This window comes from Rhipicephalus microplus, chromosome X, assembly GCF_043290135.1.
Source record: "Rhipicephalus microplus isolate Deutch F79 chromosome X, USDA_Rmic, whole genome shotgun sequence".
NCBI lineage: Eukaryota > Metazoa > Arthropoda > Arachnida > Ixodida > Ixodidae > Rhipicephalus > Rhipicephalus microplus.
This window is the reverse complement of record NC_134710.1, coordinates 102,959,109-103,031,197: the sequence shown is the minus strand read 5'-3', so window position 1 is coordinate 103,031,197 and position 72,089 is coordinate 102,959,109. Positions and strand designations below refer to the sequence as shown.

The following is a 72,089-nucleotide window of genomic DNA, read 5'->3' as shown; positions in this document are numbered from 1 at the left end:
CATCCGGTAGCGCTGAATGATTGTCACTGCAACTTCAGAGCATTTATTAGTAAATCATTTCGTGGACGGTTACAGCAAAATTAGTAATGCAAATCTTGAGCTTCTTGTTCCGCAGACATAACAACGCTGCGTGCTGCTCGGTTTCAATTTCTAATTCTGAACACGTTTAATAATGAAAATAGAGGAAGAAAACGTGTAACAGTGCGAGTACATTTACCTAGCTTTATGAACATTTTGAATTTTCATACAGCAATATTTAATTTGTTCTAGGTGTCCGACAAGACTGCCAGTATACCTGTGAAACCACTTACTAAAAATCTATTCTAGTAAAAGAACATTAAATTCAAAATTGGATCAATGATAAATGAAGTCATTTTGTCTTGGAATAGCAGCTTATACAAACGCCGCATGTCCACTCACAGAGTGAAAACATTTTTTAACATACGAAGTTATCAGGAAAGAGATTCATGAAACAGCCACGCATACTCAGTGGAAGATTTACAGTGCGTTGGAAGTTTGGTGTGAAAATGATTAACTGGGGAAAGGGAGAGCAAAATGAAAAGAGTGATAGAAACAGAGAAAAAGAGACTCCCAGGTAATGAATAGATTTGTCCGAATTAGAATACAGCTTTATGCGCTAGAATGATGCATTAGAACATTAGATGCAAAATATTCATACTGCGAAGTGCGTGTTTCTCGCAAAGAATGCCTATTCCATTCAGCAACTGTGCTGGCACTCGCTCCTCTTCCGCACAACTCGTATTGACGAAGTTCGCGAATGCAATTGTATTGAATATTATGAAAGTATATACTACAATATACAGGGTGTCCCACGTAACTTTAGACAGAGTTTAAAAATATGCTGGAACACGTAACAACGACGCGACCAAATGCATGTTCCTCACCGTTCCCTGGACTTAGTCAGACAATTTTTTGTGTTCTAAAATATTGGTTAATTAGATTTGTTTAAGCAACTAACTTTTGAAGGAACGAAGATAGATAAAAAATTTTGAATGAGAAAGTTGTAGATCGGTTTGCAAAACGTCTAAATAGATAGTTTTGAATTTATATCTGTGAAGGATTAGTGTTTTTCTATTAATTACAAATTTCCTCGAAATAAAAAAAAATACTACGTGATAAATCCGCTCGTTTGCCAGTGCGCGAAATGATTGTAGTGCTCCCTAACGTTCCGCGTACGAACGATCATAGCATTTGCTCCTTTGTGCTGCCTCGGCAGGGCCGCAATGATGGTGGTGGTTTTACGATGAACACGTTTTACTATCAGACACAAAAACTATAACCGCTGTGACTGCTTATCGCCGTCATAAACCGTTGCGAGGGAAGCCTGTCATTCGCACGCGGAACGTTATGGAGCACTATAGAATCATCGTGCGCACTCTTTCTTGTAGCAGGTATTTTCTTGTTTCCCTCCAAGACGCTGTACATCTACATGTACTCACGAAATCAGAGTCATACGACGAGACAGCACGTCTGATCCCATCGACGGGAATGCACCTTCGGTAGCAGCAAAGACGCTATAGCTACAACGTGCATGAGCCAATCCCATGGTCAGTGCGTGCCGTACCGGGCTGATCGGCGTACAATGCTCCTAATACCTATATGCATTAGTACGGACTTATTGGACTATTGGTGTGCGTAAACACATTGTTAATGCTTCAGCGTATGTTCTGACTGCTTACAGTTGCTTTCTCCAAGCAGGAGGAGCTCCTTTTTCGTATACGGTGATTCGTGTTATACTGCTATGCTCATGAACCTCACCCTACACTGGATTCACCAGTAACAACAACAACAACAACAACAACAACAACAACAACAACAACAACAACAACAACAATAATAATAATAATAATAATAATAATAATAATAATAATAAATACAAGCTATAGGCATGAACATGAAGCGTTTGAGAGCTGTCTAGGATACAACAACGCCAGGCCTCCCCACAACATGCAGCCCAGCCACAGTAAAAACTGGACGAGTCGCCTTTATAGAGTATGCTCTCTTGTAAACTCTCTTGTAAAGTACACCGGAACGGTACCCACAACATCATGAATCGTGATAATTTTGTGGCATAAGGCAGTACGTACAATGCCATTATTCATCATTTCGAGGATAAGCCATGGAGGTGGCCGCTGAACATCTGTAAGAGATGATATGCAATTTCTTGGGGCTGTGGCTGAGGACGATGAATAATTATGGCTTAGTCCTTTGCAATAGGTGTAAAATTTAAACTGCTCGAGATCGACGGTCAGAGCATTTTCCAAAGGCGCAATATCGAAACCAGCCTTGCGGATCCTTCGGGACTAGGAAATAAAGCCACACACACTCGTTTGGTTCCCAGCTCACTCGGGATGCATTGAGGAAGCCCCGCCCAATCTCAACGAGTCTGTCCACAAGGCTGTGCGAGGACTAGTAAACGGCGTAGCTATCGGCTGCGCAGCGCTGACGTTTCGGAGAACCGTGACCCTCCCATAACAAACTGACAAAACATTTCTACCTGTCGTGGAATCAATACCCTCCACCACACAGAAAATTAAGCAGACCTCAGACTGACACTCAGGCTTCTTCAGGTCGGAAAGTACCCTAAACCCGCGCTATTGCACAAGATGTATCCCTAAATACAACCAACTAATATATGTTCATTATGCGCTGATATAGCTAATTTGGAACACATGCTCTGGTGGTGCTCCTCATTACGTTGTCGTAAAGTCATCCCACTGTCACTATGGGAGGGTGCTATATTACTAGCTCAGGCCTCGAACAACAGTTATGAACAGTCTAATGGGCCCGCGATGCAGCAGAGAGACTTGACCTTTCCGTTACGACGTGGAAGCGGCCCACAACGAGTTTATAAGCGCGTTTCAAAGGAACTAATAAGGTTCATCCATCCATTCATCCACTAGCTGCTCAATTCGCCTTGTGTGACCCTTGATTGTTATTCCTCTCTTCTACCACGGCATTACATTTCTTATATAATCCCATGCCCGACATAAAGCCTGTATAGGGTCTTTTCGTGAACGAGTGTCAAGCCCCGGCATGGCCAAGGCATTATTCTCATCGATCACGCAAAGGGCCTGGTTTCACCTCCCGTTCAATCCTGGATATTTTTTGTTCTCATTGCTCACGATAGTGATTACAAACACCGGCAGTGGCGGCGGACAAAAATATGCCACCGAAAGAAGTTGTTGTCATCTCACAAGAACTTTCTCTGCATAAGGCTGATGGGGAGGATAAAGATTGTTGTGAGGGCTCTCTGGCTCAGTCATATTGCTTACACGATTGCGCTGATGTACCATTCATCTGCAATTTAACCAGCTTGAACAAGAATAAGCCTTACTTCAGTTGCCATGGTGAACGTAGCGAATTGGACACGTTTTGAAGGGCACTCGAACAAGGCGTGTCCAGCACATCTAGTATACGCTATAGTGCACGACATCTGCAGACACCAAGCGTCTGGCGCTGCGTGCAAGCTGCACGTTTCTTCAGCATATCATGAGGTTGATCCTCTGAGCATGGTCGAAGGATTTCCAGGCCCGGAACTATTCAAATGACGCTAGAGAGAAGTGGAAGAAAATAAAGAAACAATACGATGAAGTTTTCCGCAAGAAAGAGACTAGTTCGCAAACGTAAACTGCAAAAATTGAACATACGAATAGAACCACAACAAAGGAAAACGAAGCACGATACGAAACCGTGCAAACGAGTGGTAAGCCGCGCAAGTGAAAAGCATTCACACATACCAGACCGAATAAAAAAAAGACACAAGAAACTCCCACTCATAATGACGTTCAAAAAGTATTGTATGCGTAATCATTACCGTAGATACCAACATAGTCATGTAATCATATGGCGAATCAGATATTTTGAATCACCCTTGGCGGGATTCAACATAACTAACTGAAGGCCATAAAAAGTAAAGTAGGGTCATAAAGTAAAGAGCAAATAGTAAGGCCATAAAAAGGTAAAAAAAAGAGCATCATGTTCGCTCCAACGTGGGAGCAGCCCACTTTGGGCTAAGACTCTAGCGTAACCTATCGGACATAATAAAGCTCTTTCATCAATCGTCCATTCATTTGTTTGCGGCATAAACCCTACGAGGACATCTGTACGGGATTCTCTGAAAGAAAGGCATTTTAGTTTTAGAAAGGCACTTTAGTTTAGCATTTTAGGCATGTAATCAATGGAAATAACTTTCGCGGCATTTTAAGTGTGAAAAGATTCTTATGCCGACTCAAATGAGAAAGCACTGAGCCCGTCCGTCAATCTGTCTCGTTGTGACGTAAGACGAATTGTTATTAAAAATAAGCCTATTAACACCATAATAATTTATGACAAAGATTTTGGACCAGCGCACTATATATATGCTGCGTAGTGTTTTCAGCTACTAGGCACAACGCCAAGATTTGTAGAATTTCAACACATCCGGACCACTAGAGTATGTCGTACCGGCGGTGCAGAACAAATTTTTAGCGTGAACAGTATTTATGCAGCTTAGTTGAAAAGTATCGTTGCGGTAAAACAACAGTCACCAGTGGATAAGATTGGAAAGCCTCCCTGCCCTGTAGGATCGTACCAATAAGTAAAACTACGGCACCGCGAAAATTTAATGCCCCTTGCGCGTTTTGGTCATCACAAGACGTGCCCACCATTCAGCTGTTCCAGACGCTAACTAGTGCTATAGAAGAAAAATGACAACAACATGGCAATAAAGGAACGTTCACGTGTATTCAAAACGTGCATTTAACAAAAGAACTCAATTCATTGCATATCTGAAAGGCACCAGCTTTTTGAAACGCTTATGCAGCAATAAAATTATTACCCTATCTCACATCTTGAGCCTCCCGCTTGGCGTTGCTGTTAACGGAAGTACGGTGGTGAGCCAGGCTAGTTGGACATTTATTAGGCACATTTTCGTTGTCCATGTACATCCACGCCCATGCGGTGTTCTTCGTCATTGTTTTTTGGACCCTCGTCTTTATTATGATTTGTGTGTTGGGTGTGGCCGTTTCACTGAGTTTTCGGATCCTCATAAAAGCAGAGTCAAGTGCACAGTAACAAAGCTTGAATATTCATCACAGATGTTCTAGAGCACAATTAGCACGCACTAACACATGAAAAGAAAAGAAGGAACTGAACGGCAGCAGTGCCCTGTCTTTCTTAACACATGAGCTGTTTGACCCGACCGTAATCTGTCACCTTCGCGAACCGACTCGCACCTGCCTTCGACCTTTGCATCAACCCCATAGCACGTGCGCCGATTTATACGGCGTGGGTTGATATGACTGGGGCGAGTGAGAAATCGAATTCAGACAGAGGGACGAAGAAATAGAAAGAGAAGTACAGAGAAAAATTCTCGGGGGGGGGGGGGGGGGAATGTCTTCGCGAGGCGAGATTCGAACATACGTATACCCCCAATCCGAACACAAGTGTCTTAACCACTACGCTGCTCAGGCGCACCAGGGGTGCGTAGTAAAGGATTATATAACAAAAGGGTGGGAAAAGGAAGTTAAGGTGAGAAGGACGGATGTGAGGGGCTAGGAGAGAAAGATATAGAGTAGAAAGACATAGCAAGAAAGTTTAAAAAAAAAACAGGAAGAGAAAGAGATAACCGAAGAGAGAAATATCTAGAAAGGGAGCGAGAGCTACAATGAAAGAAAAAAGTGAAAGAAAAAAGAAAAAAACAGAGAAAGAAGTGAAAGATAGATAGAAACAAAGAAAGAAAGAAAGAAAGAAAGAAGAAAAAAATAAATGAGCGGCGAAGAAAAGAAGTAGGGTGGGGTAAATTGAGACTCAGAGTAGAACGCGACATGTTGACTTTTCAGTGCCTTCTAGCTTATATAAAAACTAGTTTTCTTTGTTTCTCTTTTCCAGCAATCAGTGCTGGTCTTTGTCTACCTTTTCGTGTGTAAAAGTTGATGATTGCTCGCCGCGTTCGCGCGAGAAAAATTACGCAGCTGGTGTAATGGTGTTCGTGACCCGTCGAAAGCGGGGCTGTTCGGCCCAACATTCAGATCCATGCATGAAGCTACTCCTGCGTCAGTATAGCAGCGTAAATATTCATATCGTTACCTCAGACTACGAGCTACGTAACACAAAAGGTTTAGTTCGTTTGTCACCTGGGGACAAAGTGAATTTTTGTTTTGCATTCTGGCACGTGAGAGAAGCAAAACGCGACAAAAAGGCATCCAATTGCCTTAGAGAGTGTCTTATTAATTGAATCATTACCTTACACTCATTACATATTGCAATGAAGAGGCGCGAGCGTACGGGGCGCGGAAGAATAAGAAGAGTAGTGGAGCGGTGCTTGGGCTGTGTGGTTGGGTGAACCTGACTAGGCCTGTCTCAGAAGTACGCGGCTCTTTCTCAACGCTATTTCACCTCATCTGTAAATAAACACAATCACTCATAACAGTTGGGTGGAGGTGCTGGTATATCAATCTGGACGATCGACCCAGCTCTATACCGATTTTGTGACGGAGCAGACGCTTGGCAGGCTTGCCATCGCAGCTACCAGACATAGAGGACGCGAGAGCAGACCATAACAACCTCACCGCTGATGAGCAACACGCTCGCCCACCAGGAAAAGCTGGCTGCGGCACGCCGGAACGTCAACCAAGGACCTTTTCGGGGCAGCCAGATGACGATTTTGAGCATTGGCTCAAGCCCTACCAAAGAGTGAGTCGCAGCAGCCGCTGGAGCACTGCTAAGCAGCTCGAGATCGTGGTGTTTTTTCTCGCCGGCACCGCGGCTCTTTGGTTCGAAAACCACGAGAGTACATTGACCACATGGGACATTTTTGTGGACGAGCTGAAGAGGTGTTTTGGTGACTCGACTGCTAAGGTCAAGCAGGCGGAGCAAACGCTTTCACGCAGAGCTCAGTTACTTGGCGAAACATGCACCACCTACATCGAGGCCGTCTTGAAGCTTTGCGAAATCGTGAGTGCGACCATAATGTAGGTCATCTGCTCAAGACGAAGATAAGGTAGGTCATCTGCTCAAGGAAATTGCGGAAGACGTGTACAATTTTCTTATAACCAAGGAAGACCTACACACACCTTCCGACCATAAGGAAACACTGCCGAGCGTTTGAAGCGCTAAAGAGCAGGAGGATCCTACCGAAATTTGGACGTCTTGACAATGTGCCCATGATTGCAAGTGTCAAACTTCCATCGCAGGGCAACATCTCTTCGATTATAAGACGAGTGGTCAAGGAAGAGTTTGCTCAACTGCAAGCTGTGGACACCACCGGTGTCTGCCATCAGTGTGCAATCGGCCAATGGCCCCGTGAACCAACGGTACCTCGGATGCATCAGAGCTACTTTAAGCCTCGCCCGAATTACACCGATCGGTTGGAACGAAGGAGTGCACGGCCACTCGAAAACCAGAAACGCAGGCAAGCTGCATCACGGCAATTTACTCCTCAGCCGCCATCGCCCGGCTTTTATCAACCAACGAGGTCTACTTCGCCGGGGACGACTACACCCGCACTTGCTACAGCTGCGGGCTACCTGAACACATCGCTAGGTACTGCTACCGTGGCCAGCAGCGAGCTCCACGATTCAACGTGTACGCAGCCTATGTGCCTTCTGGTGAGTCTCGATCATTTCAGGGCTCTTTCCAACGGCAACACGCAGCACATGCTGATTCGCCTTGCTTCGACCGCAGCGTTACCCCACCACCTGCACTCCAACAGCGATCCCCGTCCCCGCGTCGCCGCTCGGGGACGCCGCCACCACCGGGAAACTAACTGGTGCGACCAATGGGGGCGAGGCCGCAAAATCATCTTCCACAAGACCCCCTTGTGTTGTAATGGTTGATAACAAAGTGAATGTTTTTGTAGACAAAGTGAGTACTGTTGCATTAGTTGATACCGGTGCTGCCGCTTCCATAATGAGCATGTCTTTTAAAAATCGCCTTGGGACGAAAGTAATACTTGCTTGGAATCGGAGTGCTGCGTTCCGCGGCGTAGCGGGAGAAACGTGAGCATGGTTGGTGTTTGTTATGTTTTGCTTTCTGTAGGAAATCAAACGTTAAGAGCAGAACTACCGGTGCTTGCACGTGTGACCCATGACGTCATTCTAGGTATAGGTTTTTGCGTGAGTGTGGTGCCACTCTGGATTGTGGTAGGGGTTGGATTATTTTTCGTACCGTGCTGCCCTCTCCAATGACAGAAGATACCGTTGATGGCAGCTCGGACGTGTTTTCCATGTCTGAAGACGTCTGCTTGGCCCCATATACCGCAATGTTTGTGCCGGTAAACTCTTCACATTCTTGTGTGGGTTCTCTCCACGGTTTAGCCGAGCCGAACTTCAGTAACGCACTTAAGAAAAACGTAATTGTGTCTCGTTTCCTCGTGCTCACCATCGATGGTTGTGCCGATTTGTGGACTGTGAACGTTTCCGCGCAGCCCATATCTCTGCCTGCAGGACTTCAATTGGGAAGCTTTCAAGACATAAGTACTCTTACCATACGGTCACTTCCACTGTCGGTGGATATAAAGAAAACCCACGCCAATTCGTACTCCGACTATTCTGCCAGCATTGACCGTATGATCAACAAGTCACTTCCTTCAACTGAACGATCTCTGCTGGAGGAGGTGATCGCAGGCTACGCCCAAGTCTTTGACTTTGCCCAAGACGAAACGTCTGCCGTTACGCCACTGTCTTCACGTACACAACACCGCATCTATACAGGCCAAGCACCACAAATACGCCAGAAGCCCTATCGCGTATCGCCTTCCGAAAGGAAAGTGATCGCTGAGCAAGTTGAAGACATGCTAAAGAAGGGCGTCATACAAGAATCGTGTTGTCCGTGGGCAGCTCCTGCCATTCTAGTCAGGAAGAAGGATAATTCATGGAGATTTTGCATAGACTATCGTCGCCTAAATGTCATCACAAAAAAAAAACGACGTCTACCCTTTGCCACGTATAGATGACGCCGTGGACTGCCTGCATTCTGCCTTCTATTTTTCTTTTGTTGACTTGCTTTCTGGGTATCGGAAAATTCCTATACATCTCTCAGATAAAAAGAAGATGGCCTTCTTAACACCAGACGGTCTTTTTGAGTATAACGTCATGCCCTTTGGTTTGTGCAATGCTCCAGCGACATTCAAGAGATTTATGAATACAGTACTCCATGAAATAAAATGGGAAATTCGCATGTGCTATTTAGATGTCGTGATTATCAACGGAGAGACTTTTCAAGAGCATAACCACCACTTGTTACTAGTGTTTAAATGCTTACGCGACGCTGGCCTTGTTTTCAACTCAAAGAAGTGCCATTTTGGAGAACGCCGAACCCTCGTAATGGGCTTTCTTGTGGATAAAGAAGGCGTACGACCAGACCAACAGAAGACCGCAGGGGTTTGTAACTTTGAACAACCACGAACAGTCAGGACCTGCGAAGTTTTCTGGGTCTGTGCTCATGTTTCCGCCGATTTATTAGGAACTTCACACAACTTGCCTCCCCTCTGACGTCTCTTCTTCATAAAGACACGCCGTGCTTGCGGGATGATGAATGTGAGGCTGCATTTCAACAGCTGAAGTTCTTATCGACTTCAGGACCCATCCTGAAGAATTTTGATCCTGACGTTTTGACTGAACATCATACTGATGCCAGTGGGCTAGGTGTTGGTGCTGTGCTGGCCCAACTCTGCAACAGCCGTCAGCACGTCGTAGCATATGCCAGTCGGACATTGACCAGAGCAGAGAAGAACTACACAGTCACCGAGCTCGAGTGTTTAGCAGTCGGCTTCGCCATTTAGAAGTTCCGACCGTGTCTACATGGCCGCGAGTCCACAATAGTGACTGATCATCATTCACTATGCTGGCTTGTGGGACTTCACGAACCGTCTGGCCGGCTGGCTCGTTGGGCGTTGCGCCTCCAAATTTACAGCTTTTCTGTGACCTATAAGAGCGGACGATGTCACACGGACGCCGATTGCTTATCCCGCCTTCCTTTAGTACACACCAATGCTGACGACGATGACATTGATGAATATTTAGTTTCTGTCTCGTCCGACTTCCCAGATACACGTAGCTTCAAACGTGAGCACCAGTGCAACCTTACCCTGAAACCCTTGCTCGAAGCTGCACATAACTTTGCCGACGAGCACTTTACAATTTCAAATAGCTCGCTGTACAAGAACAACTATTCAGCCGATGGCCTCCCGTTGCTTCTAGTGGTGCCGGAAAGCCTGCGCAAGGTCGTCCTTCATTCTATACACCCTGACATAACATCCGGTCATCTCGGTTTCACACGTACGCTACATCGACTACGTGAGAGGTTTTACTGGCCGAAAATCTGGAAGAACACGAAACAGTACGTCGCCAGCTGCGCTATATGTCAGCGCCACAAGCAATCCACCACTGCCCCACCAGGTTATTTGCAGCCCCTCCCTCCACCGACATCCCCTTTTGAAAAAGTCGGCATCGACTTGCTCGGACCCCTTCCTAAGACCCCATCCGGCCACCGATATGTTATTGGGTGCGTGGATTATTTAACTCGTTATACGGAATTGGACGCACTGACATCGGCCACAGCAGCCGCTGTTTCCACTTTTCTTTTATAACGGGTCATACGGCCTCACGGTGCTCCACGGGTTGTCATCAGTCACTGTGGACGGCAATTTATGGCCGATGTGGTTAAAAAAAAATTTCCGCCTCTGTGGCTCCTCTTATCCCCACTCCACCTCTTACCATCCGCAAACTAACGGTCTCACTGAAAAAACGAATCGAACCATTACGAACATGCTATCAATGTACGTTAATGCTGACCACAGGAACTGCATGGGACGCCATCTTACCGTTTGTTACATACGCATATAACACCGCTAAACATGAAGTTACTGGACAATCGCCCTTTTTTCTGCTTTACGCAAAAAACCAACGGAGTTTTCTGGACACTCTCTTACCTTTCTCGCATCAGGAAGATCTGTGCATCGCTCAGACGTTGTGTCGTGCTGAAGAATAACGTCAACTAGCGCGCCTTCGAACATTGTCTTCTCAAGAACAAAGCCAGAGTCGCTACGATGCCAAGCATATCCTCGTAGAGTTTTCTCCTGGCAACTACGGTTAGCTGTGGACTCCTGTTCGTAAAAAAGGATTGTACCGAAAGTTTTTACCAAACTATTCCGGCCGTTCATGATAGTCACTCGTCTCAGTGACATAAATTACGTCGTTGCCCAAGTCACAGTAAATAACCGGCGTTCACGCACTACGCAAATTGTTCACGTAGCCTGCCTCAAACAGTACCATCATAGGCATATTTAACTCGATCGGTGAGCTTCGTTTGCCGTCGGGGGAAATACAACGAAGACGCGCAAGCGTACGGGGCACGGAAGAAGAAGGGTAGTGGAGTTGGCGATTGGACTGTGTGGTTGGGTGAACCGAACTAAACCTGTCTCAGAAGTACGCTGCTCTTTCCCAACACCATTTCACCTCATCTGTAAATAAACACAATCACTCGTAACAATATTATATTTCTTTCTTTAGGAGGGTTCGCATATACAAGCGAATATCATAGCTTCCTGTAAGAAAAACACGAAAAAGCCCTGATTGCCCTTCAGGACATGACTCCCTTCATTCGCGCTGCTTAGCGGTTTTTCCATGTTTCCAAGGGTGCCCGCAAGACACGGATAAAAAGATGGCGGAATCTCTACGTCGGGTCTTTCACAAACAACCTATAGAATTGAGTGTTAATGACGTTTTTAGGACGTCCTAATTGAAAAAAAAAAACAAGAAACAAGCCTTAGAAAATCTGAACCTAAAACAATTTTAAATTCATTGCCTCACAAAGTCCGGCGGGTGAAGTTAAAAGCCAAAAAACGCCTGAGCAGTTCTGCATTGCAACGCCAAAAAATGTGAAGAAATTACGTGGAAACATATCTAGCCTACAATTGTTGAATAATGCACTGAGGGACAAGCGTTTCACAAAATCTAATATTAGCACAAAGAAGGACTGGTGGTGTTTGATCTGCAAGGAGTTTCGGAGCAAGACAACGCCGCGTTCTGTCTAGATTCAATGCATGGAGTCTAAGGACCAAGGACTCGGCTCCTTAAGACTGCGTAAGGGCCCACAAAGGGAATTTCAAGTCTTTCGACTGTAAAAACTGAAGGAATGAATTTTTCAACACTGTCTCATTATGCCCCACGCAGCGTGTCGTTCTGCCCCGCAGGTTGGGGCGACATGAGATATCTGGAGCATTATTTATTTATTTATTTTAATGATAGTGATTGAACGATGGCAACATTGCAATGTTTATGTAGCACACACCTTGTACCTAGCGGAAAGTTTCTGCACTGATGTTTAACAGTAAGAAGTGAAATAAAAATAAATATTTACTATATTTTAACAATTTTGTCAAATTTCACCCCACTTAAACCTACATATATCGAGAAATAACAAAATATAAAGAAGCACAGACAAAAACCATAGAAAAAATCAGACAGAAGAGTTGAAAAGAAACAAAAACAAAGAAAACAGAGTAAAATTGCAAATGTTATTAATGTAGCAACTTCTATGCAGGAGTATACATCGGCATTTAGAGAGTGCGCCTTCGGTAGAAGCTAAGCTAACTTTTTTTTCGCTGCTGAACTGCAGGGGTTTCAGGAGAAGCTCGCATTTCCACTATGCAAGGGACAATTTCTTCTCACGTGGTTACATTCCTTTGGGATGAAATGACGTGGTGAAATACGCTTTCATGTCCTACCTATAATAATGCTTCTGAAACAATGATAACGTGTTTAAAACGACAATTTGTCACCAGTCGTTTGAAAGAAAAATTTTTCCAATGACACAACCCAAGAGGCATAAAGTGTTATTTACGTCACAGCGTTACTTAATACGGAAGCGTGCCCATAATTCAGTCAAGACCCTTTGGCGCACGTCGGCTGCATTTGAATGAAGCCGACGAAAAACAAAAACACTTGTGTACTAAAACCAAAGTGTACGCTAAAGGGACAATAAAGGCAAACAGTACGCGAAAGTTTATTGTTAAAATAGTGGTCGAGAAATCTCGTAGTGCAACTTCCGTGTCAAAGAAATGCTTATTTCGAAATAAAATGTTCTTTTAGTATTCCGCATGGCGTTACGCATTCTAAAGTCTCCCGCAATCTCCCACCTGAACAGGGCTTCTGACGTAGCAGCTGTAGTTTGTCCGACGTTACGTGCCTTCACCGCGCGACCGGCGACACTAGTAGCAGAAGGCAGGAGAGCACTGCTCAGAAGAGCACTGCTCGCATTGCAAGGCTTTCCTAAGTTGTGGTTAGTCTCGTAATCTTCCGCATGAAAGTGCAGCGAGCACACGCGCGGATCTTTTTTTTTGTTTTTCTTTTTGGCCCACTGGCGTAGAGACATGGCCACTCAGCCACTTCGAGCGTAGCGGTTCGTTTTGCGGCAGCCTCTGGATAGTCACGTCGGTTTTAAACTGCAGCACTGGCGGCGTTCACCGTTCAGGGATTCAAACTTTCTAACACAGCGACTTCCGTGAGTGTGTAAACCTCGAGCCGCTGTACGCGATGCCGAAAACAACCACTGACACGCAACCGCGGGAGCGAAGCGCAGTTCGGCCAAAGCGCAACTTTGAAACCATGGCTGTTCTCTATGTTAACGCCAAGCGGATCCATTTTCAATGAGTCCAACATAAATAGACAAGTAGCCTTTTGTTGCATGTTGAATTGCATAGAAGGTTCATATTTTATTGCAACTTTTTTGATTGCTAATAAATAATTGTACACGGGACTATTGACGTCACTGGAGTTATTTCAAAATGTCCCACTCGCGGAGGCCAGGGTGTTGTACACTTACCTTAATTTTTCAATTAATAGAGCACTGCTGTTGATAATACTGACGTTTTATATGTTCTAAATATTGATCTTTCACTATAGGATGAAAATTGTTATTGCTTTTTAGTGTCCCCTTAAAAACCACTAGGGACACAGTCCATTCGAAATCTCTCGCTACGATGAGCCTAATCACAAAAGTCAAGTTTTACCACGCAAAACCCAACAAATTTTTATTTTAAAGATTCTTCCAATCAACATGCTTTTCGTGGTTGTGCACGCACACACGTGCTCACGGGCGAGCGTGTGTGAGTGTACTGCAGGGTGCCCATCATCGAGACGGACTAAGACGCTGCAAGGACTGCTGCGTGAGCTTGTAAGCGAGGACTTGATTTCGATTGCCGAGTCCTATTGTTGCACAATTCAACTTCCCAGGTGCGGTTCACCTTTGCCAACATTTCCCTTGAATCGCAGTGTAACTGTTGATGACAACGTAAGGCAATAATTCACGATGTTGGTTTATCTCCACTAGTGTAGAAGTACGTGTAAAGCAAAAGTCCTATAACAATGACGCGCTGATCCCCACAGGCTATAGTGAGCCTACTATAACGCCGTGTATACGCACTGGATAATGGAAGGGTGCAGAAATATTGCTACAATTCAAGCTTGTTCGGTGCGGCCGCCGTAATAGCTGTGATTTCGTCCGCTGCATCTGCTCAAATGCGGATGCCGTGACAAAATACTCCATACACGATACCAGTGGCATAACGTATATGCTCGTCATACAAGCGCAGTGCGCCGCACAAACTAGCTTTCACGGAAAGCGTCTCAGACAATGGCGGCGGACTTCCATCTGTGCCAAGGTTAGCGGGGGTAAGCTATCATCGAGTCGGCGCCCGGCGGGGCGAACGTTCGCGGCCCACGCTGGGCGCCTGGACGGATTTCTTGAGGCGGGCAGTCGCGAGCTGCAGCATCGACGGTTGCATACGGAAGTGATCGCCGATGTCGGTCGGGCCCCCAAGAGCGGCTATGGAACACGGTTGGCTTAAGATAGGAGCCGGGTCTACGAGCTGTCAGGGAGCGTTCGCGGCTCACGTGTCGACTCCCATCACAATTAGGGCTCGGACACCTCAACCGGCCACGTCAGGAGAAATTGACTCGTTACCATCCCTTTCGAGGCACCAGTAATTAGTGCGTGTTGGGCGCGAGGGGGTGTCAGGGGCCTTTCTCCTAATCGGGCGGCGTGCAAGGCATGCGTGGGACCACCCACTGGCGGCGGCGCTGCTGAAGCTCGTGATTCGTTTGCCGAGCGGCGGCCGCCGTCTTCCGCCTGCGCACGAACGAGCGGCGCCTTTGATGCCGCGCGCTCGACACACCCCGGGCCGCCGCCGATGCCAACGGGCGCACACCGGCCTCTTTCGCATTTGTCATCCCTTCTGGCTGCCGCCGCTGCTGCTGCTGCGGCCGCTCGGATGACTCTCTAATGGAACGCCCGCCGGGCGTCCGGCTTCGTTTAGCGGGTGATGAATGCCTGTGACGTGTCAAAAGCTGCCTCAAAGCGCGTTGGGCCATCTCGTTGGCCGAGAAAACCCGCGCTCATACGATCTCATGCCACATTTGCGGCTGCCTGATGATCCGTACGCAGCAGTGAGCAACGCACGCCAACCGCTACGGGGGCCGCAATCGAGCGCAGCCGCCCTGGGTTCACGGGGCGCCTCAAAAGTGCCGCCAGGTGATCGCGTTCCCGGCACGTACCCCGTTCTCCTCCATCCGCGGCAAGGTTCTCGTTCTTCATCGTACAGCGATATTCCGTTTGTCTCATGCGCCTCTACAAGTAATGCGCAATGACGCATGTAGGAAACCCTTGCCGAAGGATTGTGCATATGAAGTGGCACAATATACTTTCACACACACACACACACACACACACACACACACACACACACACACACACACACACACACACATATATATATATATATATATATATATATATATATATATATATATATATATATATATATATATATATATATATATATTGTTACCACTATCTTCCTATGGCTTTCTTAACAATATATATATAAATATATATATTGTTAACACTAACTTTCCTATGGCTTTTTTTTTACAAATGTTGCAAACACTGCAATGACAGCAGATGACAAAGTAGACAACACATTTTCAGATACCAAACGTCAAAAACGTTTGGGAAGGAATCAATTTAAATTTTATAGCAAGTTTTCACGTGCTCAAAACAGCATTTGTTTCTCGGGTATTTGGAGTCTACCATAGAGAAGACACGTAAAGATGTAAAGCCATTTTATTGCGATAGCAATTATATGGACACTCTCGGCTGGGTGTCGCCGCCGGCGTCGGCGTCAATGCTATCCACTGTATACGTATACGTATCTATATATATGACAATGCAAAAAAGAATAAATTCCCAGAAAAAAGACTCCGGCGTATGGAATCAAACGAGGGACCCCCAAGTCGTGAATGCGAGGCGTTAACCACTGGGCCACCGAGAGGTACCTCCTGCAACATTTAAATGGCAAGCTATTCATATCTGCCTCTTACCGCTGTTGGCGAGCATCTTGGGGGGGGGGGGGGACTCGTGTTTTCAGCATTATCAGAAAGATGGCGCAGTGAGCGCGCGGCGGCTCTCATCTCTCACGCGTACTTTGGCCCGCGTAGATATTAAGTGGGTGTACGCTTGATCACGCGCCCTTATCTTGCAGTGGGGAGAATCGCACGTCTTGGCTAGCCTTTGAGTTTCGTCGGAACGATTCTGTTGTAGTTACCGGGCACACAAAGGTCACTGCAATCGTTGCACAGCCTCCGTTTGCGAAAAGGGCGCGCTTTTCAGACACAGCGAAGTAACAACTTAGACGCTAAAAGTAGTAGGCGTTATTCTGTACCTGTGAGTACGTTTTGTGCGTCCTTTGTGCGTGAGAAACTCGGGGCACATTTTGATCTGCTTGCCATTCTGCGTGTGACCTTCTAATTTGTTGCTATCACGTTCATTGCTTTGCGTTTGTGGTAAAGCTGTGACTTTTTTAATCAAACCTTTGACGCACATGAGAGAGAGAACGTAAGCATCATATAGCATGGCTGAGCATCATCTTCTACTAAAGGTGAGGAGCCTAATGTAAAAGCGTGAACGTCTCGTTAGGCGCGTCTCTCATAATCATATGGTGGTTTTGGGACGGTGAACCCCACATATCAATCAACGTCTCGTTAGGTGTTCTCTTATTATGGTCTATTGGCTACACGGAACGTGTTAATTCATATTAGTAGTTTGCTGCGATAACACGTGAACCCTATAAGAAAATATGTCCACGGATGGTCATCCAACACTGCGCAGCAGGAGAGCCGAAATATTGCAGAACAATGTTGTCAGGCTTAGCACTGAACATTTACCAACATGAGCGAGAACACTACAATGAAGCATACAATTAATCAGTGCGCCTACTTATGCAACACAAAACTAAAAAAGGCACATTTGCCACTAAAATGCACATTTGCCGCCTATAGTAATAAAAATGATACAGGAGGCGCACGTATAGCACGTGTGAGCTAAAATAAACAAAAGAAGATGTAGTGCATTGTCACAAACAAGCGCTCAGAAAAGCGCGTGCCACCGAATTCCGGCAATGGTGATGATACCGGGCGCCAGAGAGACGCGTCAAGGTCAACGCTAAAGAAGAAAAACAAGCATCCAAAGACTCTCCGGGCGCGCCGTCTCTCCCCCTTGGAAGCGTAGTTTCGCTGACCAACCTCCCCACATCGGCCACCAAGCAAGCCCTGGAAAGATCTGGAAGGAAAGGGACGCGCGTGGTGATGCAAAGTTGCGTCACGTGTCACGGATGGTCCTCGAAACGTCTCGCTCTTTTCCCAGCCTTGGCTTTGCATCGCGCCGACGAAACAATTATAATTTGCTGAAATCTAGCTCGGAAGGCATTTAAGGGAGCAGCGGAGAGCGGTGATCAGGAAAAGAAAGAAGTTTGTGCCAGTGTGCGTAGGGTCTTTCCGCCGTGTCGGCGAAGGTTTTTGTCCTCAGTGACAAAGCAGGTAATGAAGAGAGTTTCTACCTGAGGGGTGAAGGCTTGTGTTACAAGCAGAAGAGTGTGCCTACCACCAGCGAGCGAAGACGCGTTGCAGCAGCTGCGCGTAGGAAGCCTACGTGTTACCGGCGAGGAAGTTTGGTGCTTAGAGTGCGGCCAATCGAAGACGCAAGGTTTCTTGGAAGAGAAACTTCGGGGGCAGCGGATCGAAAACAGACTCTTGAAAGAGTATCATTCAAAGATTGTTCCAAGAACTTTGGACTGAATAAGTTTTCGCACTCTTTAGTCTTTAAGTGTCTTGGTTGATTGATGCATGTGTTTTCATTGTAGCGCAGATTGTTGTTTGTGTCCATTGTTTCGAGTGTAGATGATTGTATTGGGTAGTCGATTGTTTGATTGGTGAAATATTGTACTGAACTATTGCCGAGTGTGCATGTTTGTGTATCTTTTGATCTGCCAAACTTGAGAATGTAATTTTGTTTTATTTATCAACTCTCGACTCTCACTCGTTCTTTGGACCACAGCCGGCGTCTGCTGGCGCGTCAAATAGGCGCTGTTTTTTATGTTAAATAGAACCAATCATAAATTGTCCATGCTTTCGTAGTGCGGTTCGGGGGGCTGGTACTTCAGCCCTTGAAATTAGCTGGGCGATCACCTCCCTAACTCTCCGGACCTTTGAAATGCATCAGTTCGCGAGTATTTGGACAACTAAATAATGCCAGGAAAGGTCCTGCGGCCTCTCCCACACCACTGACTCCTTGCTTAGAAGACACATTGAAAGCATGAACGTTGTAAAAAATACACTAAAACTAAAACGCGATCATAACAAAGTCGCACCTTACGCGAAAGTACCTTCTTTAAATCCAAAAACTTGTTGTAAGGGTATAATCTCAACACTGGAAATAGTAAGAGTATATATCGTTTACTTGGTTATAACCAACCATTGGTTATGTCCGTATTTGTTGTAACAAGGATCGACTGCAGTGTCTATATATGGGGAATATCATATGAAGTCTACGGTTTACTTGCAGATGGCAGAGAAAGCTTTTTGATTGATCCAAGTAATAGAAATTATCAGGCCACTTATTCCAATGACCTGCTGGTTTCTCGCGCCATTGGAGATTTGATGAAAGTGCCCAGGCTCTGTAAGTACTAGATATATACTTTGATAGAGTTAGAAACTTCGGGGAGGTGAAAGTGTGTGTTGCGTTTCAGAGGGATTGTGAAGAGAAAAAGGGAATCCGTCGAGGTATAATTTACGAGGGGCGTAGGCAGAAATATTTTTAGGGGGGAGGGCACCTACTTGATTTCGGGGTGAAAGCTCCCCTTAAATTGGTCATTGTTTGCTCTTTATACCATGGAGAAAAAATTGGGAGGAGGCACGGACCTGTATATATAGTACCACTCCCCGGCTATGCCACTGCCCGTTATTGGAAACAACTGCATAAAACCAAGAAAAACGTATCAGTAATATGAAGTTCCTTACTGGTGTATGAACGTTAAACAATGTCCGCATCATTTCTGACTGACAATGTCTAAGCATATGTCGATGTTCGCGTAAACAAGTTGGTGATAATTTTTTACCTAATCATTTGACCTAATTACTTCACCATGACAGTATCCTCTATATATCACAACAAAATTGCAATTAAAATTAAAAGATTTTGAGTTGTTCGAGTGCGCGTCATTTTTTAAAGTGAGACCTCGCAAAGCAGTACACTGCCTTTTGTCCATTAAAACCACTTAAAACATTGTAGCGGATATTTGATTGTCATGTTCTTAATTCATCCATTTTGCTGAAGGTTTATTACATTTCTGTTGTTTTGGGGGGGGGGGGCAATCACTTCTCACTATCTCTCTCTCTGTGTTCTTTCTTTGTTTTGTTCTGCAGAACTTAAGTATAAGTAGTAGCTGAGGCAATATAAACCTCAACCTCTCCACAGGGCGGAAGTCAGGAGAGAACACAACATACTTCCAAAAGAAACGAAACGCTGCCTAACATTGCACACTGGTGGTGGTCTGTCTGAGAGACAAATGAACTTGATGCAAGGCAGGTGGTTCACGCAACATAGACATAATGAGAGAACGTGGGAAGAGGCGTTCATCCTGAAACCTCAAATGATATGACAATGAAGTGCAAAACTGCCGGGTACCTCTTTTTCTTCGTGTGTGAAGCTTCTTTTCGGAGTAAACCACACGGGCTTTCTAAAAAAATCAAATAGTGTCATGATCTCATATACTCTCCCAATAATTTAAATAATGAATTATTAAATATTGTTCATTAGGTATTAGAAACATGCTGATAGACAATGCGTTTTATATACTGGCCCCATAACTCTTTTCTATACCGGCTACATTCTAACTAAATTGGACAACAATATGAATTTCCCGCCGGGGCTAACATGCAGCCACTCGGCATCTTTGACGACATCAGTTGATTTAAATCCTTCTTAAAGCCGTATGTACTTTGCACATTTCTTGAGCTTAATGAAGACCTATTATTTAGCCTATCATTATTGCATTTGCATAATAAAGGGCGTAAACCGCAGATTATCCCAACAGCCTGCACTGGCACGTCTTCGTAGTTGTACTGCTTGCCCAGGGTTGCACAACGACGAGAGTAGGGTGTCCTTCTGGCATCCTTCCTGTCATATTTTGCATTAGTTCAAAACGTCTTTCGTCTGGTTGTCTCCATTATCGACATTGTAGGCTTATCATTGAGTACAGCTCTCAATTTCTCTCTTGCTACGCATCATGTCCGGCTCCATAGCTCTGTAGCATGTGCGGCTCCTAGTATCGAACAGTCTCAGGTGTGGACGGTGACGGTAGCCACGGCACTAAGCTTGGCCGTGCAGGGCACGAGCGTCGTGGTCGCGTGAATGCGGCCGCAGCGCTGCGCTCCCCCCTGCTCGTGTGGGCAGCCCGCAGAGCGTGCACCGGTCGGAACGGAGCCGGTCGGCGGTGCCGCGTTGCAACTTCATCGACGGGGCGGTGGCGGCGGGTACCTTTGCGTCGGCGGCGACCCCCCACAATGAGGCGGCCGGCGGCTGCCCGCCTTTCTCACACCTTCTCCGTGATGCGCGGCGCCCTGACAACAGGGCTGCCTGAAAGAGCCTCTCCACGCCCAGCGCCCTCTTCTGCCATCCTTCTTCCTTCGCCGATAAACATGCCCCCTCCAGTTTAAGGCACGCTTTCATCTTGAGCGATGCCGCCAATGTTCCCCGGTTTTTCGATGGCGGTGAAAAAAAGCTGACGAAAGTGCAGGGTGTCCACTGGGCTGTTTGGCCACCACCGCCGTGATCGAGCGCGGGGGGGCTGCCGCCGCCGCCGTGGCCCGGAAGGACGTGAGCAACGCGAGGAAACGGATGTTGGCCCTGACGTCGGCCGCGCTAAAGCCACGCACAAACGTCGGCGGAGCTTCACTGTTTGAACACGGGGGACTCGTCGTGTTTGACGGGACGTGGCAGCCCTCTCTCCTCTGCAAATCAAATTCAATGCTCTTAAATAATTCACTTGGTGTGAGATTCGATGAAGACATTCAAAGATCAGGAGGTATACATCTGAAGCGAAAGAGAAGTCATAATTCCAGCGTTATGCCAAGAGAAAAAATAAGCTCGCTTTATACGCGTAAAATTTACAATTGCCTACGCAGATGCTAGCTGTAGCGAGACGGTAATCGGCTTTCACCGACTAGTATGATAGTTTTGTCGCGACAACTCGAAAAAAAAGTCACAGTTTCGCCGTAAGGGCGAAGCAATGAATGCGATAGCAATAAATTGGAATGCCACGTGGCATTCAGATTGATGCGTGTAGGGTGTTTCACAAGCAAAAATAACGTACGAAACGCACTACCTGGTACAGATCGACAATAATTTAAGGGAAGCTGGAATTTCGTGTGTGCACTTACTAAAACCGAGTAATTTCATAATTTTACAGCATAAATTAAAAAAAAAGTGGCCCACTTTCAAAAGAGGAAGTGCTGTTTGGTCATACTTTCATGTGCACCAGTGAAATGAAAATAAGACGTTTCATATATGCAATCACGTGCACATTTTTATACACTAATCAACAGACTATTTTTGTCCAGTCTACTGCAAAAAGAAAAAAAGAAAGGGGGGGGGGGAATAAATACAAGCACAGAAAGTTCTCTTGAATGAAAATGTCACTACGCCACGTGTATTTCACATATTTTATAGCACTTCCTTTTCGCACGGCAGCTTTTTTTGAAGTGTCATATAGCACTGCTTCATTTTTCAGTTTTTTCGAAAATTGTTCAACAGACAGTTTATCGCTGCGTCGCCAATTACCCGCATCACAGCTTCTGTTGTGTGTCCATTGGAACATGTCTGTATTGCCAAAGAATCTCTAAACACAGTTATTGTCATTGATCGAAGAAAACTTCGTCGATTAGAATAAAAAGAATTCTTTCGCGAAGCTTCCACTAACAAGCTTTTCAACAGCGAGTTTTGTAATTATTACCATGTGCACAGTAGAAGACTGAGGAAACTTCAACCCACCTCGGGAAAGGTTTCTTATCATTTGCACATCTTCGGCTTCCAAGTCTCTTTTCAAAACAAAAGCGGTGTGGCATGATTCGCATGACTGACGTTTTGAGGGCGACATGCACGCAGTAGCCAGCGACGTAGGCAAAAGCATCGATGTCGTGTTTTGCAGTGGTGATATCGTCATTGGGGATCATCACAGATCCACTTAAAGCTGTGTTCTTTCAACGCCTCCTCTATTTCATCAATGCCAGCCCGATGCGCTCAATCCAGCTGTTCACCACCTTCTCCTCAAGCCCTTCCGTGCTCTCTCTCATCGCCTAGCCTTCGGGTGTGCTTTGCGGTCATCGGGTAGAGTAGCCCCTCATGCAGTGCCTCATGACGAAAATGATATGAAGTAATCTTTTGTTCAGTTGTATACAGATCCGTGGGGTGGTGTCTTGCATTCCTCGTGTTCACAATATTTGCAGTCAAGCTGGCTCTGTGAAATATACTGTGTTCTGAGATAGCGTTTCGTGATTGGTGGCACTATGCGGGCTACCAAAGGGGAAGCGTCACTGCCACGTTTCTGCATGCACTGCTCAGTGACGTGGCGGAGGCATTGTCTCGAGCCACAATGAAAAAGCTTGAAGGAGCGAATCTGACAGACATATAATATTGATGTTGGATACACGTCTATTGCCTCTTCAGCAGAAAGCTCTCGGACGCACGTATGACGCGAGCAGCGCGACCCCTCATAGAGCGCCGCATCATGACCACTCTCTGAATTAAGGCGGACCGACGGCTCCCGTTGAGAAGCGCTTGGTTGCACTGACGTTGAAATAAAGGAGGTGTTGGTTCTCTTGACTGTCTTGTACATGTATGCCAGCATTACTGGAATTTTCCTAACGTGGAAGTGTTAGCAGTTTCTGCAATCTGATGTGAGTGCAAACGTGGTATTTTGAAAATCATACTGAATCAACTCACTGCTGCTTTACAACAGGGAAATTAAAAAAAGACAATAACTCAACTACTACACTCTGCACAGTGATTGACATCTTACATAAGAATAGTTCGTCAAGTTGTTCCTGTGTAGTAATACATTATGTAACTACTGTAATCTAAGAAAACTACGTGAAAACAAAAAAAATGCATTAACTAATGTTATTGTTGCATCTGTTCACTCATCATCGAATGAGCGCTCGGAGTGAAATCCTCCCTCGGAATGGCTTGCAGTAACTTAACCTTGCGGCCAACGTCCTTCGGAAAAGAAAACACATGAACCTTTGGTCCACTACCAAAATTTACTTTGCAGCCGGGCACCCAACGGCAGCCGTACCGCTGGAAGTGCACGACCACGTGTGGCTCAAGGAATTTCTCACACGAGAAACATTCCCGTGTTACTCAGCGGTTCACTTCACGCTACACAAATAAATCACAAACACAAGTGCACAATCACGAAGTCTCACTAGTGAACAAATACGCAGCTTAGCTAAAAATTCAAAAGAAAAAAAAACACTCGCAAGGTTAAAAAAAAAAGAGTGCACAACGCGCAACTTCGCGACGACAGAATGTCTTGCTGAGCAAACGAGGTAAGGGGCAAAACCAGCAAAACTGATGGCTTCGGCAAAACAGGTTGTGTTGACCAGGGCTACAAGTGTGACGTAGGTCACTCGTGTGGAGAGGAGTGAAGAGGCTTTAAGCTAGTCTCTGTGCTGTTGGATGAGTGCATAACCACGCGTCACCGCGTCGGGACGAGTTGGGCGCCCAGCGCACTCTTTGCGTCATCTCGCTGATAATGCCAAAAACACTGTGATATTTCCCCTGAGTTCAGCACCACCAGCGGTAATATAAGTAGCTTGCCGTTCAAACGTTGGAGGACGCGCGTCTTCGTGGCTCATGTGGCTAACGACAAGCGCTCCGGACCCAGAGGTCGCACGTTCGATTACGCGATTCAGAAAGTAGTTTTCTGAATTATTTTCTCACTACCTTGTAAATATATATATATATATATATATATATATATATATATATATATATATATATATATATATATATATATATATATATATATATATACGGGGCATGACGGCGGGGACAAACGTCGACGGCAAAAAACAACCAAGAGTGCCCATACAATTATTATCGCAATAAACTGAGCCAGGTTGCTGCACAAAAAATACTGGTGAAAGGCAAGGCAAGGCGGGCACAGTGAAAGGCGTATATACACAGTGAAACTAGAATCTCGCGCCCCGCCGCGGTGGTCTAGTGGCTAAGGTACTCGGCTACTGACCCGCAGGTCGCGGGTTCGTATCCCGGCTGCGGCGGCTGCATTTCCGATGGAGGCGGAAATGTTGTAGGCCCGTGTGCTCAGATTTGGGTGCACGTTAAAGAACCCCAGGTGGTCGAAATTTCCGGAGCCCTCCACTACGGCGTCTCTCATAATCATATGGTGGTTTTGGGACGTTAAACCCCACATATCAATCAATCAATCAACAGAATCTCGCATGATTGAGGGAGAGTAAATAAAAAGAAAAATTGGCATCCGGCCGTTTCGTATCACAAAGCTATAAGGAAAACAGAAGGTGACCAAAACAGACGCGCTTAAACGTATATCCTGATTACAGTGTGTAATTGGGGATTACAGCACGCCACTCGGTCCCTGCCAGCGGTAAGTTATATTTTCGACCACTTTTCTTTTGTCTTCACATTCAGATTACAATTGCAACGCCCTAATACTTTTCTTGGCATAATCGTCTGGTATAATTCTCATTATTATTGTGTCTAACAAAGGAAACGAAGCCCTTAAACTCCCCTTTCTTTCCTCCATTCATAGCGAGGGTGTTCTGACAGATTTGATGCCGTCAGATAGCTTGCGAGGGATTATTGGTCAGCTACCACATAGTAATGTAATAATTTGCTACGTAACGCCAACAGGCAGAAAGAAAAATGTTTCACACCCACCGTCACGGCTACCAGCGGCGCTGAGAATCACTCCAGGTTAAATGCACCTATATAATCCCCGTAAAGTGAACGGCGGCACATCCGTCGTGGTAGCTCAGTTAGCATCGGACGCGTTATTCGTAGCTCGCAGGCTCGGTCCCTGCCACCGGCAAGTTGTCATCATTATCCGTTAGTACCATTTAACCGACCAAGTCTAGGGCAGTAAACACTTCGTTAAAGCGAGACTGAACTGTACATGGTTAACCGCAACTGCACGAAACCAATTATACATGTATACATGTGGTTTGCCGTCATGTGGCGCTTGTCGGGCTATTTTTTTCTTGCATTTCAGTAAACTGGAAATGAGCGAAAAGCTATTACGTCATTTATTTTAAATATTTTCTCTCTAGGGCAGGGCGCGTTTCGCTACGTTGTATAGGACATTCCGAAACTACGAGTCCAATTTTGAGTGGTGGCGTACAAGCGATGTGCTGATTTTTTCCGGTATTTATAAAAAGCCCACAAAAATTTAAATCAAACCACGTCTATCGAAAAAACCGTGTGCGCAGACCGTGGCCGAATGAGCGGTCACGGCTCTTGGCACCGGGTTCACAGTGCCGCAGAATTTTTAACGATGGCACACGGCAAGGAGGCGTCTGTCGTCCCTGATGAGCGATAGGTATACGCTCAGCGCTCACGCTTTTTTCGCTCAAAGCGCCGTTGAGAGCGCTGCTATACGGTAGCGCATGTAGCATGTCACGTGCTTTATTTCATACTTGACGGGGTCATCTTAAATGCAGAAAAACAATCATCACACTGCATTTGCGTTGCTAACGAGGATTGAACCAACCCTCTGCAACATAATAAAACGCACCTGGCCTTAAAGTGAATATTAAAAATGTTGCGCAACAGATATTAGGTATGTAAATAATTAAACAAAATGAGAAATGTACCCTAACGAGCACCAGATAATGGCAAAATATATCATGGTAAGCTATTCAGCAATAAGCCAGTTTGGTTAGGCAGATTCCAACGATCACCACGCAAGAAAGTGACAGGGGTATAGGGCTGATGCAGGTGTAGAAATAAAAAGCCCGATATGTCATACTTTTCTTCTAAAACATAAGGAGATTAACATTACGCTTTAAAAAAATGGCTTTCGAAATTGTATTATTAAAAATTTAGATAAAATATGTCTTGAAGCCGACTGCTGATCGAACAATTCTGCAGATTCCACGTACCTTGGAAATCCGCAATCGACGTGATACGAAGCATGCATGCAGACGGAAGGGGATCATGTCGTAATATATTTTATTGAGCAGCCCATCATCAAGTGATGCTAAATATATGCATAAATATTGCACCCACAGACAGATTTTGAAGAGTTGCATATATTTACATATTCAGTTGTTTGTGCTTGCACAGCGATGCCAACAGGAACATGAGTATTAGTAATACCAGAAGCGACAAGCTGATATGAAGCGTAGGTGCTCGCGAGGACAGTAGCCCTGGACACAACTACATAAATCAACTTCAGCTCATGGCCCCTAACTACGAATGACGTTAACCAACGTGACGGATATATCATAGGAGTACATAATAATGTTTATAAAATTAAATAGCTAGCCCGGCAATGACGTTTCACGAACATTAGGGTCTATTTGAAACGTAGGTTGGTGGCGTGGTGTGACTCTGTACGGTAGAATGCTTGATTGCCACACGGAATTCTTGGGTTTGATTCCTCCTGGGACCCTTACATTTAATATCTGAATTCATCGAGACAACGCTGCCGATGTAAGCTTTTTATTAACGACCGCACGCTACAATTGCCCATGTGTGTTCTCTTCGTTCCTTGGTAGATACAAAATGTCAATCATCTGTGGCACATACCCGGATACCAGAGGCACATACCCACCCGCGGGTATGTGCCATTGTCTGGTGGAAAGTGTTTGACCACGTACGCGACGGGATTGGGACATTTTTCATGTCTTGAGCAGCACGCCACATTCGCTAAACCACCTTACCCTCCCATGCTAGTTTTAGTTCACGCCAAGCTAAAAGGGTGATCACAACAGCACCCAGGCGTAAGCGACAAGATAGATAGATAGATAGATAGATAGATAGATAGATAGATAGATAGATAGATAGATAGATAGATAGATAGATACTAAAAAGTGCTTACATTACGCAAAGAAATGCTTCGCATTTAATACCAGTCTATGTCAACTCCTCGAAAGCAAATAGTCATTATAGCGTGGCGCGCTTACCATTGGGTGGTTGAAGTATATCATGCCACATGCATCACACTTGCATGACACAAGCACACGAACGCATGACACATGCATTCACAGGTATGATCTGTATGCGTACACGACTAATTAAGAATCCACAGATGAATGCTTAACTTCTCTATGGACATCTGACTTTTCGTTTTTCGCGCATTAAAAAAAAACATTAAGCATGGACATACTTCTTGTGTTAAAAGGCCACTCACCAGGTTCCCAAAATACAAAAAAAAGAGTGCAATATTCTTCACGGATATTTATCGTCCTTCTTGGTACACTACTATGACGTAGACAGTATAGTTCTCGTGACGTCTACAGCGTAGACGCTCTCGATTCGTTGATATACGCGCAATGTCACATGTGATTTGTCTCCTGCACTGTTTTGCCATGCAGCCGCCCATTCGTTCTTCTTTGTCTAGTATGAATATTGTGATCAATCAACTGATCAAACTTCACTTTTTTGTGTGTTTAGAACTGCGAAAGCAGCGATAAGAGCGTGCAGCCGAGAAGTGCCAAATTCTGATAGGCTCTAGCGCTCAGTGCTGATATTGTTCATGTGCATTAAAGAATTAAGGGGCGAGGAGGATGCATCGTGTGTATGAGGGAGAGGAGAAAATAACCTCCTCGTCTTTCAACGCTGGGTGGTGAGCAGCCCTTTAATGTATACCCATTTCTATTCGTTTGTTCTCTGCATTCTTTTAACTGCTGTGGCAGAGCGAAGCTTCAGTCGAGAAGCTGGGTTCAAAATTGAATTAGAATCGTTAATACTACCCACATGAAAATCTGCAATAGTTAAATGTCCAATTCTCTCGTTTCGTATTATGTAGCGACATGGCCCCGCCACGGTGGTCTAGTGGCTAAGGTACTCGGCTGCTGACCCGCAGGTCGCGGGATCGAATCCCGGCTGTGGCGGCTGCATTTCCGATGGAGGCGGAAATGTTGTAGGCCCGTGTGCTCAGATTTGGGTGCACGTTAAAGAACCCCAGGTGGTCGAAATTTCCGGAGCCCTCCACTACGGCGTCTCTCATAATCATATGGTGGTTTTGGGACGTTAAACCCCACAAATCATCATTATGTAGCGACATGATGAAGTTCTGAGTTCTTTTTGCTTTTGGTAATTCCAAGTCTCTACTTCTTCAATGCCTTTACATTTCGAAAATTTTGAACACTTGCTGTAATGCAAATTAGGTCAAAAGATACGTCGTCCGAAAATACAGACTAGCCTGATGTTGTGAGACTGTTCGTGGCGTGCCTTAAACTAAACCTGGGGCAGGCGGGTGACATTGCTGTATCAGTGTTACGACCCAGAAGTTGCTGAGCCAACTGACCGAAAAAGTTTAAGAGGAAACTATGTCAATCAAAGGAAAAAGAAACAAGTAATTTGAGTCTTTTTTTAGAGTTTTGGCTTGCCACGTATAACCTTTTTTAAAGATAGACGTCCACTCTCTTCGGGGGTCATTGTACTTTCTTCTCAGAGTCATGAGATTCACCAGAGACTTAGAGTGTTTCTCTAAAGAGAGCCATATAAAAGTCGGAACTAGCCGAAAGGAGTCTTACATACAATTTTTTTTCCTTAGAGTACAGATGCGCACGTCAAATCACCGTGGAAGTAGGGAGTTGTACAATAGCGTCGAGTAAAAGGCGGGAGGGGGAAGGTAATTAAAGTTTCAAACAGGAATACATCTTTACACACAATCATGGCACAGTGGGCTTTGCGTATACGGAATGACTTTGGTGAAATATGTCATTGAACTCCACCCCCATCATTGTGGACCAGGGCACTGTAATTAGCAAAGTATCTATCTAAATTGGTCAAGCAATTAGTGTAATCAGTTTTACAAGCTAACTGCGTGCGTTTCTCTGCATTAACCTGCAGGAAAGAATGTGGAGCATCTTACATGCCACACGCCACTGTTCTCTGTTTCTTAGTCCAATCTAAAAAAAAAAAGTAGTCTTACGCTAGGCCTAACTCTGGACACACTACATATACTATTACGCGCCGGCTATTCTTTTTCCTAACCACCATACTGTTATAACACGTTAAATAAAATAACAAATATATATCAAACACGTCATACTTACACGCCTTGCGTGCCCATGTACGGGGGCAATATTCAGTGGCCGCTGTTTGCCGTTAAAAAGGCGCCGGCAATTAAACAGGCCACGCGACCCTCATGGCATTTACAGCGCCTCGCGCGTGGCAAAGAAAGCGGCCGCTGAAGGGCGCGCATTAAGGGATTATTCTCGGCCCCTGCGCCCGTTATGCGGCTCTCCATTGCACCACGGGGCGTCGCGCGCTTCCCTTTCTTCCTTTCGCCGTGGGCCAATCTTTCGAAAAGGTCCGAATCGAGTAAATGGCGCGTGACAAAACGAGAAGGCTCTTACACGCTGGGCCGGCGACGAATGTCACCTCATCATTTAAGGCCGGAGCCCCCGACAACGGCTAATGGCCACTTGGCCGTCTCCTCTTGCAGTAGTTCCGCATAATGACGCGCGTAATTCATGAGTAACGAGGAAAGACACGGCTTGGGGAGTATTCATGGCCCTGCCAGCGCACATCGAAATAAAAATGTGTCGCAAAAGCTGCTCTCGCGACGGGAATATTCCTTCATTGTCGGGCGCTCCCGCAAAATTTCGCGAATCCTGTCCGGCAGCGTGCAAGCTATGCGTAACGCGAGGTGTGTCTCGTGAATATTCTTATTTACCGAATTCCTGCGCCAGTCATCGAATGAACCCCACGTTAGCGCCAATCAGAAACAAAGAAAGCTACGAAAATGCATGGCACTTATATGAAACCGATATATGCCACGAAGATGATGTGGTGCCACGAACGTTGAAGCGTCATAATACTCAGAAAGAGGTAACGCGTCGTTAATGCAACCCGGAGTGGTTGCTTAGTGCCTGAGCTAATTGTCTGTGAAAGTTCCAGGATGCAGGTTCGATTCCCGAACACCACGCTCACATTTAGGCGGGGGCGAAATGAAGAAACGCACATGTGGCCAGATTTTAGGTGCACGGTAAAGAACTTAAGAGGCTCAAAATTGACACAGAATCACTGCTATGGCGTTACTCATAATCATATTGAGGTTTCGACACACAAAACCTCATAATGTAATGTAGTAAGAACGTTGTTATTGCTATTAATGCTGACTTGTGTCTGCTGCCCTTTGTGGACTTCATGTGCTCGTTTAAGGGCATGCGTGTGTGTATAGGTGTGTATGTGTGTGTGTGTGTGTGTGTGTGTGTGTGAGCGAGAGGCAGATATATATATATATATATATATATATATATATATATATATATATATATATATATATATATATATATATATATATATATAATGCCCCCTTTCACTTTTTAACACCCCTTCCCCACTATATAGCAGGGTAGTAAACTTTATGTGCGTCTGTTCAACCAACTCTGGGGATGTTTGATACGATATTTTGAGCATGACATTCTGTCTAAGAATAAGTTCACAGGAAAGTGCTTACAGAATAAACGAATAACAACTTGGCTCTTCTTCCTGAAGAATGACTTCAGTATATGTGTTTTATTTATCACGAAGTGGCTGAAGATTTAAACGACACTCTTGTTTCCTAACGTTTGTCGGGGACAGCCATTACACCGCAAATATAAATATGTGGACCTGAACAGTAGTTTGTGACGTGACAGATGCCTGCTCTTCCAAACCGCTACACAGCACGAGAATTAACACGCTTTATGATTTACCTTCCTTACCGTAAGGAAATATCGGGACGACAAATTTTGCACTTGCTGTTGGTTAAAAGAGTCGCGTTTATAGAGGTCACAAATATTTTCAAGTGTCTGCTCAAACACCCTTTCCTAGGGCACATCTTTAGTCAGAATAAATCTCAGGATTCCACGAGGTTCAACAACTGCATTGTAGCATTCCTGAAAAGCTCAAACGTTTAATTTCTACGGGAAATATTAACTTCAGTCAGCACAATAAACAAACGCAGGCTGTTTCGTCGTTATTATTCAAATTGACAAATGCATATTCAACGGCGGGAAGATGACGGAGTTCTATTTTCAATCCGCATTAGGATTTTCTGTAGTGAAATTCTACATGCATATGTTTAGTCAAACAAGAATTGGTATGAGTGATTCTTGTATCGTACATAGTACACCAGTGGGGCCTCTAGGCGGAGAAAAAAGAATAGAAGACACTTGAACTTCGCTCTCAAAATGGGTCACGATATAGCGTAATCAGGGCCCGTTCTCGTCGTCTACTCATTTGAGAGCCTGGCTTCGGTTATCAAAACATGCCTTAACTATGTCGTAAAAAAGTATGCAAGCAACATTGGCAGTTTCAAATTAAATGTCTACTGCGAGTACAGGGGCCGAATTCACAAAGCTTTCTCTTTGGCTACGCATTTTCTTAGCCCAAAATTCTCTTATCTGGAGGGATTACTATAGCGCGGGTATAAATTTAACTTATTCGGCACTTAAGAGGGCAAGGAGGACACACGATAGCCGATGAAGCGACAAGGAAAGAAAGAAGTGTGTGCCGATAATATCAAGGTAGCACGCAAAGCGTCTAGCATCGAGAGTATACGATGATAGCCAATGATTTGCTGCATCTAAGTTTAAGTTCCCCGACCGTCTGCTACAGCGCTTACGGGATGCTGCGTACGTTGTAATAGACGTTTTGGTGGGCTGTGCAAAGCCAAGCACTCGCCTTTAATCAACGACTGTAGCTAAAAAAAATAATTGCTCGATGGCCTTAAGCCACCGAGCAATCCATGCACTATCTCGCCAAGTACAAGTAAACAACACTCCAGGTGCACCACATAAATGAAACCACACATAAATCGATGCATGCAATGTTTGAAAATGTGCCTTGAATGCCTTCCCCTATTTAACGCGACCAGTTACCTTACATTTCATTGAAGCTGCGTCTACCTAACTAATTCGGTGCAATCTAGCATGGTATAGTGGTGAACGTAAGGGTGTTTTGTACCTAAAGTCAAAGGTAGCCTTTGTTACAATATTCTTATTACAAGACACATGAGCGACTTTGATGCCTGCAGACGAATTGTGCGGAAATAAATAACAGCAGTAATCAAATGAAATTGTGAGCGCAATTTCGCTGGTTCCATGCACCGCAGCATTTTTATAAAGCCGGAATACGAGAACAGCATACGCTTACGCTTAGGTATATGTCTACGTAAAATGAGGGAGACTCGTCGGGAGGTGTCTCAGTGCTAATGCTTTTCACAAAACACGGTGCAAATATTTCGTGCAGCGTTCTTTGAGTGCGCAAACAAAGCAAGGGTCGTGTATACGAGTCTTGAGGTCGAGAGACGTTATCACACGTGCGAAAAGGATGAAAAGAGAGAGAGAGAGACTCTCGTTTCGGCTTCGCGAAAGCTTGAAATTGATAGATAATAAAGACAATTTTCTGGCCCAGCAGACGTCAGGGAAAGTCTCCGCAAAGCAGCGTCAGATGCTCGGAGAGCATAAAAAAGTGGAGTACGCGTTATATGGGAGTGACAGCCACTCAGAAAGCGAGATGAAGTGTGACTGTCCTTAGATGTGAGAATCAATGCTAATTAGGAGAGTTGAGTTAATGAGCCAAAACTTTTCTAAATAACGATAATGGAAGTAAACTGAGCATTCATCTAGTGAAAGTGACACTAGTGACAGTGAACTCATAATAGTTGATTAGCGTTGTCACAGGCCGATATTTTTTATTTTCTTATTTATATTTGGCAAACGATGAGAAGGTAGCCTACGTTAGAGCCGGCTATCCCAACGTCATGACAGTAATGTCAAGAATAAAGAGCGCATGGTTATACAGTCACACGTGGCGGTTTCTATCTTCTAGTAACCTTGGGCAAACGCATTCTAACTATTTTTTCTATTTTTGACAAAGTTTCACCGGACGTTTTTGCATTTGGCTTCATTCGAAGGAATGACGATATATCAGCAATAGGGCGAATGCAAGCACTGCTGCAGTGGACGAGCGGTTACAGTGCTCAACTACAATCTAGGAGGTACTTGGTTCGATTCGCAGAATCACTGAGCACTTTTTTTTTTCAAGAGGTTGCCCGGCCTGACATTATGCGTGGTGGCGGGTACTAATTTTTTGAGAAGTAGGCTTTCGCACTTGCTTCTTTCACTCCCCTTTTGACCCAAAAGCGCTGTACTGTGCTCCTTCAAAAATTAAACAATTCAGGGTTCATAATTTTCTCCTCCATCCTCTCTTATCGCAAAAGTGTCCAGTGCTGAAATACCAATATCATACCTGGTATATTACTTTTCACGTGTTTGTATATTCGACCAGCAATCAGTCTTCACGGTGTTTTGAAGAAAATCTACCCATGCAGTGAGCTAACTGCTTGCAGCCAAGTTGACTGCCTTTGTAGGGACACGATTTCGTGCTAATTTGGCGGGCATCATCACATGCAGCAAGACCAAAGAGCACAGACAGTTAGAGCTGACGCAAACAGAGTGATTAGTTTGTGTCTTCTCTCCCGCTATTTGTCATGCTGCACGCTTCAGTGTAATGTCGCTGTCAATGGTTAAAATGAACTATAGCAGTTAATCGAGTTCTGCTGAGAGGGTCCCCTATTGTCCAGAATGGAACTGAACAATGGCAACTTGATTTGTGTGATAAAGAGATACCCTGCTTTTGGTTACTAGAATAAATTGAAGTTTATTTTTGAAACTGAAGTTGAAACTGAAGTTTATTTTTTATTAACAACAGTTCCAGTGCAGATGAAAGGTGCATGGACAAAATTCGTGTATTCAGCTTGACTAGGTTTTTGACCTTAATTGTAACTGCGAACCGGTATCACAGAATGCATAAATATGACACACATATACAACCACGGGTGATAGCTTGCTTATTCTGATTAAAATTGATAGGTTGAAATCGACATATTCAACCAACGCAATGTGTACGAGATATGCCATGTAGGGTAGCTATGCTCTAAACTAATCTTCGCAGGTTCGTTCCATTTTACCCAATTTCTTGCCCATGACTGTAGGTTGGTAAATGAAACAACTTCTTCGAACACACATATTCTGTGTAAGGTTACATTTATTTTTATGCAGTACAAAACAAATTGAAATGTATAATGGCTCAAAAGGGAAATAACTAGAAACAAATTCAGCCAAATCATTACCAAACTTACTCACCAATGATAAACGGATTCTCATTTAAAAGATACATACATACATACATACATACATACATACATACATACATACATACATACATACATACATACATACATACATACATACATACATACATACATACATACATACATACATACATATACGCACACACACATATACATATTTACACCCATATATACATACATACACTCAGGTGTAAATATTAAAATGAATGGCTATAAAACAACAATTCTAATACACTCATTTTGAATATACTACAGAAAGCAACTTACGAGAGAAATCCACCGGCACTGTTATGTCTGAACACGGTGTTTCTCGAACCATCTCGCAAAAGCTTGATGCATAGTTTTCCGCTGCTGCCCAGTGACAAGCAATTTTTATAAAAAACACAAGAATAAAGCCCTTGACAATGTCATGCTAAAGAAAAGGGCTGTGCATCAATATTTTTTACATGTCTGCAATATCACTCTGTTTATTTACATAGCTTGGCTCATTCACAACCCACTAACAAAGCATGTTAGGACACTTGGGCTGAAAGTTGGCGCAGCGCGAGTAAATTCTAGACAATACATGAATAGTACAATTATAAGCTACTAAGCTCCTTGGTGTAAACAGTGTTTATATTGACAGCTATAGGTGCCATTTCGTTTCCCCAAAACACTTCTCAAAAGTAGAATCAACTTTATTTAGCTAAAAGTTTCTATTCTGGCGCGTCGTGGTGGCTCAACGGTGGAAGTGACTCTTTCGGCCAAGAAAACAAAGACCAATTATTTTTCCAGTTCGTGAATTCACCCCATGCTAACATTGAGGCAGCTGGTAGGAGTGCTTTTGGAGAGAGGAAACCGCCACATTCCCACCAGTCGTGGCCTTAGGTAGCTACTTCACTTGAACAAAAATGATGAAAAACACTCCTCAAGAAGACTTCAAAGTTTGCACATCAACACAGTTCCCATACAGCTGTCTATCAGTCTGCTTGAAAAATATTGAGTTTGCTGGTGGGCAGAGACTGTACACTATGTGAGGTGATGCTCCAGTGCACTGCATGTATGTCTTGCTGCTAGCCTCAACAGCGATGTTGCTCAGCACATATGTCTAAAATAACAACTAATACTATGCCACTGCAAAGTAATTATGTGTCATTTGCATGAAACAGGGACCACAATAAAAGAACATAACAACATTTGCCTTCACAAAGTTAAAAAAATGTAAATAAATTTCCACAGAGTTTTCACAGTTTATCTGAGGATAGTAATATTGGTTGTAAACACATTCTTACTTCCAATAACAAACTATTTTAAGATGCAAGATTCAATATTAGAGTATACCAGCACTTTTGTAGGGCTAAACAATTGTACAGATACCTAGAAAAACACAAGTGAATGCATGCTATAGCTACATATAAAAATAATGCTTTTATTTCTAGTCTGAGTAGAGCTGCATAGATGATAAGTCACTTGCATCACATTATGAACAAACCTATCCGAGCAAAGTATACATTTAAAAAGTTACACTTACACAGTAGATAAGTAGACTGTTGAAGGACGGACAGGCAGTGGGATAATACCCAAGCACTAAAATCTACTGTTAAGATATACTAGGACTAGTGATGATCCTCTTCCTTCCAAATAAAATAATCCACATAGATTCACTTCCCAGAGCTTATACACTCACGGCATCATTAGTGCTATACAAATGAGTGTACACTGGAGGATTACATCGACTAAGTACATGATTACTGCATCCATGGCTTTACTTCTTGTACTACAAAGAATGCAAACACAGTTACCATTGGCGACCATGGATGCTGTGATTTCTGGCATGTAAATGTAGAGGCACGCAGGCACTTAACACACATGTTAAAAACTTCAGCTCAAAAATATTTGCCCGCTAACACTACAGCAGCCTTTAAAGTAGTGTCATAGTTTGGTATCTTCCATGCAAAATTTAAATAATTTCGAATGCAAGCAAAGGAACTGCTGAATAATGCACTGCTAAGAAGTTAAGCAGCAGCTCCTCCTGACATCACAATGTGCTCTTTCTGCTGTTTTAAACTTTGAACAGGAGAACAGTCACTGGCAGTCCCTTTATACTTGTTGGTCTTGTGTGCTCTGTTCTTGATACACTGTACATGACCGTGGAACACCGAACCCCTTGTTACTGCTGGAACTTAGAAAAATACAGATCATTGTTACAACCATGATACATGCAAGAGTGTATAGTTGTCAATTATGTGCTCATATTTACAGATATTGTATTTTCAGAAGCCAATGACAAGCCTCAACACACACACACACAAACAGTGAAGACTGAAAATATATTTAATATGATACAAGAGCAAAACTAGAATGTTATAGATGAAGGCATGAAACTTCTGACAGGCATAAAAAGCCAATAGAGTTTCTTCTATTTCGACTTTACACTAGGTGCGAGAAGTAGACCACAAATAAGTTCACTAAGAAACACAAGTTAGACTGCATTACAACACAACAGCCAATGTTCATAACTTTAAGGCTGTCTAACATAGCCAGCTCACCATACCGCATATAGGAGCAAATGGGCAGTCTAGAAGACACAAAGAACTTGTGGATTATGAGTGTGCTTGTTGCTGACATCTATTATTCTAAATAAAGAAAACCTTTCAAAAATGCACTTCATCAGGGGAAATAATCATATGCAACAAACACAACGGACTCCTACAGGTGCCACCAACACTCACCATTATTGTTGATACCAGTGTCTTGCCGGATGGATATGCTGCGTCCTGCACAGAACACCAAAGGAGCGCTCCATGACTTGGATTGCATGTGTGCTAGCTGCATCGCTCTGCTGCTGAAACAGGCTAGCCACAGACAGAGAAATGAGAAGCCATGGCTTTGAAACACACTGAACGTCATCTTTAGAGATCAACAATGCATACTTAGGTCAGGTACAATTTGTAGAAAAATATATATCACTATGCAATCGTGGTGAACATGTTCGGCTGAAACACAAGCAACAGCACTGAGAGAGAAAAGCTATATTAGGTAAAAAATGCAGTTACTGGCCCTATGTCATCTGAGGCTTCTTCAATAGGTCTTTCTTCTTGCAAGTTGTGAACAGCCAGGCAATTTTCACCCACTTGCTATTTCCTTCCAGAGCATTTGATCCACAGAGGGAGTCACAAGCTCGAGAGCTCAATAAGGAATCAAAGTACTTGTGCTCGTTTCAAAGCACAAGCATTTGAGTCTCAGATTATTGGAGTTTCATTCATAAGCTGCAGGCTTTCAGCTTTCAACATTCTCAATTATCTTGCAATTTAGTTCTATAAATGTTGAATAAGAATTATGTGTAAGAATATTACAGGTATCCACTGAAAGCAACCATGCTTGGGTTTTCAATTTGTGCACAGTAAGTGGTGTTCACGTAATCGTATGTATTAAAGAAAAACTAACCTTGCAGTCAGCCGTTAGGCAGTTTTGTGCCCTCGAAGCTCCCAAGCAGATCGCAGTCCTTCCAGATGAGGCTGCCATGCATGCTTCCACGCCACATCCGCTGAATGATAACAGTCCCAGCAGTGACATAGGCTTGCGCAGTTAGGGAGAACGTGTCCTTCCTATTTTTGTACAGGTGCTCCAAGTAATGATGAGGATTGATGTGCCCGAATGTGCAACCGATGCATCACAGGACCTTAACAAACCAATCTCTGCAATGTGTGAAGAGCCAAAAACGAGATATTTAAAAACAATCATTAAAAGCACTCACTTCTAATACTTCTTTCACGAAGCTATCACTTCGTCAAAGTGACCAAAATCTGCTATAATCACTTTGAAATAAACTGAAGCTTCATGTAAAATTTATGTACCGCAATACACATGTCCTAGGGAAGTATAATGCTACCACAGTGGTAATCGTCTATAGAACTAATCTTCCAAAATAACATAGATTTCTTAAGTGCAACCTGACTTCTGGAAAATAAATTCACATTAACTTTCCAACTATCAAACGTGGTAAATCGACAGGCCCAACCTCATAATCAAACAGGAGGTCACTTGTATCAAATCACAAAATGTTCTGATGTATTTGCTCCATATTATATGTATGTATATAACAGTAGTAGTAAATTTTTTTATGCTTCAACTTACCACAGGAAAACATTACATCTGTTGGGCTCAAAAACTTGCGCATGTTATAGTACTGCGTGAATTATAGTACCGGTGAAATTTAGTTCTGCAAGGTGAACTCACCGATGCCAGCAATTAGTAGCCGTCGGTGTCAGGAGGAACCAAGTGTGCTCTACGGCCAACAGGCAAAGAGCATCTGCAGACTGGAAGCTGCCGATGACAGCAATGAAGGGCAGGTCAGGCGTACACGTTCATTGATAAAGTGTAAGAACTGGCCATGACCGGCTGTTGTCAAGGCTCTAGTGCCGTGCAAAACGATGGCCAGACGAACTAAGAAACCTGTAATTAGGCTGTATTGGCCTACAACTTCATCCAAAGCAAGGCACCGTTGAAATCTTTGCTCTTTTAGGGGGCCGGAGGGAAGCTTGACGTTCACGGGCTCTCGCTGCCACATAGAACTCTCAAGTTGTTACCGAAGAACAGTCTAGACGCGCTGCCAAAGTTACACGATCCACTACAGAATGTAGCATCTCGCAGCTTTGGTTCATCACATCACAGCGCTAGGACTATGGTTATCACAAAAAGGAGAAGTGACGAGTTAACAAACAAAAGCGCCAAGCTCCACCACCACAGCGTCGCAGGGCAAAACAGTTATCAACGCTGCCTCAATTTTCGATCACACGAGCACAGCTTGTTCGCAAGTCTTAGAGCGTCAACGCAGCACCACTGTTCACAACGAACATCGTTTCACTCCCGAACACTAGATTGCTCTCAAGAAAATAGAAGCGTACGGGCTAACCAGTGGCGAAGCAAGAACCGAACACAGCGCGTATACAGTTCATACGTTTCCGTACGTACTTGGGGTCACTCAAGTAACGTGCCAAAACGCTGTCAATCCGAAATGTCACACAGCACCCAACAGAGACACTGGAAAGTCAAGCAAACGAACTGTTACCGGCACACAAACACACATTGCAGGCTTCTCGAGTGCTAGTTGCCGTCGATACACCGATGCCGATCCCCGCTTGATAAACACACTGACGCACAGGCTTCGCTGCGCTTCGCCGTACACCACTGCACTGCCGCAGCTTTCCGTACTGCTTACACGCACCGTAAGAGCTGCCGTATTCACAACGCATCCGGTCGAACGCTGAAGTAACTCATGCCAGAAGCGTTTGCTGAAAGTCGCACCGACCGGTATGCTGTTTACGACGCCATGTTGTTTTCGACAACTGCGCAGCACGTAAGAGAGCTCTTAGAAAGTACTTGCACTATTTTCACGGCATGACAAAATTTTCTCTTATGTGCGAGGGGGTTGATATGACGAACACGACAGTCGTGCCAGATGAAAGAACTGTTTTGGCAACGTCACGGAGTGAGCTGATGTAGAGGGTATTGCTTCACAACCAATCACAAGCTGTGCCCGTAGGCCAAGTCGTCGTCTGCTCGCGTTTGTCGTCTGCTACGATAAGAGCATGCGATAGAAAATTCGCCTTCGCAACGCTATTATTCTCAGGTTAAGTGGTCGCTGCGTCGCACAATATACATGTCAGTGGCTCGCTCTACCTTTGAATGATGTCCGTGCGCTAAGTTAAGTGGCTGGTAATTGACGCAGGGATGAATTCAGCCAAGGTTTGCTCCAGAATCGTTAGGGTTTGCATATTTTCGGTGTCATACAAAGTTACTAGGGTCATTTCATTCCGATTGCTTGCCATATTATCATGGTCCATATCAGTGTCTGAACAGTGAAGGTGAAAATGCATGATTTGTTTGTAGTTCCTTGCGTAATCACGCGCACCCCTAATACGCTTCGGTTTACAAAGTACGCTTTGTTCCAGATCGTCCCAAAGTGTATCGACCGCTGTATTTCAGAGATCGCACCCATTGGACAGTTAGAGCCAATAAAAGTACACTAGAGCACAAACTTTATGAACCACTCACTGAAAACTTTCTCTCATTTTTATTTCCAATAGTGTGCAAGGAATTGGCTCCTATTAAACTCTCTGGTGGTAATTTCCACCAATGAGGCAAGGATCTCAAGTCGCACTTTTAATTGGATGAGATGGGGCGCAACACAACAACATAACAAATAAGGTTGATCCTATGCCATGCCGCGTTCGAATGCACCGACCATTCACGTATCACATTGGTTTTCATCCAACCACAAATCTTTACATGCATAATTTTATGCCATTGACGCCCAATAGAATTCTTCAATTACTGCGACTTCGAACTTATTGGACGATGGTGGTTGTCAACACCATCCACTGCGTACAAGGGAAACAACACACGAAGCTCAAAGCGCTGAAAGAAATAAAAACGCGCCAGCAGTCATCAGACAGCCCTTAATGGGCGTGAATTAACTCAAAACCAGCCAGGGCACCAAAGTATACCGCCGCGGCAGCAGGTTCCAAGTAGCCACATTGTTCCTAAGAGTGGTCCGGACCACTCTTAGGATTGTCTCTCAGCCACGCTGTTTTTACGCACAATTTCGCTTCGTGAATCCACTTACAAGCACTTTTCGGTGACGTAAGCAAATATAGCAACTGCATCACCATCGCTGACATGTTCCCGGGCAGTCACAGCGTGCTTTATTTGCAGCGGCCGATGTGACAACGATGGTCTCTTACGACGTTTTTTCGTTTCATGAATCGACTTACGCAACAAAATTTCTCTTGCGCAAAAATGTTTTCGTAAGTGAGTTTTGTGAATCCGGCCCCAGTTGTTTAGTGCCCACTACACCATAATTGTTCCTTTTGAGAATCAGCTGAGGGAACGTGTCCGTAAGACATCACCCGAGCCTATATGCCATTGCTAACCTTCAGGTCAACGACCCTGGCGTTTCCTGTCTCTCGTCATGCGTTCAACATTTTATCGCTTGAATTCCTGCAGCAGAGCCATATAAGTGTCAGCGGTGCATCATACTGCACCTTGTTATTTACTGATAATTGAAAATTCAAATCGCGACCACTCTGACCAATCATTGAGCACGTCATACTTGATGCCCTGATTCTTAAATGTACCATTTACAAGCCACCTGGATTGTTTTTTTATATTCATGTTTTCCTCCGCAGAACACCAAGTTTAGAAAAAAAAAACCTTTACGGAACCCCATATACTCAAATTTCCAAGACAAGCAATTGTGAAAGAGCTATACCCAGCCAGATTCCTGTGTGAACGTTACTATGGTCCGTCTTTGCTGTTGAACTTTTTCTATCAGGTACTTAACTTAATATTCAATGTTTCAAAACCTATTCTATACCTGCTACTTTTATATCTTGTGAAAATACGGCAGTTCGGGTACATGAGCGCTGAAGTAAATACGCTTAATATTTTGAGGAATGTGTAGCGGCTAGCATCACTCTTGCATACTGGTTGCGGGAGGCTCCATGCGGAACTAAAAGGACGAGGGGGACCGGAACATTGTGGACATCTCGGGCAAACACTTTTCCACCGTCCTCAGGGTATAGACACACCAAAAAGAAGGCTCACTACTATCTACTTATTTGATAGCGTACATCCATTTTTATCCATTTTTATGCATTTTTATGTTTCTTTCTGGCTGATGATGATTGATATGTGGGATTTAACATCCCGAAACCACCATATGATTATGAGAGACGCCGTAGTGGAGGGCTCCAAAAATTTCGACCACCTAGGGTTCTTGAACGTGCACCAAAATCTCAGAACACGAGCCTACAGCAATTTCGCCTCCATCGCGAACGCAGTCGCGGCAGCCGAGATTCGATCATTAGTCACCTGACCACCGCGGCGGGGCGTTTCTTTCCGTTGCCATTTCTGTATGCCCCATAGGCACAATAAAATTTACTTGCTGGATGTATACTCGCGACGGGCGCCTTAATTTATTGCAGTCTTTTTTCTTCCTTCTTATGTTTGTTGTTCATTGGAGTGGAAACGGTGAGATTTCTCGGCGTCAACTGACAACAATAGAATCATGCTCGTACAAAAAACGGTGAAAAAAATGGCGATATTAATTTTGTGATGTTTGTGTTGAAGTTACCCCTGAAGGGATCTTAACGATCTTTGTTAGTTTGTCGCATGAAGTGCGTTTCTTCATAGAGACACCCAAATTTCCGCAAAAAATTTTAAAGAAGGAGCTGTGACGTGGAATGAAGATTATTTACCAATTTAAAATCTTCAACAGGCTACCAGGTCTGTTAGGCCGCCTCCGTTCCAAAACGAGGTTTAAATAAATATTTCAGAAGTCCATGCGCTATCGCAAAAATGGGGCCAAGCGATGCTTGGACTGTGCTTGCCTGATGTACCAATATTTATTTCCTTCATTCCTTATTTCTCTCTATATATCTCCGTTTTCTTTTTTTCTCTTCATTTCTTAATTTCATTATTTCTTCTTGCTCTCTCTAATCCTTTTTTTTTCGTATCGCGCTATGCTTCCTCCTAACGTTTAGATCTGAAGCTGCTTAGGGTCGAGCTCAATCAGGTGTGCGGCGTAACCACCCTTACTGCGCATGCATGTACGTTCCTCTTCTCTCACCTCTCCTACTCTCCCCCTCTCTTGCCTCGCAACGTCGAGGCACGGATCGTCTGCTAGCCTACGCTCGCTCCCCCTCTTTCTCCTCTAGACATTCCTCGCCGCGGCGTCTACACCCCTAATGCGCATGCCCTTCCTCTCTCTCTCCTACGTTACCCCCTCTCTCGCTTCGCAACGCCGAAGCAGACAGCGTCTGCTAGCGAGTTTCTTGATTGAAAAAAATAAAAAAATAAATAAGACTGCTCGCGCTGACAGCCACTCACTGACTGAACACCCTGTTATAAAAGCACTGGATTTTGACCTCCAATATAGCGCCAGTGGAAGATTTCTCCGGTGCTTGTTGAAGAATGAACATCCGCAGTATTCGCGTTAACTAAAAGCGAACTGCGGGTCTCTGTGGCGAATCGGAGCCGTCTGTCTCTCATTGCAACATCAGCAGCAATTGGAATGTTCCCGTAGGAAACACCGGTCCATCAGTGCATGCATCGTGCCTCCTCAAGTTTCTCTCGTGCGCAACGCCACCATGAGCGCCAGCGTCAACGTCGCCGCCAGTGTAAGCGTTAGCGCCCGCTGCTCTGCATATACATATGGTTCCCTTTAGCGGGAGATGACGTAATTTTTTCCCTTCCTTCACGCCGGGAACAGGACCTTCATCCACGTGCTCAGCAGCGCAACACTTCAGTTGCCACAAGTGACAACGACGATCGTTTGTTAATGTCCAGGCAACACTTAAACGCGAAGTGCCACTTCGATAAAATATGAAATTGCTACACCAGGAGCGGCTGATTGCTCACAAGGCCACGATGGAGAGATCACCAATCACTGGAAAACGGCGCATGCATGTGGGCAGCGCACCTTTGAGGGCCACATTTCTGTACGCTCACCGGCACCAAGTTTATCGCGTACGACGACGACGCCCAATATTCTTGACTTATAAAAGGTTCGTTTGAAAGTAAAACAGGAGAGCAAGACGACAAAATTAATTTCAATGCCCCTCAGCGCACCAGAAAATTAAGCATTGACGCCGCCTTGTGAATTCAAGTGAAACAAATTTAGTGTATAAGCAGACTCAGAGACTGTTCTGATACTGGTGTGACCTTCGAGGCCACAGTTTGATTGATTTGTGGGGTTTAACGTCCCAAAACCACCATTTGATTATGAGAGACGCCGTAGTGGAGGGCTCCGAAAATTTTGACCACCTGGGGTTCTTTAACGTGCACCCAAATCTGAGAGTACACGGGCCTACAACCGAGGCCACAGTATGGATTGCTCAACGTATCTTCCCTTAGCCAGCATTCTACAGATCAGCAGAGTAATGTTACATGGCGCACATATTTCTATTGACATGTGGGGTCGTCCCAAAACCACCATATGAATATGAGAGACGCCGTAGTGGAGGGCTCCGGAAATTTCGACCACCTGGGGTTCTTTAACGTGCACCCAAATCCGAGCACACGGGCCTACAACATTTCCACCTCCATCGGAAATGCAGCTGCCGCAGCCGGGATCACACATATTTCTATGGAACGCTGCTTCTGCCTTAGTTCATTCAGACACCTTTATGCATGACGACCTTTGGTCCTTTAGGCTTACTGGCTTATATAAACTGAAGATGATAGATAGATAGATAGATAGATAGATAGATAGATAGATAGATAGATAGATAGATAGATAGATAGATAGATAGATACCGAATACTACCATCTGGTTAACCTCCCTGCCTTTCTTTTTTCTTGTTTCTCTTTGATTCTTCTTTAGCTGCACAAAATACCTTTAGAAAAAAAAACCGCAACTTTCCCACTTCTTGTACTGCAGTCAGAGCTCGTTTATCGCGTCAGCAGTAGACGCCCATCTCAGACAACTCCGCTTTGCCAATAACTCTCTCGCAATGCTACCAAGGCCTGCTACAGCATTGCTTGTTGCGTTCTCATTTGAAACATGTGCACACACGTCTCTACTTCTTTACCTTGCGTCAAATAAAATTTTGGACATTATGGTCCAAAACCAGGATCCGATTACGAGGAATGCTAACCGACTAACCGAGGACTGTGGGCATCCCTGGTTAGTTACTGTGCACCCAGTGCGTGATGCGCTAGCGTCTCTACATTCTACCCCCCTCGGAATACCTCCACCTATATAGGCTGTGTGTCCTGTCCTGATCGTCTTCGCCCTCAGACTTGGATGGCTTCGGTCTCAGACAAATTCCGCCAGTTTCAACAGCCGGACACGAACCTACGATTTCATGCACAGCGCCGTAGCCAGCCACTGAGCTGCCACAGCGTGGTCTAAGCTTACGTTACGCTCAAGACCGATATTACTTGTTCACGCTGAAATCTGTACGAAATGTCAGAGTTTAATGCTCCAATATCTGCGCGAATTCGCTGACCTGATTATGACGCGCAGTGGTGCATGGTTGCGCTAGTTCGACATCGGATTTAGATAGTCGTTCTCCCATCGGCTGTGGCAAGCTTTCTTTCTCTCTCTCTCTTTTTTTTACAGCGACGTCGTCTAAGCCAGTCCCAAAAGCTTTGAACCATACAATGTGTACGAAAAGTTATCATCATGAACCAGCACGAATTATCTTCGTTCTCATTATAGTCAAGCTGTTTAAGCAATAGGTAACTGGTGCTCCGTCGTGCAACACTCATGTTAATATGCGTGACAGTACTTGGGAAAACTTTAATACCGAGTCCAACATGATTTGATGATTGATATGTAAGGTTTAACGCCCCTAATATATGATCATGAGAGACACTTTAGTGGAGGGCTCCGAAAATTTGGACCACCTGAGGTTCTTTAACGTGCCCCCAAATTTGAGCACGCGGGCTTACAGCCCTTTCGCCTCCATCGAAAAGGCAGCAGCCACACCCGGGATTTGATACCATGACCTGCGCGTCAGCGAGTCCGACATGTGCGAGCGTTAAACGAAAACTCGGTTCGGTGAAGTGTAGCAAGTGAAACACGTGAGCGATAGAGAAAGAAAGAGGAAATATAGAGAAAGAGACAGAAAGAAAGAGAAAAAAAGTAGCGAAGGCTACACTAAGTCGCGCAAGGTCTGAAAATAGTGAAGCTGAGTGATTCTGAACTATAGGAAAAATGGCTAATAACCTAGAAATAACCGAACAACTCGCTAAAAGCCCAGCATTGACTTGAACACAATTCCAAGATCCTAGCAGCTACCAAAAGCAACTCAGAAACAAATCATAATCATCATCATCGTCGTCGTCGTCGTCATCCTGACTACGTACACTGCAGGACAAAGGCCTCTCCCATATTCCGCCAGTCAACTCAGTTCTGTGCTTGCTGCTACCATTTTATACCCGCAAACTTTTTTATCTCATCTGCCCAGGTTACTTTCTGTCTCCCCTAACTCGCTTGAATTCTCTGGAAATCCAGTTAGTTGCCCTTAATGACCAGTGGTTATTCTGTCTGCGTGCTAAATGCCCAGGTAATAGAGAAATGCTCAGAATACAGCCAACCACTATACATCGCCTTCATAGATTACTAGAAGGCGTTTGATTCAGTAGAAATATCAGCCGTCATGCAGACACTGCGGAATCAGATTGTCGACGAAGCATATGTAAACGTCCTGGAAGAAATCTACAGGGGATCAACTGCTACCATAGTGCTTCATAAAGAAAGACACAGAATACCAATGAAGAAATGTGTAAGGCAGGGGAAACAATCTTCCCAATGCCATATATTTGCCGCCTGCTTATACATAAGGTTTTAAGAGGCCTATAATGTTAAGAGTTAGGGATAAGACTTTGTGGAGAGTACTTTAATAATCTGCGCTTCGCCGATGACATTGCATTGCTGAGTAACTTAGAAGGTGAATCGCAACTCATGATTACGGAGTTAGACAAGGAGAGCAGAAAGGTATACGCCTTAAAATCAATCTGCACCAAACGAAAGTAATGTATACAACCTCGGAAGAGAACAACGCTTCGAGATATGTAATATAGTGCACTGGAAGTTGTAAAAGACTGTGCCTACTTAGAACAGGCAATAACTGCGGAGCCGAACCACGAGGTTGAAGTAACTATAGGAGAATAAGAATGGGGTGGAGCACATTTGGCAAGCACTCTGAAATCATGACAGGTAGATTGCCACTATATCCCTCAAGAGGAAGGAATATAACAGCTGCATCTTGCCGGTACTTAGCTATGGAGCAGATACCTGGAGGTTTACAAAGAAGGTTCAGCCTAAATTGAAGACGACGCAGAGAAACATGGAAAGAAAAATGATAGGTGTAACCTTAAGAGACAAGAAGGGAGCAGAGTGGATCAGGGAAAAAACCGGGATTAAGGATATCGTAGTTGAAAAGTATATAGCATCACCTATAGCTAAAACCCATAGCAACATTATACAAGCTACCACATTACACATCAGAAATGTCCAGCTTTGATTTTTCAGGACTTCTGCGACTTATTGCATTCTTTCTTGTTATATTCTTCTTTTTTTCTTTTTAACGCACAATGCCATCTTCTTCCCACGGTAAAGGTGAGTATGTTTGAACAACCTCAAGACGACAATGGTATATGATGACGATGACTCCAAAACAATATACAAAAGAACCGACACGGGTAGTCCACAAATTAATAATAATAATAATAATAATAATAATAATAATAATAATAATAATAATAATAATAATAATAATAATAATAATAATAATAATAAATGATCTGAAGAACTGTTCAATGAACAGAAAGAAAAAAATGAACATTCATTAGTAAGTTATTTGTCTAAAACATACCAATGAAGCCGCTTTTCTCGGGCTAAAAGACTGAATACGCGAGAAAAGATCCTAGGAAGAAATACTGTTGTTGTCGTTGCCGATACCAGCCCACCCGTCCAGACACGCTTATTGACTGTGTATGCTTCAACTCATAGCGTACGGTTTATCTGTAAAGTTATATTTTAACCACTTCCTTAAAAAAATGCGGAGTGACACCGAAACATCTAGTCAGTCAAAACGGCCCAAATACGTGTTAGTGCTTCGAAATCAAAGGCGCTGAAGTTTCGGCGCCTCTGATACGGTGCACGACATCGACGCCGGCGGCAAAATCCAGTCGAGAGTTGATTGATTGATATGTGTGGTTTAACGTCCCAAAACCACTATATGATTATGAGAGATGCCGTAGTGGAGGGCTCCGGAAATTTCGACCACCTGGGGTTCTTTAACGTGCACCCAAATCTGAGTACACGGGCCTACAGCATTTTCGCCTTCATCGGAAATACAGCCGCCGCAGCCGGGATTTGATCCCGCGACCTGCGGGTCCCAGTCGAGAGTGTCCATATAATTGCTATCGCAATAAAACGCTGCCATTGGTAATAGACAGAGCACTTTCCACGCTCTGTGGCTACGCCAAGGCCACTGCTGCAGACGAAAATAAAATATATGCCCCGAAAAGTGGAAATCGGGCACGCGTCGCAGGTTAAAGGAATGAAAACGCCACGGGATGCGGTCTCTGCCATGTAAAATGCATTGTTATTCCCACGTATGAATAAAGACATAAATGAGACTCATCCGAGCTATACATACTCAGCCACTATCATGAACTGACAAGTACACCATACCTCAGCGCACGCATTTAGCCTGACGCATGAATGTGAGCCGTGCCTTTCTTATCGGTAGATGGGTGTTATAATGTTATACCTTTATACGCAGCCACATTCCAAAATTTTCAACCTGAGACAATGTTACGTCATGTGCGTCTTCAGAGAATGAAGATAAGAAGTACTCGCGAGCAGCGTCTGGTAAAATCCTTCTACATTTACGGTGCTACAGTGAAAGCGAATCCAGCCCTACCAGCTATGCTTCCTTGACGTATACGACGATCACGTGCCTGTTTGATGATACTTAAACGAGACGTTGGACAAAAGTAGTGTCACTGAAAGGTAAACTGTTTCGACGCACAATATGGCCGAGGGAGCCGCTGCCACAACCGATATGCCCCTGCAATCAACGCCCATCATCGGCGGACGGTGCGAAGGCGGGCCCCTTGCACGCGCGTTCTCCGACAGCTTCTGGGCGAACCCCGTGCTACGCGTGCAGGTACGTAGCGCGTACATTTTGCCGTCTGACAACGACGAAGACCCGGTCCCGCTCTCGCCGATCCTGGCGGCGACCAACGTGACGGCGAGCAGCGGACCCATCTGCCGCATTTGCCACGAGGGCGACCACAGTCTTCCGCTGCTGTCGCTCTGCCTGTGTTCGGGCACAATGGGTCTGGTGCATTTGCTCTGCCTCGAGCACTGGCTCAGCACAAGTGGTAGCGAGACCTGCGAGATATGCCACTACCGCTTCAACGTTGAGCGTCGGCCCCGGCAATTCTGTGAATGGGTGAACAGTGTCAGCGTGCGCCGCGCCTTCTTCGGCGACCTGCTGTGCTTCGGCCTGCTCTCGCCCTTGGCTTTCCTCTGCGGCGTGCTCTGCCTGCACGGCGCTGCGCACCAGGTTCTACAGCGACGGCTATGGGAACCTATCGGCCTCGCTGTGCTCGCTTTCATGCTTTTCACAGTGTACAGCGCCTGGACTGTGCTCACTTTCCGCTACCACTACCGCAGCTGGAGGAAGTGGCGTGTGGCTAATCCATACATCAAGGTGGTAGACACGCCCCGTGATCCGTACCTCACTGTCGAACCTGACTGCAAGGGGTCTAAACCGCAGGACGGCAGAGGCAACGCCGTCATCCCTACCACCCGCATGCTGCCACACACAGGCAGGAGCACCTTGACCTCTGGTCTCGATTCATCGTTGGAGCTTTGCTCGCCGAACACCGTGGCTTCCGGCAGCCCTGTGTGGGAGTACCGCACTACACGCCTTTGACATGCTGTTTTTTAATGTAAACTTTTACCATTTTTATTTTGATCACTTATTTTTATTGTTATCACTGGTGCATGACCAACGCACGTGTGGAAAGAAGCGTTTGTTCAATGTAAGAAATCAAGGTACCTCGGAACAGTGCCGTTTTCAGAACGGCTCATTTGTTACAAAAATACGCAAGACGCCCGTGGCATTTTCCAGGCGCTTTCTTTTGTAATTCAGTTTTGTTTTTGTTCCTTTTTTTCTGACTGTCAACTGCACAGCAGCACTAAGGATGAGGAGGAACACGAGACTGCGCCCCTCCATCGTTTTTTTTTTTCGCAGGTGTTCTTCATACCGGGTCGAATACCGGGTCATATCGCCTTGGTCGAAATAGGCTACCTGGGACCGTATTCCTCAGAAAGCAGGAACACTATTTAAAAAATGGGGCCCCACTGCTTTTTTTCCTTAAGCAAATGGCACGCATGGTAGCACAGTTGCCGGTAATTACCCGACACTGTTTAACACCTCTGCGACACTTGCTCAGCTTCGTGAATAAAAACACATTGCTGACAATGTCGCGGTATTTTTTAGATGCGAACGATCTCTTGCTCGGGCCTATGTTCCGCGGTGGCGTCCGCACTTGCAATACGCAGGCGCAACTCTCCTCCTTCCCTCTCTCCAACATCTGCGCGTTACTCTCCACTTCTCTCCTACCACTTGCTTGCACTCTTTCCCCCTCCCTCTCTCGGCATCCCTCCCAGTGGCGTTAACACCCCCACGGCGCATGCGCGTCCCTTTTCTCCTGTGTTACGTTCCCATCTCTCTCGCTTCTCAATGAGACTCGGGGTGAGCACCTATGCTCGCTCCCTCATTTCCACTAGAAATTCATTCCCGTGGTGTTTACACCTCCATTGCGCATGCGCGTACACCTCTGTCGCCTCGACATTCCCACGCAGTGAGCCTGTGGCTAGCGCGTTTCTCCATTGCAAAACCAGACTATATACGGGGTGGCCAGAACCGTTCACTGGCCACCCCGTATATAAAGGCACTGGGTCTTGACCTCCAAGTTAGTGACGGTGGGAGATTTCTCCTCTGCGTTTTTTAACAATAAAAATTGGCAGCGCGTGTGCGTCAACTGAAACCGGACTGCAGGTCTCTGAGTGCAATGGAGTCTTCTATCTCTCATTGCCCATTAGCAGCGATCGGCATGTTTCAGTAGGGGACACTGATTCATCACTGCATGCTTTGCACCTCCCCAGGTTTTTCTCGTGCGCAACGCTGCGATGAGCGCCAGCGTTGACGCCGCCGCCAGTGTAAGCGTTGGCGCCCGCTGTTTCGCATCTACACATGGTTCAATTTAGCGGGAGATGGCGTAATTTTTTTCGTTTTATTTGCACGCCCCGCCGCGGTGGTCAAGTGGCTAAACACTCGGCTGCTAACCCGTGGGCCGCGGGATCATATCCAGGCTGAGGCGGCTGCGTTTTCTCCAAGCCAGTGTGCTCAGCATGTGGATGCACGTTAAGGAACCCCATGTGCTCGAAATTTCCGGGGTCCTCCACTACGGCGTCTCTCATAATCATATGGTGGTTTTGTGATGTTAAATCTAACATAATATTAATATCGTTTCATTCGTACTCATCGCTGCTGGTATCTCTGGCCACCCAAACTCCCGAGAACGATGTTAAACGAATTCGAAGAGCGAGTTAGGCGGCGTTGACTTCCGCGTTCGTCTTTTTGGTCGAGAACATGCTTGCCTGATGCATCAGTTCAGCAACCTTTGCGAGCGGTAGTTATCTAAAATAGGCGTATTATTTGGTTTATTCACCTTTGATCTATCTGTTCCGGCTGTTTTGTACACGTGTTGTAGGAAGAGATATATTCCTACGGAACTCAAGTAATATTACGTTATTGACCCACCGCGACGGTCTAGTGGCTAAGGTACTCGGATGCTGACCCGCAGGTCGCAGAATCGAATCCCGGCTACGGCCACTGCATTTTCGATGGAGGCGAAAATGCTGCAAACCCGTGTGCTTGAATTTGGGTGTATGTTAAAGAACCCCAGGTGATTTAAACTTCCAGAGCGCTCCACTACGGCGTCTCTCATAATCATATGGTGGTTTTGGGACGTTAAACCCCATATAACAACAATCACCATTACGTTGTTCAACAAAAAAAAAAAAACGCCATTTTCACTCGCAGTTGTGCTTTCACATTTCTCTTCCACAAACATAGCATTTAACGCGTGTGTGTCATGTCATTGTTTCCCGCATCGCGTAGAGGTCTATGGCGTGCAATGGTGTGGCCGCTGTAGCACCACATCTGCCCGCCACTGCAATGCTGGTGCACACAATGTGACAGAGACCTTACATTCCACCTTTTCTCGAGAAACGTGTCAACACCGAATGATGTGTCGGCCCGTATTGCACTATCTCCAGGATTGGCCCCTATATTGTGCTGAACGAGGACAGTGAACTACGGCACGAGCAAAATTATCACCTACGTGCCACTTACATGTATTCGCTGATAAAGGCACGTTGCCGCTGCGTGCGTGCGTGTACTCTTTATCTGCACTAGAACCGATGACATATTAAGACGTCCACTTAGCCACCCTTACTTGCTCGACCATGCAAAATGGGCACCAGAGATATATCTATACTTTCCTTCATTCTTGTTTTATACTGCGCAATAATTCGTTTATTATGTCGCATCTTGTGGACACAGCGAAGCAACGCGCAAGAAAACTGTGATATATATAATTGAAGTCGTGGTAAAATAAGCATTTCTTTTAACACTTGGAACAAAGGGATCTTCTAAATAAAACTTTCACTAAATCTCTGCACAATCTTGTGCATTTTTGTTTGTATGCGCGTCAAGGTCTCTAGTCGATACTCGTTTGCCGCTGCTTCACGCAAATTGTAAAAGAATATGGTCGCCTACCACATGCAGTTGGGAAAACGCATGTGATACACTGAAAGTCTCGACGATTTGGCTGCTTTTCCGAGTCAGTTCTCGAGAGCACTTCCCACCATGGTGCGTCAGCTTGTGCGTTTTTTAAGCGCAGTCTATTAAATAAACAAAAGAAAGAAAAAACAGAAAAACAGACAAAAAAAAACGAATTCCAAGGGACAAGCACATCGTCGAAAAGAATTTAACAGCTTGCTTGCCTTCATAACGTGCGGTGAAAGAGGCATCAAAATTCTAACAATCTGACGACAGCAAGAGTGTAATTGCTGTAAGCAAAGCAGCACCTAGTGACAATCAACTAGTGCTGCGCTATGCATGGTCTACTTTCGCGTCCATGCGCGTCACTGCCTTCTTAAGTGACGTGCAGGAGAAACGTTTACTGCTCAACTCGCCTCGTACTATGATAAATAGAAGAGCGTGATGCACAGTCAAATTGAGGAAAAAATATTCCGCCCTTCCTGAACTCATCGATTAAACTTTGGCTACACATTGTGCGATGTGCCATTGTTCAGGCGTCTACCTTGAGCGATACTTCTACTGTACAGTGCGCTTAAAAAGTACTTTCTCGTGAACGAATGCGTGCTTTTGATGCATGCTTTTATCTGCTTGTAGGGAGAGTCGGGAGGTTTGGGTTAGTTGGAAGAATGAGACAGCTTGCCTATCTCTCCTGCACATACTTCAATGACGTTCTCAGCCTCGGTGGAACAGAGAATACGGTGCTCAACTGCTGACCAGAAGGTCGCGGGTTCGATCTCGGTCGCGGCGGTCGCATTTAAATGTAGGTGGAATGGTAAAAGCCCGTATACTGTGTGATGCCAGTGCACGTTAAAGAACACCAGATGGTCAAAATTTACGGAACCCTCCGCTACGGCGTCTCTCATTATTATGTGGTAATTTTGGAACGTTAAACCCCAGATAGTATTATTACTTCAAAGAGGTTCGCAAAGTACATGTTAGATGCAGCTAGCATACAGATTGCCTGGCTGTAATGACGTGCATCTTCCACGAACTGAACTACCTTCAACTGGAATTTGCCTTTTTCACGCGTCAAGAGCAAGTTTCGGCCATCTGAATTTTGACGCTATCAGATTTAAACCACTTTGGGACGCTCATGTCATTTTTTTTGTTCGAAAACACGCGCCGTTATTTTTAAGGCTGATAGTTTAAGCAGTATACAATTGCACTTAAGCCGCTGAACGTTGTTTACTTTGGGCAACGTAGCTTGAGAGGAATGGGGCTGTTCAGTTAAGAGAGAAATGGGACACACTTCCCCACAGAAAGGCTGGTGCAGCAAAAGGCAAATCAGCTGCACGGTTAAGTCACATTTGTCTAGAAGCCAGTTATAATAATGATCGATGCCGTGAAGATTAGATTAGAGAACAAACTGACTGGACTTCAAGTTTAGATAGGTAAGCTGCTTAGCGTTATAATTCACAAGTCTCTTTATTTAGAATTTTTATTACACATTTGTGAGTGTTCCGGCATAAGAACGTGAATTGTAGGCTACAGCAGGAGTTATGTCAGTTGCCTCATCGGGTTGAAGGAGTGTCGCAAATGAGGAGAAACAAATCTCAAGCTGGCTTTTTGTGTGAACACATGCATTTTGAAGTTACCACTATATTTTCATTTTCGAAAAGATAGCTAGTGTATAGAAGAGAAGGCATCTAGACACGCCTAACATATCAAACAGCGTTAAAGTACCCAGGGGTGGAGGTTAAAGTAGGAAATTCAACTCTACCTCCTCCCTTGGAATTTCTCATGTTTGCATTCGCCATCCCCACCATCACCTGACAAAAAAAATATGGCTTCACCTCTGTCACACAGTGTGATACTAGATGATCTGAGATTAGTATGCAACAAAAATGATGGTAAAAGAGACATGACTGGGGTTCTTACAATATAAAAAATGTAACTTCAGCGAGCAGCGATGAAGTTCAAGGACTGAGGGGGCTGAGAGAGCTCCTTATTCAAGTCTTATTTGGTCCATGGAATGATCGCCACAGTGAAGCAATCTTGAACGAATAATTGCTGATGGTAAAAAAAATGCATCATCGTTTTACAAGAATTCAGGTGAGTTCATGAATGAACCACTTTGCAACAGACTTAAACTGGAAGTACTCCACGTCATGGGAACTCAGCAAGTTAGCAGAAAAAATGCTGGTTGATGTTCTTAGAGACCACCATCCTGAGCTATTACTTCAGTTTTGTACTCCGAGGCAAAAACCAATGGCACTCAGAACATATCCACGGATATTTTAGCATGCACTGTCGTTAAAGCAGCCTTGGCATCAACTGCTTATCCAGGCAGAATTGCTTCAAGGAACCTTATAGGATCCTACCTTACTGTCACGTCGCATTACATGCACCGTGAAAAATATGAGAGAAAAAAAGCGAGGGCAAAAGTCGTTACATGAACACCGTGTAACCATAACATGCACACCATGTAACCATATGACTAAAGAAAAAATTGCAGAAGTTAGGGCGACATTCTTCAAAAAGAGTGCAACGCAGTCTAGACTTGCACCATAGTCCACGTAAAAAAAAAAAGAAATAAAAACTGGATATGATGGTGGGCTGCAGCTTTTCAAGGGACCAGTGTGTCTCAGAACTGTTTTTGCAGCTTTTTTAGACTTAAATTATATTTAGTCAAACATGATTTTGCATCCAAGTTGTAAAAATGTAACTATAAAAAGTGTCCCAATCATCCCGACTCTCTCCTACTCCCCGGATGAAAAATACACTACAGTGACCAAAGGTTCCACGACACATACAATTTTATTCACCACCGAGCTTGATGTTGAAGACTCTGGTCAAAACTTAACACTCGCGTGAACTGGTCATGTTAAGTTGATGTCCCTTAATCGCGAATAAATTACGTGTGTATATATTTTGTGAGCCTGCGGTCGATGTACTTTTTCTGACGGGTTTGCACATCCAAGGCACAAGGATTAAACTCTACATTGCCCACGTCACATATTACTGGCATTAAAGCTCGTCACAAATAATGCGGCGTCTCGTCGTGATGCTATAGATAAATTATAGACTAATAACTCTGAATATTTTGATCATAGAAGTGATTTACCACTGCATAAAAATAAGGAAGCGGGATTGCTAGCGGACATTGATATCAGATTGATACCGCGTGGTACACCAAATGCGAATGCCTCGGCGGAGTCATTTTGCGTCACTCAGCTCGAGTCCGACCCCTTTCTACAGCGTGTTACGCCACACGTGTCACTGCCTAGCTTGTGAGCAGCAAAGCGCACTCATAACCTGTCCTCTCACACACTCTGACAGTATAAATATTGTTGGCCTTGCGGCCAACTATGTGCTTCTAGTATACATACATGCCGGCTAAACTCGCCAGTCTGCATCGTGCCGTCAGGCCGATTCATGCGAAAGCCAACTCAAGATGTGAAGGCTAATTACCGTCTGAACGTCTATTACACTGCGCCATGCATAAAGACTCAGTAGGGGCCTTGTAAATCTTCGAGGATGCGAGTCCTAATGACCTGTCCACGACACACTATATAGATGCAGATCAAAGTTGCACTCCGTCTATCTTTTCCGTGGTACTGCTCGTGTGTTGCTCTTGGGTGACTCAGGCAGTTTTCCGCATTGCTTTTGTGCACGAGTCTCATATTTAGTATCCTGTCAATCCGTATAAGAGTTGAGCCTCATTCGCAAAGTCCGGCTTGCCTATGAAACAGCACTGAGTGTGTCTGGCTATATATGCATTGCTAATCTCCTCTCCTCAAACATATTCTTTTTTTTTTTTGCTTCAAAGAGCACACAAAACAAAGAGACAGCCACACTTTACGGTGGCGTCCCCTATGATGGTTGTAGTTTTGGCGTCTCATCCTACAGTGGCTCCAAACGCAGTAATCACTGTCCTGCAGCACCCGTTTTTAACGCAGAATCTGTTAAAAAGACAGGTCGTCAGAGATATTGCCGAAGCCCTGCCGCGGTGGTCTAGTGGCTAAGGTACTCGGCTGCTGACCCGCAGGTTGCGGGATTGAATCCCGGCTGCGGCGGCTGCATTTCCGATGGAGGCGGAAATGTTGTAGGCCCGTGTGCTCAGATTTGGGTCACGTTAAAGAACCCCAGGTGGTCAAAATTTCCGGAGCCCTCCACTACGGCGTCTCTCATAATCAAATAGTGGTTTTGGGACGTTAAACCCCACAAATCGATCAGAGATATTGCCGAAGCATTTTATATGAAAAGGAAATGAGAGTCCTGTTCAGCTGTCCATCGACCCCCTTGAGTGACATTGAATTTCATTATCTAACACTTGTAAGAGATTATTGTATAAAAAGCGGAAGTTGTACAGTTCATTTCCGTATAGTTATTTTTATTCTTTACGGTGTCATTTTTGGCCGATATGGTTGGGTTAATTCAGGACGCTGACATTGTTTCCTTTGGATAAAAATTGCTTTCGAGAGTGAGCGCTAGTCCTATTTGCTTCTTTTTCCTACGTCGTTCCCGTGCGCGCGGCACTTTGTGCATGATGACGCTGTACCAGCTTTTTCAATTCGCTATTACAGACTTCTCAATAAACCTCAGTTTTTTCGCTGCATGCATGGGCGCATTGTTTTCAAGGTACACCTGCCATGATAACTATTGAACTTATCCTTATGAATTTCGCCTCATTTGATCTCGTCATCGAGAGAGTTTTGATATAGGCTCAGCCTAAACTCGTAAATAGTTATAGTTAAAAATTGAGGATCTGTGAAGGTGGATGACCAGCGAAGCTATTCAGCACACCACACAGATGTGACACAAAATTTCGAACTGTAGCCAATCGTGCACCCTGCAAAAAAATCTGAGATGTCTCTGTTTAGAATTTATTTATTCTCCTTTGAAAAAAAAAAATTCGTTTCAACAGCATGCGTCTTTCTGCGACGGCATGAGTCGTCTTATCTGGCTTGCCACATGCGTTTGGTGTTCTGGACACAATCTTGAGGAGCCCATTGAGCAGCATATATTTAGTATTGTCGGACGCAATTACACAGCATAACGGCACCAACTATGGAAAAACACAAAATTGCCTGACAAGCCAATTTTATTTATGTTTGAACTGGGCGGTGAAGGTTTTCTTTGTAAGTATGTTTATTCAATTGTCCTCGGAGATGATAAGTTTATACGAAGACTGACTGTCAAGATCACAGCTGTTAGTTTCCGGGATGCAAAGATGCTTTTGATTCCCCCCTCCCCTTTTTTACTGCATTTGTCCGAAGGGAGAGTGGGGTATAAGACAGCGTTATGTTGCGGAGAGTTACGATGCTGAAATGCCGGTACATAGGTAAACCTTCATACCGACAGTCTAAAATTTTCAGTACAATGTAGTCTCAAAACAGGATCTACCACGAAAGCATCGACTATTCCTCCCCCTTCCTCCACTTCGCAATGAGAAAGGTAAAGCTACATTTCCGGTCTGAACTTGCATAAACCGCATCCCTCATCCTAAACGCCGGGTATACAGTTTCAGTCGATATCACCAAAGACTTTGGACCTGTTCGGTCATACTAGCACTGCGTAATGCACCTAAGGGTCCCACAGAAGCTTTCATACCTGCGCATAGTAAATCGTGCGAGAACACACCATTAAAAACAACGAAATAATTAAATAGGATTAGTTGAATATGAAGCACGTTTGGTTAACTATTCTTCGATTCTTCAGCCTTGATAAACATTACCTCTTCGCGAAATTCATAAATCTCCCAATGCATGCTACACTTAAGAAAAAATCGAACAAACATGCGGTTATAGATCATCCGACAGCATCGTCGATCCCCAAATGGAAATGGCTCAACCGGATTTACCGGATTCACCAATTCTCAGGCGCCTTTCAATTCGCTTTTCCACATGACACCTCCAACCTGACCCTCCGCTGCCACCACTCTTCGCAGTTAGTTGCGCCGCCTAGTATCGACACTAAAAACAGATGCGACGCGTTTTCTTTTTACGGTCTCTAGATGGCGGGGCACGTTCAGCAACGAAGGCATTGAATTTTACGCATGTATACGTTCGCCATGACGCGATTTCACAAGTTTTTTCCCCTTCCTCTATTGCGCAGTTTGTGCGACAGCCATAACAAGGTAATCAGTACCTACAAAGAAAAACATTCTTTCATTTGTTCTACATAATTCGCGCGCACACGAGGAAGCAGCGCTTAATGCAATTCGATATTCAAATGAACTAGGATAGATAATGCGAAAACTCGTTCAAAGTTTTACCGATGGTGAACAAGTGACATGAATCGCAGAGATGTCGTTCCTACGTCTTATATTCGCTATGGACTATCGCTTTTAAGTAGCAAGCATTTATTTGATGCTGGAATTCACATTTTCGAGTTAGTGAAATTCATTCAACGTACTTAGGTTAACTTCTAGTACAGTTGAACGCACTTATAACAATCCTCACTTGCCAAAAAATTGTCACTTTTACAACCAATAATTGCTGTAAACAGAATGCACACACACACAAAAAAAGCAAAACAACGGGATTCGAGGCTGTGGTGAGAAAGTAAGAAATTGGTTGGGATATACCATAAGTCATAAGGATGACAATGCTGCTGGTATTTCGGACATGTTGGAAAATTCAAATGCTTTCACGGCACTGCCACAAGCCCCATAGAGCCAATGCATGGCAACTTCTGAAGTTTCGGACACAAAAGGCTTGAAGACTATTGAAGTCGGAACTTGTTTTTTCTCGAATTGCATGTTTTAACAGACGCCACCACGCTGCTCCCGCATCGTGGAGGATTGCAAAAGTTTGCTTTGTTGCAATGCAGGAACGCATTGCGGCAAACCATATTATAAATTCGAAGGGGCGCTGGCGTACGTTGGGGTTGGCGGCGAAGGTGGAACTGCTTCAATTTCTCGTTTTCTTTTCTTTCTTTCTGGGAATTTAGCATTCCAGTACCTTCCGGCCAATATACCCAACAGTGAAAAGTCATTTTTGCAACCAATAATGCAGCATGCAGGCATTGTGGTAAACGGGTCATTTCACCATAAAAATATACAAAAGTTGGCAGTGCACCAGGTTCTCATCGTCAAAAACAATATATTGTTAAAATCAATATCGTTATAAGTGGGTTTAACTGTATTTTTTTCACATGGCACGACTATGACATGTTTATGAACACGCAGTAGTGTTGACTTGGAATTAATTTGGCCACCTATATTTGCCTGAAGTGTGCCTAAGTCTCAGAACACAAACATTTTACCATTTCGCGTTTAACAGTATGCAGCTACTGTGGTGGGGTCAAACCCACTAACATAGAATAGAATGTTAATTTAAGAGGCAAAAAATATTCCTGAATTCTAAACAAGAACAGTTAAACAAATTATTTTTCCATGTTGCCTAGCAACAAATGACTTTCTTACGTCATTAACATCATTAATGTCATTAACGATTCGGTGTGAGACAAAATGACTAGCTTGTAAAAAAACGGGAAGGGCAACATACGAGTTTGCGACGAAAAAAAAAAATCTGTAGACAGGAGTTGTGTCAACAGTGCTTAACACCACCGAAGGGCGGATGGAGGAGGCAGTGGAAGGTTAATATATCAAATGAATTTATTGGGGACCCGATCTCAACCTTGCCTTGCGAGCAACGTACGTACGTACATACATACATACATACATACATACATACATACATACATACATACATACATACATACATACATACATACATACATACATACATACATACATACATACATACAATATTTATACATATATAGAGACAGTGAATTGTTGCCCCTTGCAGCATTCCAATGAACGTATAACGGAGAATTTAAAAAATATATAAATAGTAGCAAATACTATTTGATTCACATTCCATTGGAGAATTTGTAATTCGAAGTTTCTTATATTCGCACATCCTTCCGTAAAGTAGTTGCTTTCAACATGTTGCAATCCCCGACGCTAGGAGCTATTTATTGACCAACATGGATAACTATTCATCAAAGTCCATATCAAGCCATAAAGTATAGACATCTGTTTGCTTTACTTCTCTATATGAAATAACTATTTATCTGTGCATGTAGTTCCATTAAATGGCGTCGTATATCAGTAATAAATATTTATTTCTTAGATAATTACTTATTCATTTACACTATCCACCTTCATAGAGGGTCATAACAGATATGGCTGTGTCTCAGTCCCTCCTTTGTATTGCGTTGCGGTGGCCACCGCTTACTTTTCACAGTGTTCACTAGATGGCGCTACGCTGTCGAAGTATGTGAAATGATCACTGGTTGGCATGGAGGCGCGCGTTGCGTGTTATTTAATTTGATAGGACGAACGGAAGGACAGACAGACAGACAGACAGACAGACCGACAGACAGACAGACAGACAGACAGACAGACAGACAGACAGACAGACAGACAGACTTACGGACGGCTGAGCTGAGAGCCCACGAAACTACTCCCCACTCATCGTCATTCACTCCGTGTATATGCTGCGATTTTCTTATGAAGGAAATACGGCAATTACCGAAGCTTATTTCTTGAAAATCTCCGATCTGCCGGAATTCAGCGTTTAATTTGGATTATAAGTTGTTTTAATGTATTCTTATTACTTCTATTTGCAATGAATGTGCTTCGCATTGCTGCTGATAATCTTGCTTCTCCGTGTTCTTATTTCTTCCCATTTCTTGTTCATTTACCCTGTTAATAATGCTGTTGATTTGCGCAGCTGTAAAGTCGCTTAAGTGCGCTTTTTTTTTTTGTTGGGGGTGTGGGTGCACGTGCTGGTCAAGCTGCTTCTCAATTTTTCTTCGACCTGCTTTCATTTACTTGACGAAACATAAAGAATTTATTATCATCATTCTCAACACTCCGAAACATTAGATGAAATAATATCTGAACACGATAACATGCGAACACACTAATTGTCTTTTAGATGTCTGGAATGTTTGAACGCACAAACATACACATACCAGAACAAATATTTGATTACAAAACACCTATGTTTGTAACTTAAAAGCTTGTTATAAAAGACAGAAGCTTGCAGTACGAAGTCGCTGCCACTGACTGAGGTGTGCTCCTTATGATGCATAATTCTCGGCTTTGAAAATGACAATAAATGTTTGAAATGCAGCTTGAAATGCCTTTGAAAATCAGAGCTTATCGGGCATGTTCGAATTGCTAAGTTTTACCGGCAAGTGCTTATTCGATGTTTTTAGATTTATCCGCAAGCATGGAGTGATACCTATAACATTGCTGCATGTGGTAATGTCATTTCTAAAAGTGACATAAAAAAAAAAACGCTAGATTTCATCATCTCCGTAAAGAAGATATCACGGATCTCCCAACAAACACACAGAAATACTGACGGTGTTTTCTATACTAGCGTGCAAAACATCTGCACAAGTTTGGCAGAAATACATAAAGTGTTAAATTGCATAGTCCAGGAAAGAGATATTCGCAGCATCATTGACTCTTTAACCTATGTAATTGCCGCGTAAATTGCGAGTGTTTATGAGAAGGCGTTCAAGGTCAGCCTCGCTCGCTCAGAAAATCAACAATGAGAAGCGTATATACAAGCAAAATAGACACAGAATGAAATTTCCCTTTGAAAAAAGAACAGATAAAGCATGTTATGATGTCTTCGATACAGCAACTTTGTTTCAAAGGTGTTGTTGCACATCTTGCCTCGCTTTTTATTCAATACGTCCGCGCCTAGGATTAATATGTGGTCGACAGACGCATTAGATGATACTATTATTGTCAACACCTGGCAGGCCCATGGCAGTGCACGGCGGCGAGAAAAGTATAGCTATGAAATTGTGCCACTTATGAAACGAAGGGGTTGCGTGTAAGATTTCCGCGATAATTGTAGTAAAAAAATGTAACGAGTAGCGTGACACCTCAGATTACCGAAAAATTCGCAGATCCCACATACCTTGGGAATCGATGTCTCAAGTTTCAAGTTTATTAAAAAGAGTCTCAGAACACAATACAAATAAATATGAAAGTGCTACATTTTCAGAAGGTATGCGAAGCATGTGGATTGAAGGTTACGGTGTAGTAATGTTTTATTGAGCGAAACGTTACGTTTTTCGCTGAAGATATCTACAAATGCACGCACAGACATTCGTTAAACAGATACTATAGATAGATAGATAGATAGATAGATAGATAGATAGATAGATAGATAGATAGATAGATAGATAGATAGATAGATAGATAGATAGATAGACAGAAAACTGTGAGGGGGACCTCCTATTTGTAATTTGTCATGTAAATGGCAGCAATCAGTTAATGAGTAAAAAAAAGATGCGAGAAAATAATAAAGCAGGGCATATAAGAAAAATGAACAATAATGGGAAGAAACGACAAGAAATAGGTGTTTACAAGAAACGTAATCTACAAACAAATAGTACAGAACTCATTATAAACAATAAAAATTGCAATCAACGTAACCTATATAAACATAAAGGTTTATCAAAAACATGGTGTGCAATCGATATATAAATAATTGAAACATGCTTGAAACTGATTTTAACGACAAAAAATCTTAAATTTCTAGAAACAAGAAACTAAATAAATGCAGAAAAAAGTTCAACGCTATTCTGTGATAGGTATTACATAAGTGGTATGTTAAAGAAGCGAATGAAATGGTTTACGTTTAGGTATATAATCGCAATGAATCAATAGCGAGAAATGTTTTAGTAGGTTTTTCATGTGTTTTATTAATACTGTGGTGCGACATGCTTTATTATCTAATGGCACTATATTCCAGTATTGAAAGGAAGTGAAAAAAGCTGAGAATTCCCAAAATTAGTGTTCATTCGGGGAAGTAAAATGTGGCTGTTAGATGAAAATCTAGTGTTACTACTAATATTTAGAGCAAATGCACAAAATGTATCGATAGCGATTTCATCCTTAAGTGTGCGATATATTAGTAAACCCAGTTTGAGCTGAGTCAGCAGTAGTTGTAGTATGCTCAATGAACTGTACTTTAGTACCGAATGAGACATGCAGCTAGAAAAACTTATGATCTGCAAGGTCTCATTGTGTAAATGTTGTAGATGCGCTAAATACACGGTATATGTGTTTCCCCAGACAGAAATGCAGTATTAAAGGTGGCAACGTATAAATGCATAATAAAGTGAAGTTCTGATATGCTGTGGGAAAATCGAGCGTGTTAAAATTAGTACTCTGATACAAAAAGCTATAATATTTATATCATTTCAGCATGCAGGTTGCACTTGAGATGACGATCAAGCTTGACCCCAAGAAAGATGAATTCGTGTGCAGGCGAAAGAACATGATCATTATAGATGAATGGGAGGGCAGATGGGATGACACATATATTTGTGTGAAAAAGCATGAATCGGGTTTTAGATGCATTGAATCGAAGTTTTTTTTTTTGCACAAAACAGATAAGTTGATCAGTTCAGGGTTGAGCCGGGTTATTTTAGTACTCATGCAACAGCTAGAAGTAAATATAGTGGTGTCGTCAGCACATAAAATGATGGCATCCTATAGTTAGGCAGATATGAATATCACTAATGTATACGAGGAATGAGAGGGAACCTAGAAGCGAGCCTTGTGGGACATCCATTATGACTGATTTACCATGTGATAGTGAACCTTCAAAATTTACAACCTGCGTTCTGTTAGTTAAAGAGCTGCGTATTGGTGAAAGTGCTCGACCGCGAATGCTCACAGCTTCTAGCTTATGAGATAGGATACCATGAGAGATGGTGTCAAATACCTTGCTAAAATCTACAAATACTGAGCCGACAATATGGCCGTTGTCAAGGACATGCTTTATTTTGTCAGCAAATGATGAATAGTTGTTTCGGTGGAATAGTTTCTGCGAAACTCATGTTGTTCAGGTGATAAGAGATTAAATTTTTGGAAATAGTTTTTTAAGCGGATAACAAGTAGCTTTTCTGTGATATCGCTAATAAAAGGTAGCATGCAGGTGGACCGATACTTCGATATAAATTCTGGGTCATCTTTTTGAATATGGGAGTTATTTTACTGTGCTTTAACTTTTTGGGAAAAGCACCTGTTTCAAACATGCAGTTAATTATAGGTGTGGTACCCCGCCGCGGTGGTGGTTAAGGTACTCGGCTGCTGACCCGCCGGTCGCGGGATCGAATCCCGGCTGCGGCGGCTGCATTTCCGATGGAGGCGGAAATGTTGTAGGCCCGTGTGCTCAGATTTGGGTGCACGTTAAAGAACCCCAAGTGGTCGAAATTTCCGGAGCCCTCCACTATGGCGTCTCTCATAATCATATGTAGGTTTTGGGACGTTAAACCCCACATATCAATTAATTACATGTGTGAGCACATGGACAATGTGAGGTGATATTAATTTGATTTTAGAGGGCTGTAAATAGTCAAAACCGTGTCCAGTAGTTCGTAAACTAGTTAGTGGATCGAATACTTCTTTCGGTGATGTAAAATATAGGCAAAATGAATAAGGGGTCTGATTGAGTGTTGACTGTGGTATACTGTCGGGTCAATGATCAAGTGTAGGACAGAACAAAGAATTGAACTCGTTTGCGATGTCATTGGCTTCCGTTACCATCCTTGTTCCTGTATTCAGTCTATTAGGATTACGGCTAGATGAAGACAAATGAAGAAACGACCCGATTGTATCGCATGTTTTAAGAGTGTCATTTTTTGTAATAATTACTGCATTCTCAAAGTATGTGCGCTTAGCTTCTTCAAGAGTCTGCGAGTGTATTACAATAAGTTACTTATCGCGACTTCTACGTTACGTTGAAAGGCTGACGCTTGACCTGTTTGTGAAGATTTTCATGTTCATTATTGTTTTGTAAGAGGGATGTTGGGTTTCTCGGAGCTGAGAAGCAGTGTGAAACCTCTGTTATGCTCGTACACCCTGCCTACGCGGTTCAAACTTTGTTAATAAATCGCTCAAATTCTACGACTGAATAAGTTGCTGAAAGAATCAATTTCCAATATTTCTCTGCATTTTGTTTGATGAACTTGGAAGTGTTCAAGTTTTTTTTTCTATGCACTGGGGCATTGGTTGATTTTAACAGCACAAATACGGGGTAGTGGTCTGTATTAGAAACAGAAACACCAACACGTTGCTCAATTTGTGAATTTGATATTATGTGGTCTGATAATGATTGACAACCACAAAGGGTAAATTTTAAATCTGATGTGGACAGTTATTAGCTAATCTATCCCATAACCTTCATATAGCATATGGGGTAGTTGAAGGAATGACTATCAGCAGGGTTAGTAAAGTACATGTTTATGTCACAGAGAATGAAGACATTCTTGTTTTCATTAGCAATGCCGTTTAAGATATAACATCCAACTGAGAGCACAAGGGAGCAGGAAAAGATGACGGGGAAAAGATATAGAGATCTAGTGATTGTGTTTGTACTATTAACGGAAAGGAATGACGTGTTGAATTCCAAAAATACAGAATAAACATTAGAGCACGAGAAAGACAGATCGCGGAGACGACAATACGACTGATTATCTTGAACCAGAATGACTGAATCGCCATATCGGGTTTCCATACGGATACATGCTTCAATTGTATACATCTGGGAACGCCAAATAACACATTATAAGAATTTGACAGCCATATTTGCGAGAAGAAGATGATTGTGAATGGGTTGTTTAGAATAAACAAACAGATCTATCATGCTATCATAGTTCACTGAAAGGCTACGTATGTTAAAATGCATCCGGAATTTGTGGGTGTCTTTGGTGCTATTAGGTAGAAATTTCAGTTTTTCTGAAGAGAAATACATTAATTGTCGTGAATGTAGGTCTGATTGAATATGAAAACGACGAAGCTTGGGCAGCTACGGAACTATTTGATAAGGTCAATAGTGCATAAAATGATGTACACGCGACTTCCTTCTGTCTTGCGGGCGTTAATGCGGCAATTATCTGTCCATGGGAAGTTCCATTTGTGTTGCTTTTTTAGCTCGAGAGCTTTCACGAACAGACGTTTGTTGTCTTGCGTCAAGTGGTCGTTGACAAAAACTTTATTCGCTGCAGAGGCAGGTGATTCAAGTGTCGTAGCGTTTAGGCACGCTTCTCCAGCGTTGCTCATGAATTCAACCTTTTTAGTGCGGGAACAGAAGCGTGCAATTATATTTTTGTCTTTCTTTGCTGGGACGTGGTGAACAGTGTCTACGATGGTTGGCGCCCCGGGGCGTTCAATATTTTTTTCAATTTTTCGAAGCACAGCTACGCAGCTTTCGCCCTGTGTGGATGGCATCAAATGATTTCGACATTATTTGCACGAGAAATACTGCTCCAGGTCTGCTCTCCTTCTAGGCAGCTTTTTGTTTTCCTTGGTTAGGGTTTTGTTTTCCGCACTCACGGCATCGTACTTTTTCCTGGATTCTTCATACAGCGAGTTGATCATGCGTAAGCTTTCATGCATTCCTACGATTTCTAGCCGTAAGGCTTCAACATCACGAGCAAGTTCTGCGTTGCTAGGCATTGTTAGAACCGCGGGAACAACTTTGGCTGCAGCAGGTGTGACAAGCGTTGAGAACAGAGGTGGCCAAAGCCGTAATCAAGCGAAAGATTATCTTGAAAAAAGAGAAACGTGTGGCTTATGGGGGTTCTTTGATGCCGCGGCTGCTGCTGGCAAGTGAAACGCAGGTAGATAACGTCTTTTTTTCTGTAGTGCTGGGGGCGCCACGGTGTGGTGCAAATTAGCGGTGGCGCTGTCAGATGTCATCCGAAATCCACGGTGACATCGAAAGGCGGTGTTGGTGGGCGCGTCGTCCATGTGCCAAGATAGCTGGATGCTTGTCACCACAGCTATGGTAGAAATCAGCGCTTTCCAATTGCTGTACTCTGATCTGTAAAACCAGAAAAGTATGGCTTAGCGGCGTTCCTTGATGTCACGGCTGCTGCTGCCAAGTGAAGCGCAGGTATATAGGGTCCGAAAGGGTCCGAACACAGAGTAGATAGATAGATAGATAGATAGATAGATAGATAGATAGATAGATAGATAGATAGATAGATAGATAGATAGATAGATAGATAGATAGATAGATAGATAGATAGATAGATAGATAGATAGATAGATAGATAGATAGATAGATAGATAGATAGATAGATAGATAGATAGATAGATAGATAGATAGATAGATAGATAGATAGATAGATAGATAGATAGATAGATAGATAGATAGATAGATAGATAGATAGATGCTCAAAGTGCCTGCAGTACGCAGCCCCGCCGTGGTGGTCCAGTGGCTAAGGTACTCGGTTGCTGACCCGCAGAACGCGGGATCGAATCCTGGCTGCGGTGGCTGCATTTTAGATGGAGGCAAAATGCTGTAGGCCCGTGCGCTTAGATTCGGGTGCACGTTAAAAAACCACAGGAGCTCGCAATTCCCAGAGCCCTCCACTTTGGCGTCACTCATAATGACATGGTGCTTTTCGGACATTAAACGCTACATATCAATCAGTCCTGCAGTACGCAAAAAATTCTTTGCTTTTAAGAACCTTATCATAAGCTCGTCACCCGTTACAGTTACGAAATGGTAGGGAGTATGCCACTGAATTACTTTAAAACGTAAAGCATTATCGCCAACACTCGGCAAAGCAATAATAGGATACAAGAATAATAAAGCTTTATTTGAGGGTAAGGGATGAAAAACGAGATATTCAGGAGTTTGTTGGCTAAGGCCTTAAGTCCAGGGTTTCACTGGCATCCGGCGCCCGCCTAAGCTAATTCAGCAGTGCGCGTTCCACCTCTCGGTCTCAATTTAAAATTTTATTTTTACAGTTGACATTAAAAATCAGTGTCTTTGTCGACACAAGTACAGTTGGAAGGAAGTCATCAAACTTCAAACTTTATACATAGACAAAGATTGTGATGTATGGTTAGAGCTATTCAACGATTCCAAAAAAAAAAAAACGTGTACCGCGATATACTGTCGACATCATCATTCAACCTCTTTAAGATACTGTGTTTCTCTAGCGCAGTGGACTGGAAGTTATTTCTGGGAGGCTTTTTTTATATGCATGGTATTCAACTCCGAAAATTAGAGTCTAGATTAGATTAGATTCCAGAAGAAACGTGTGAACACCGGACGCACGGCGCACTAAAACTAGCTTGCGTCTAAGGCTTTCGTGTGGACGTCTGCAGGCACCAGGGCGCATTAGCGCCTGGAGCAAGCAACAAAAGTACATAGGCAACTCCGTGATCCTGGTACATTTTTTTCGACACCATGCACTCGGGACATGCACAGTCCTCATAGCAGCAGTGGTCGTCAACCGAATAGAGCAAGGCGTAATATTCCATGTGCGGGTAATCGGAACACAGGGCTTGTCCTTCGTTGCCTTTCTCAAGCTAAGCACCTTCCGACTCGGGAGCGTGCACCGAGCGCTGGGAAAACGTCCGGCCACCCGTACACTCACCATATTTAAGTGTTCGGAGGGAAGCGATAGCTTGGCGGAATCACCGTGGGTGGGCTGGCAGCCGCGCGCGTTACACGAGACTCAAGCCCCAGGCGCGACGCCGCATTCGGACGCCCGCCCATGCGCTTCTTGTCCCCGGCGCGCGGCCCTGTCGTCATCGGCGCGCTACGGGTCTTCCGTGTGGTCGGAGCCAAAACAACGGTTCGACGCAAGAAAAACGCACTAAGGATGAGGTCTGCGCTGCACATGCCGCCCAGCGCTGACTACGGTTATGGTCGGCCGTAAACGGTCGCAGCGGGCAGCCGCTTTGAACGGCGGTGATTCCCTGTACCAACAACACGCGTTCCTTCGTTCTCCGGTGGGTCCTCTCTTGTCATTTTGCTCCGAGGGTTTTTTACGTCCCAAAAGAAGCGAAAACGATCGGTGGCATCGAACGAGAGGACACGTGTTTATCTTCGCTGCGAGCACACGGCACGACATCTATAGCATCATGCGCGAGAGACCACGTGGTCTCGCCGACAGGAGTCTCGTTCTCCAGCCCCTCTTTAGAGTAAGGGCCGCAGTCGGGTTCAAGCTTTCGGTGGCCATGTTGCAGAAGCAATAAATGCCGTGTGCTTCCTCCGCACTGCTTTCTGCAACTTTTCCTGGCCACCGTTTTCTTTTTCTCAGCCACCACTGCAGCGCATAAACCACATAGACGTGGGAGAGTGCTTCTTATCGTCCACGAACGATGTTGTTAGAATAATATACGTGATGTTTTTCTCTTTTTTTTGCGTTTCCTTTTTACTGCCGGCTACAGTGCGAAAGATGACTTACTGTGTGCACACAGTGGTTTTGTAATCCTCACTGGTACAACGAATGCCAAAGATGACAAGGTTCCGACAGTTGATGGACACTTCTGAATTCTTTATTGAAATTTCAGGCTTTTAAGAGAGGTCAAGATGCTCACTGTGTTAAGTTGTATTTATCCACGAAGTAGCTCTCACATTATGCACTGGGTTTCCGAAAGTGAAGTAACCAATGCCCCAAAAATGACTGCAAAAACTAGACTGAGGAATCACTTGATCACTAAAAAGCATATATGTTCAGCTGCTACCGCTACATAAAAAAAAAAAAACTAGTCTCGCCTGCTTTCGATGATATATTTATAACAGTCTTGTTGCAGTATATCTTACAGCAGTTCATTTCAACTGTGGTAATTCAGCAGTGACATGTCACGGTATATCAAGGCACGCGAAATAGTTTCAAAATGTTTCAATCGCGGCGTTTTTTTTTTTGTAAAGAACACCGAATCTCATCGTTACGATTGTGCTACGCAAAGTATAGATGGCGAAGAATAATGAGACTCTCGTGATGCAGTATACATCTTGCTCCGCTAAAGTGCGTTAACTATCTAATGTAGCGCCATAGCCGAGAGGTTTACATACATTGTCGCATGTATGTTTGATTTCACTCCCATTGATATAAAAGAAGGTAAGGTTGGTCAACAAGAGAGTAGAACAACACAAACGCCGTTTGTGTTGTCTAGTTCTCTGTCTTGTGTTCATTGCCTGTACGCCTTGCCTTTTTTTATGCAGACCATTTCCTTACAAGCTCTTATTTCTGTCGTTCTACGTCACATTTAGACGCCCGCATAACATAGGTTTGATACAATACACTACTGCTTTCCATTAGTTGGGATACTTAGCAGTCACTTTAATGAAACATGTTGCCAGTTACACATATGGTGTTGTGTTCGCTCAAGAGAAGTCTGGTATTTAAAAACAGTTTCCACTACACATTTATTTTAAGATATGCAAACATTGTTCGACTTGTGGACTCGTAAATTGCAAAAAAAGAAAATACATATGCGGTATACAACTAAAGGTTAGCCATTCGTAATTCATGACTGGAAATTAGAAATCACAGCATGCGTGTTCGTTAAGGAACTGCTACTCCTGCGCAGTAACGGCAGCTATACTTCAGAATAATCATACGGAACTGTCCTCAGTTTCATCACGTTGTCTTCTGTGAGACTTCAATTATTGACCTCTTCCCTTACATATAACACAAAATGAGAATTCGTCAACTTGGAAAAGAGTATCTTCGATTATAATACAAAATTAAAAGGAAATAATATTCTATTAACGTTCGAAGTTTTGAATTGCTGATTAAATAAAAAGAACACGTAAAATATCGAAATTGCTTCTAAAAAATGCCATCAAAACAAGATTCACTCATGTATGTGGTACACAACTGTCACATGCATCGATGAGACATAGTCAAAAATAATGCTTTGTTTAGTTTTGTAGCGTAAAAAAAGTAGTGCATTGAGTGGCACGTCATATTCAAAAGCTAGTTCCCATGCGCATGCAGTAAAATGTCTGTCAAAATAATTCCAGCCTTTTTTCTTTGAAACTTCCTTAGAAGCTCATATTTCTGTCATTTTGCATCAGACTTAAACGTCCGCATAACTTAGATTTTGTACAATACAGTACTGTGGTAACAGCCACAAACTGCGAATTGTGAGCTACAGTATTTACCGTCAACAAGACGGGGGAGAATTCATA

The 72,089-nt window shown here is 44.0% G+C and overlaps 1 protein-coding gene across 1 annotated transcript; it reads left to right on the top strand.

Annotated features, from left to right (window-relative positions):
• Positions 1 to 49,128: 49,128 nt before the first annotated feature.
• Positions 49,129 to 50,745, top strand: LOC119176288 (E3 ubiquitin-protein ligase MARCHF3). Its single transcript, XM_037427495.2, has one exon. It carries the CDS (start codon positions 49,285 to 49,287, stop codon positions 50,191 to 50,193), a length of 909 nt encoding a protein of 302 aa, XP_037283392.2. The 5' UTR covers positions 49,129 to 49,284; the 3' UTR covers positions 50,194 to 50,745.
• Positions 50,746 to 72,089: the final 21,344 nt, after the last annotated feature.

Excerpts from the sequence above, each read along its gene's own strand:
- LOC119176288 (XM_037427495.2), top strand. The coding sequence starts at position 49,285 with ATGGCCGAGGGAGCCGCTGCCACAACCGATATGCCCCTGCAATCAACG.